This window comes from Salvelinus sp. IW2-2015, linkage group LG2, assembly GCF_002910315.2.
Source record: "Salvelinus sp. IW2-2015 linkage group LG2, ASM291031v2, whole genome shotgun sequence".
Taxonomy (NCBI): Eukaryota; Metazoa; Chordata; class Actinopteri; order Salmoniformes; family Salmonidae; genus Salvelinus; species Salvelinus sp. IW2-2015.
The window spans coordinates 40833572-40905279 of NC_036839.1; the positions used below are offsets into that span (position 1 = coordinate 40833572).

General features: G+C 43.7%; 4 protein-coding genes and 2 pseudogenes across 5 annotated transcripts in view; 4 read left to right on the plus strand and 2 right to left on the minus strand.

Annotated features, from left to right (window-relative positions):
- The window catches only part of LOC111980182 (ubiquitin carboxyl-terminal hydrolase 9X), an 80869-nt gene extending 72582 nt beyond the window's left edge, over positions 1–8287 (plus strand). Inside the window, exons 48-50 of the mRNA XM_070449163.1 lie at positions 1798–1911; positions 6298–6402; positions 6586–8287. Of these exons, the coding sequence (XP_070305264.1) occupies positions 1798–1911; positions 6298–6402; positions 6586–6774 (408 nt within the window). The 3' untranslated portion in view covers positions 6775–8287. The remainder of the gene's footprint in view (positions 1–1797; positions 1912–6297; positions 6403–6585) is intronic.
- A 437-nt stretch (positions 8288–8724) lies between these two features.
- Positions 8725–12809, minus strand: LOC111980175 (large ribosomal subunit protein uL2). The gene is made up of 6 exons (XM_024010846.2): positions 12725–12809; positions 11547–11689; positions 11261–11402; positions 10201–10419; positions 9521–9636; positions 8725–8914 (listed from the first exon to the last, which is right to left on the minus strand). Exons 1-6 carry the CDS (start codon positions 12792–12794, stop codon positions 8756–8758), a joined length of 849 nt encoding a protein of 282 aa, XP_023866614.2. The 5' UTR covers positions 12795–12809; the 3' UTR covers positions 8725–8755.
- Positions 12810–25415: 12606 nt separating this feature from the next.
- LOC111980191 (ATP-dependent RNA helicase DDX3X) lies at positions 25416–48801 on the plus strand. 2 transcript variants are annotated; one of them, XM_024010866.2, is made up of 19 exons: positions 25416–25745; positions 26859–26907; positions 30083–30130; positions 37684–37785; positions 38329–38458; positions 38567–38677; positions 38933–39032; positions 39179–39314; positions 39895–39989; positions 40164–40262; positions 40728–40888; positions 42697–42841; positions 42926–43070; positions 43431–43478; positions 45030–45211; positions 45404–45521; positions 47717–47873; positions 47991–48130; positions 48314–48801. In XM_024010866.2, the coding sequence occupies exons 1-19, from the start codon at positions 25701–25703 to the stop codon at positions 48409–48411; spliced, it is 2109 nt and encodes a 702-aa protein (XP_023866634.1). In that variant the 5' UTR covers positions 25416–25700; the 3' UTR covers positions 48412–48801. The 2 variants fall into 2 exon arrangements, with proteins under 2 accessions (XP_023866634.1, XP_023866644.1); XM_024010876.2 differs by lacking the exon at positions 43431–43478.
- LOC111980448 (small nucleolar RNA SNORA57) lies at positions 40423–40548 on the plus strand (annotated as a pseudogene).
- Positions 48802–56723: 7922 nt separating the features above from the next.
- nyx (nyctalopin) lies at positions 56724–64625 on the plus strand. The gene is made up of 4 exons (XM_070446438.1): positions 56724–56757; positions 58187–58473; positions 60858–61162; positions 61795–64625. Exons 1-4 carry the CDS (start codon positions 56724–56726, stop codon positions 62624–62626), a joined length of 1458 nt encoding a protein of 485 aa, XP_070302539.1. The 3' UTR covers positions 62627–64625.
- Positions 64626–64729: 104 nt separating this feature from the next.
- Positions 64730–71708, minus strand: part of LOC111971934 (peripheral plasma membrane protein CASK-like) — a 274635-nt pseudogene continuing 267656 nt past the window's right edge.

Genomic DNA, 71708 nt, shown 5'->3' on the forward strand with positions numbered 1-71708 from the left:
TCAATGGGATTGAGATCCGGGATTTTCGCTGGCCATGGCAGAACACTAACATTCCTGTCTTGCAGGAAATCACGCACAGAATGAGCAGTATGACTGGTGGCAATGTCATGCTGGAGGGTCATGTCAGGAAGGGTACCACATGAGGGAGGAGGATGTCTTCCCTGTAACACACAGCGTTGAGATCGCCTGCAATGACAACAAGCTCAGTCCGATGATGCTGTGACACACCGCCCCAGACCATGACGGACCCTCCACCTCCAAATCGATCCCGCTCCAGAGTACAGGCCTCAGTGTAACGCTCATTCCTTCGACAATAAACCCGAATCCGACCATCACCCTTGGTGAGACAAAACCGCGACTCTTCAGTGAAGAGCACTTTTTGCCAGTCCTGTCTGGTCCAGCGACGGTGGGTTTGTGCCCGTAGGCGACGTTGCCGGTGAGGACCTGCCTTACAACAGGCCTTCAAGCACTCCGTCCAGCCCTTCTCAGCCTATTGCGGACAGTCTGATCACTGATGGAGGGATTGTGCATTCCAGGTGTAACTCGGGCAGTTGTTGTTGGCATCCTGTACATGTCCCGCAGTTGTGATGTTCGGATGTACCGATCCTGTTACACGTGGTCTGCCACTGCAAGGACGATCAGCTGTCCGTCCTGTCTCCCTGTAGCGCAGTCTTAGGTGTCTCACAGTACGGACATTGCAATTTATTGCCCTGACCACATCTGCAGTCCTCATGCCTCCTTGCAGCATGCCTAAGGCACGTTCACACAGCAGGGACCCTGGGCATCTTTCTTTTTGTGTTTTTCAGAGTCAGTAGAAAGGCCTCTTTAGTGTCCTACGTTTTCTTAACTATGACCTTAATTGCCTACCGTCTGTAAGCTGTTTGTGTCTTCACGACTGTTCCACAAGTACATGTTTATGGTTCATTGAACAAGCATGGGAAACAGTGTTTAACCCCTTTACAATGAAGATCTGTGAAGTTATTTGGATTTTTATGAATTCTCTTTGAAAGACAGGGTCCTGATAAAGGAACATTTCTTTTTTTGCTGAGTTTTAATGAATTTGTTAAACAGTAGTGTTGGTTATATGGAATCTCATGCAGCAATACAAACTATACTATTTTCTTCCTTGTGATGTATGGTTAACACGTTGCTGCTAACCATCTGTTTTTTCAGTCTTCTGGCGTGTCAAGTTCTTTGCGTTAAGTGTTGTAGTCATACTATCAAATATCCTGGAACTGAATCCTTTCAAAGCTCAAGTCCAGATTTTCAAGCTAACTCTAAAGTTATTTTAGAACGCTGTTATCTGCTGGAATATGATTTCTTAGTTATTTTTGCAATCTTCAGAATTTGTGTTTATTTCTATAGGTAGAGCTTTCTGAGTTTTTGAAAACATTATTTCCAGCTTACACGCCTTGTAGTGTATACAAACTTTAAGCTAACATGTTGATATGTATTATTATTTAACGTTTTCCTCGATTCCTTTATTTCTGTTAGTTTCCTTTGCTGAAGCTCAGTGTACATTACAATGTTTAGCCTTATTAATCCTTACCATGAATGGCGATATGCCAACGTTACTTAAAAACAAAAAACCCAGAAGAAATCCACCTGAAAGCATAGTTTATTCCCATAGAGCGGCGCACAATTGGCCCAGCTTCGTCCTAGTTAGGGTTTGGCCAGTGTAGGCCGTCATTGTAAATAAGAATTTGTTCTTAACTGACTTGCCTAGTTAAATAAAAGGTTAACTATTGACACTTGTATATGTTATGCAATGATATCTTTTATGCCATTTCAAACTAGTGTCACTTAACGAAGCCCGGTGAGGCCATGTCTGAAGAAGACGCTGCCATGCGGAAATCGTCCTCGCCACAGCAGCTTTTGCCAGGGGACGGGACAGGACCACAGCAACACACTGTAAGCCCCTGGCACCCTTCTCCACTCTGTCCCCTCTCTAGGTGTTCCATACAGGGCTATGTTAGAGGTGTCTGTCCCCTCTCTAGGTGTTCCATACAGGGCTATGTTAGAGGTGTCTGTCCCCTCTCTAGGTGTTTCCATACAGGGCTATGTTAGAGGTGTCTGTCCCCTCTCTAGGTGTTCCATACAGGGTATGTTAGTGGTGTCTGTCCCCTCTCTAGGTGTTCCATACAGGGCTATGTTAGTGGTGTCTGTCCCTCTCTAGGTGTTCATACAGGGCTATGTTAGAGGTGTCTGTCCCCTCTCTAGGTGTTCCATACAGGGCTATGTTAGGTGGTGTCTGTCCCCTCTCTAGGCGTGTTCCATACAGGGCTATGTTGAGGTGTCTGTCCCTCTCTAGGTGTTCCATACAGGGCTATGTAGGTGGTGTCTGTCCCCTCTCTAGGTGTTCCATACAGGGCTATGTTAGAGGTGTCTGTCCCCTCTCTAGGTGTTTCATACGGGCTATGTTAGAGGTGTCTGTCCCTCTCTAGGTGTTCCATACAGGGCTATGTAGGTGGTGTTCTGTCCCTCTCTAGGTGTTCCATACAGGGCTATGTTAGAGGTGTCTGTCCCCCTCTAGGTGTTCCATACAGGGCTATGTAGGGTGTGTCTGTCCCCTCTCTAGGTGTTCATACAGGCTATGTTAGAGGTGTCCTGTCCCCTCTCTAGGTGTTCCATACAGGGCTATGTAGGTGGTGTCTGTCCCCTCTCTAGGTGTTCCATACAGGGCTATGTTAGTGGTGTCTGTCCCTCTCTAGGTGTTCCATACAGGGCTATGTTAGAGGTGTCTGTCCCCTCTCTAGGTGTTCCATACAGGGCTATGTTAGAGGTGTCTGTCCCCTCTCTAGGTGTTCCATACAGGGCTATGTTAGAGGTGTCTGTCCCCTCTCTAGGTGTTCCATACAGGGCTATGTTAGAGGTGTCTGTCCCCTCTCTAGGTATTCCATACAGGGCTATGTAGGTGTGTCTGTCCCCTCTCTAGGTGTTCCATACAGGGCTATGTTAGAGGTGTTCTGTCCCCTCTCTAGGTGTTCCATACAGGGCTATGTTAGGGTGCTGTCCCCTCTCTAGGTGTTCCATACAGGCTATGTTAGGTGGTGTCTGTCCCCTCTCTAGGTGTTCCATACAGGGCTATGTTAGGGTGTCTGTCCCCTCTCTAGTGTTCCATACAGGGCTATGTTAGTGGTCTGTCCCCTCTCTAGGTGTTCCATACAGGGCTATGTTAGTGGTGTCTGTCCCTCTCTCTAGGTGTTCCATACAGGGCTTGTTAGTGGTGTCTGTCCCTCTCTAGGTGTTCCATACAGGGCTATGTTAGTGGTGTCTGTCCCCTCTTAGGTGTTTCCATACAGGGCTATGTTAGTGGTGTCTGTCCCCTCTCTAGGTGTTCCATACAGGGCTATGTTAGTGGTCTTGTCCCCTCTCTAGGTGTTCCATACAGGGCTATGTTAGTGGTGTCTGTCCCCTCTCTAGGTGTTCCATACAGGGCTATGTTAGTGGTGTCTGTTCACTAGCACAGTGACACAGGGAGAATAGCCTGGGCAGTAGTACCAACACACAGACTGACAGTCTGGAGCATAGGAGCTGGACAATAACAGATAGCAGTGACAGGATGGTCAGATGTCCGCTCGGCTGTTTGCGTTCTGCTCCCAATAGGAATTTGGTGACGGCGCAAATTCTTTACTCGTCATGGTCTTTGGGAATATAGCCCGCTGAAGACTCATCCTATGTCTGTATCCAGTGACTGACAAAGCAGTCAACTCCAGGTTCCTACTTGGCAGCAGATATAGAGCTGAGGGCATTCTAGTATAGACAATTAAAGATCCCTATGATGTTCCATAATATAGAGTCAACCCCACCGAAATCCAACATGTCAATATTAACGTTGAACCATCGCCAAAAATGTACAAAAATCCAACTGAACCGCAAACCACGAGCAAACATTTCCTCTTTCCAGTAGCCGTGTCCCATTGGTTACCTGGTTACTTCCCTTTAGTTCAGTTGGTCCTTAACCTAACCCTGTTTATCCAATCAAAACTGTTTGTTCCACCTCCCCAAAGCAAACTCAAACTATGGTAACAGAACTGATCTAAAACTCTTAGCCATGGCAATAGTGGATGATGAAGTGCTAGCCTAGTGTTTTATGTGTAGTGTACTTATTGGTGTGTTCATGTGATGTTGTTGTGTTGACACTAGGTTGGTACATAGGGGAAACCTGTGGTTTGTGTGTCAGCCATTTTAAATTGCATGTGTTCATAATATATTTCTAGTCAACAGGACTAGGTCACGACGTGTTATTGATCGTTTCAATCGGAGACATCACCTTGAATAGTTATAATTGTAACTACCCGTAAAACCAATTATTTAACAATATCTGGAGAGAAAGAACAGCTAGATGTCTTAGGACCACTACGTTAATTGACAATAGGCAGCACCTACTTTACCCACAGGTTATTGTAGGTTTACGATAGGCTTGTGTTATCATGAATCTAACACACAAGCTGTCTTGTAGTTGGTCTGGTCACATGTTGTAATGTGTTCTAGATGTTGTCAGTCTCTGTCTTTATGAGCAGACCGACTCATACAGACACACGGCCAGTTGTCCCAGCACAAAGATGCCAGTCTAAAAAGGTAACGCTGCATAACCGCCATGGAACTATCATGGATTGAACACAAAGTAGAAATCCCTCTGTTTTTCTCTGAACTGGAGAAAAACTGCATTTCCATCTAGTATTAGCCCTAGCAAATTAGCCCATATCAACCTTTTAAGAAAGTATTTGGCCCCGTCCCTTAGATGTTACACTATATATACAAAAGTATGTGGACACCCCTTTAAAATAGTGGAATTGGCTATTTCAGCCACACTCGTTGCTGACAGGTGTATAAAATTGAGCAAACGGCCATGCAACCTCTATAGACAATTATTGGCAGAAGAATTGCCTTACTGAAGAGCTCAGTGACCTTCAACGACATAGGATGCCACCTTTCCAACAAGTCAGTTCGTCAAATTTCTGCCCTGCTAGAGCTGCCCATGTTAATTTGTAAAGGCTGTTATTGTGAAGTGGAAACGTCTAGCAGCAACAAAGGCTCAGCCGCAAAGTGGTAGGCCACACAAGCTCACTGAACGGGACCGCCGAGTGCTAAAGTGCGTAAAAATCGTCTGTCCTCGGTTGCAACACTCACTACCAAGTTCCAAACTGCTTCTGGAAGCAACGTCGGCACTAGAACTGTTCATCGGGAGCTTCATGAAATGGGTTTCCATGGCCGAGCAGCCGCACACAAGCCTAAGATCACCATGCGCAATGCCAAGCGTCGGCTGGAGTGGTGTAAAACTCGCCGCCATTGGCTTAAGCGTTGGCTGGAGTAGTGGAAACGCGTTCTCTGGAGTGATTAATCACTTTTTGGTTTTGACGGATGCCACGCGAACGCTACCTGCCCAAATGGCTGGTGCCAACTGTAAAGTTGGGTGGAGGAGGAATAATGGTCTGGGGATGTTTTTCATGGTTTGGGATCGGCTCCTTAGTTCCAGTGAAGGGAACTCAACACTACAGCATACAATGACATCCTAGACGATTCTGCGCTTCCAACTTTGTGGCAACAGTTTGGGGAAGGCCTTTTTCTGTTTCAGCATGACAATGCCCCCGTGCACAAAGCGAGGTCCATACAGAATTTGTTTTTCAATGTGGAAGAAATTGACTGGCCTTCACAGAGCCCTAACCTCAACCTCATCGAACACCTTTGGGATGAATTGGAACGCTGACTGCGCCCAACATCAGTGCCCGACCTCACTAATGCTCTTCCCTGAAGAGTGGAGGCTGTTCTAGCAGCAAAGGGGGGACCAACTCCATATTAATGACTTCCCTGAAGAGTGGAGGCTGTTCTAGCAGCAAAGGGGGGACCAACTCCATATTAATTACTTCCCAGAAGAGTGGAGGCTGTTCTAGCAGCAAAGGGGCGACCAACTCCATATTAATGCCCGTGATTTTGGAATGAGACGTTTGACGAGCAGGTGTCCATTGTCCATACTTTTGGTCATGTAGTGTATACGGAAACATGATCTCAGTAGAGCATGTCTTCCACCACGCTGTGGAGAATAATACCCACTCGCATAATAAAGTTGAATTTATATTTAAACCTCCCTCAGTTGATATTACAACATCCAAGGCCGTCACATTCCTACACAGCGTGTCACTCGCTTCCATCTCATTCAGTTAAAATAGGCTAATGTTCATATTAAGAGACTTTGGTATGCTATTAGGTCAGTAGGTTTGAGTTGGTTATAAATGTTAGGTTGAAAAAAATGCATTGGGAATGAAAATGGTGCTAATCTTGGACTTCATTTCCCAGGAGCCCGATGGCCAGGAAGCCTCTGAAGATCAGGACACCTCCCCTCCAGAGGACACCTCCCTCTACCCACACTCATCTCCTGGGACGACCACACAGTTTCAGCAGGTACATAGAAACTATACTGTAGAGGCAGCATTATCCTGTGACTGTTTACTAWCCCTGTAAACGGAGGCTTCTAAACGAATGAAGGACCGACATGCTGGTCATGACAGACATTTTGTCAGAAGTTCCATCGCACATCAGTAGTTTCACTAAAAACCTGGTTTTGTTTTCTCATTCCCCCCGCAGAACAACCCCCCCCACGGACAGCTATACACAGGCCCCGCTGCCCAGCTCATGAACAACCCCCAGCGCCCTGGCCCTGCCCCTTCTACCCCAGGCCCTGACCCCGGCCCCGGCCCAAGAGCACAAGAAAACTGGGAGAGCACTGAGGAGGTCCCCTCCACCTCCACGGCCCCTACCTCACCTAAGGAATAACACCAGCACTCCCCCCTGCTGTACCTCCAGCCTCCTGCTCTCTTTCCTCTCCCCTCCAGGTGACCGACCAAGCTCCTGATCGGGACTCTCTCTCTCTCTTTGGGGTCTCCAGGGCAGGGCCAGGCTTCACAGCTCCTCTCCAGGCCCCCTCGAGTCTCATGCTACTGTGCTGCCTGCCTGGGGGGGTGCTCTCCCCTGGGTTCTGCATACTGGAGCCTGGGGGCTGTGGACTGCAGAGGGGATAGTGTTGTAATGAACATAGAATATCCAGGCCTGACGATGCTTGTCAACATGACAAAAAGGTGTACATAGTGTGTTTATGTTTTGACTGTTAAATTGAACCCCCCCCCCCAACAGCATAACTTTGTCAGATTTGCTGTTGGGAGAGATCTTGCGAGAAACAAAAATGGATGACATAAGAAAAAAAAGAACAAAAAAAAAGCTCATTTTTGTTTCGTCACCCTCACCGCTCAGCAGTGATATTTGGTCTGCCATCGGACGGTTACCGGTCATTCACCTTTAGGAGGACACATTATTAGTAAGCTCCTTGGCAACCTCGTGACCCATGCCAAATCAACTGACGAGCTGGGGTGGGTTTTAGTGAGACGTGGAATGGTTGGGTGAACTTTTACGGTGTTTTGGTTGATGTGAAAAAATGGTGATGCAACATTGTTCTGGAACTCGTTGCCTTTTTTGTTGTTGGGGTAATTCAAATCCTTTTGGAAGCTCTAGTTAATATGCTGTAACGTTTAGCATGGCTTCTCACCAGAATAGTGTAGCTCAAGGGAAGATATGTGATAACATCTGTCCTTAATCCACAGCTACAGAGGACAATTCCTTTTGGCTTTTTTCTCTAATCTTCCCCTTGTACATTGAGGGTGGTATTTTGACCCAATGCAAAAAGTGGTTTTTCAATTGCACATTATTATAATCCAACTAAACATTTGCCAGTCCATTTTTGAGAAAGAGAAACACCATGTATGAAACCTGATTTGTCTCTGTCTCTCTTCGGTAGAGAATAGTCTTAGACAAACACCTGACCTCTTCCATGGAGCTCACCAGGCTGGTCCACTATGGACCAGCCTGGGAAGGTCACTGATCCTGGGCCGCAGCGGCTGGTTAGTCGTGTTGCAACATGGGCTAAGTAATTCTTTAGGATTTAAAACTATTTAATTGCTAACTTGAATGTGTGTATTTTGGGGATTTGTCTAAAATACCAAATATTCTGCCCACCATAATACTTTGCTCTTATTTTATAGAATTTATTTTGTATTTCACACAAAGAATAGAATTTGATTTATGAACATTTGTCCTTGTCTTATTTTTAAAGGTATTGACTGTACAGAGTTCGGCACCCTGTTTTTTGCCGACTTTTGTTTTGGCCATGGTGTGATGTTGAATTCTGGAGCTACAGTCGCAATGTGAACTGAACTTTCACTGAGGTTTTTTGTGCACAGAAATATAAAAGCATTGTGCCCTAAGCAAATAAACATGGAATATTGTATTCATGTAACCGACTTGGTAAAAATGTCTATGTACATTAACTTTTTGGATTATCTCATGTAGGCTACTGCTTGCAATAGACTTGGTCTGTAAATGTGCCCATACTTGTGGATAGCTCTAAGTCAAATGATCATCCTGATTCCATGCTTTGCAGTAGATCACTAGTATATTTCAGTTCTGTGATTCCCATATTCTGGCCATACAATACTGAATAACCATGTATTTATTTAACCTTTTAACTAGGCACATCAGTATTTGTAAATGAGTCAGGAACCAGCCAAAGTGTTCAGGTGATGAGGCCCCATTTAGATTTGACATTGTGGTGCAACACTGAAATATGCAGTGTTTGATTAGTCTGCTCCAACCCAATTTCACCAGTTAGCGAGTCCTCTAGGTTCAAACTCCACTGGACCACTAACCTAACAAATGGAGTCAACACAGGTTAGCTTCCTTGGAACATATTTTATTATCAAGACAGCTAGTTCTCCTTCTCTGAGACAGTCTTTGTTCCACGCAGTCTGCCTGTACGACGGGCAGCAATGAGACCGACCTTGCGACCAGCAGGTGCGTCCCTCCTGATAGTTGAGGGTTTTCCAATATGCTGGTGGTTACCACCACCGAAGGGATGCTCAACAGGCTAGAGGGGGGAAAAGGGGAAAAAAGTCAGCCAAGCTGTTCTAAGAATGAATTCTATGCCCCAACATGAAAAATGTAACCAACAGCATTTATAGTAGTTGGGGCTTAGCCATGGTAAATCACAAGCCTCAGCTTTTTACCAAACAAGSTGTGGCAATTGCCGCTTTAAGTTAACGTCTGTGCATTGGGTTTGCTTATTTAGTATCTAGCTATGTGGTGAGAATCCCCTCCTGGATCAAGAGCATGGCTGTTTGTTTTGTACATGCAGTTAACTGTAGCATTTGGATGTCTGTCCTGCAAATAGTTTGTCACGACTATAAAATGTTGGCAATCCGCTCCTTAGCATTGGATTTTACATGTACTTGTTAGCATTGCTAACCTTCAGATTACAGAGGCGGTGTTCAGTGCCGGTATTACCAAATATCGGTTTGACAACCTGGATACCTCCCAAGCCTAGTAGGGCCATCTACAAACCTGAGGTACATCAGGTGCAGAGAAAGACACCATCTCTGGAAAACTGCTTGAAGTAGAACTTCCAAATCTAACCTTAAAGTTTTACATGAACCTACCCAAAATAAACTAATATGCAGAAGAGATGTCCACTTACGTTCATGGCCACACCACGGACACGTGGCCATGAGTTCCTCTTGGCCTTGTACTTGTGGTAGGCACGACCGGCCTTCAGGATGGGCTTGTCAATACGTCCACCTCCAGCAACCACACCTGTTGACGAGAGAACCATTACTCCGGTGGACAGTAGCACAGGATTACCTAACCAGCCAATATGTTCTGAAAGCAACCATGTCACATGGCATGACTGGTAGGACCCATATTCTGAATGGCAGTAAACGCTTTTTAGTTTTCCTGTTCTCTGGCAAAACTGTCCAAATACATGTGCAGCAGATTCCCTCTAATCAAGACAAGGGGGTTAAATTTTACAAACATTTGTAAATTGGACCCTTATGAGAAAGTGGCAGTGTCCCAATATCTGTACTTGCATTTCTAAAAAGGCATTTTGGGTAGCGAAAACAGTTTTACATTATGAAAATTAAGTATGCTTTAAATGCCAGGATGTCCTACTCATTCCAGCTTTTCTTCTAGTAGAATTCACTGCACACTGACGCATAGAATCATCTTCTGAGWCCGACACGTTTGACAACAGCTGACAGGACTTGATAACGAAATTAAGTAGAATGAGCCTAGTATGCTGAAATACATCCACCTCACCATTAATTAGGAAAAACTCAAACCTTCAGATACACAAAGCAAAACATCTCATGTTCTTACCAACAACGGCTCTGTTTGCGGAGGCGATGACCTTCTTGGAGCCAGAGGGCAGCTTGACCCTGGACTTCTTGGTCTCTGGGTTGTGGGAGATGACCGTGGCGTAGTTCCCAGACGCCCTGGCCAGCTTGCCCCTGTCACCAGGCTTCTCCTCCAGACAGCAGATGATGGTTCCCTCAGGCATGGTGCCCACGGGCAAGACATTACCAATGTTCAGCTGAGCTGAGAGATAATTGTTATTAATCCTTGAGTGTAAKCTAGCATATGGAATTGTTTTCAGATATTCATACAAACATTTAGCAATTCAATTTTAGGACAAAGTTTGTTTAGAATATATATATTTGTTTAAACATTCAATTTGGCCTTACTGCAATTAACCTATAGAAGCACATTGAATTAATAGATCCATACATTAAAGAAGAAAGAAAGTTTGTTTTATCTTTCCTATAGAGATAAGATCAGGAAATTATTTTAGGCACTAAGCTACTTTTCTAAACGGGTACCAGGCTACCTTCAGACACGATGTGACAGTCCTAGAGCATAACAACATATATTTGTGAGATTAACTTTAGAGGGGTCACAATGTGTAGCTTAAACCATTTGGACCCTACAGACAATAGTTGGCAAATCGGTAGTACYGACTTCAGACAGGTCCAGTGACSCTTGTGGGAGTCGTAGAGGCCAAACCATTAAGACGCTACAGATGTTTTCAAGATCTCATGGTCTGACAAACACTGCTGTAGCACTGCCATCTTCCACTGCAGATGCAAAATGCCGCATGCGGTTGATTGAGATGCAGCCCACCCCAAAAAAAGATGGATTTTGATCTGATTTTTTAAAATGCCAATTAGATTTCTGCGGGGGCTAGGACGTTGACGTTAGGGGGTTAAAGTGTCCAAGGGCAGGACATGACTTATGTTCAGCTGACCAGGGTATTGTTATTAAGGTAACAAGGTATTTTAGATAGTTCAAAACATATCCTAGATGAGGTGACAACTGCTGTGTTTGACACACACTAAGCAGACTACAGGTAATCAACCCCATGTCCAGTTCCATTCCTCACCTTTCTTGCCACAGTAGATKAACTGTCCGGTGTGGATGCCCTCTGCAGCAATAAACAGCTCCGTCCTCTTCTTGAATCGGTAGGGGTCACGGAAAGCTACCTTGGCCAGGGGAGCACCACGGCCTGGGTCGTGGATGATATCCTGAGGGAGACAACGGTCAAGTCAGGTCCAAAGCAGATAGTTTTAAACAAAACTTCTTAAAACAATGCATGGCAAACTCAACTTGGGACGTTGTAGAAAACTATATTTCAGCAACATGAAAAATGTATATTTTGAGAGCATTACCTTCACAATTCCCTTGATGTAACCATGACGTTCAGCAAAGTCAATGTGTCTGAGTTTAGCGGCACCTTTTCTGTGCTTCACGTGGGCTTTGAACACAGAGCCAGCACCTTTCCTCTGTCCCCTGATAACACGGCCCATTGTGACTGGAAACAAAATGAGAATTCAGTTACAGCCAGGATCAAAGTATACCTAGTTCAACAGTTCAAGAGACACTTGACAACATTACATCAACTCTTAGTCACATGCACCAAATACAACAGGTGTAGACCTTTGTGAAACGCTTACTTACAAGCCCCTAACCAACGATGCAGTTTTAAAAAAAATACAAATAATTAATAAAATATCAAAGTAATTAAAGAACAGTAGTAAATTAACAATAGCGAGACTATATACTGGGGGTACCGGTATAGTCGATGTGCGGGGGGCGGTTAGTTGAGGTAATRTGTACATGGAGTTAGTGACTATGCATAGATAATAACAGTATCAGCGGTGTAAAAGGTGGAGGGATACGTTCATGAATGCATGTGTAACGTTGAGTACACACAATTTCGCTACATATACCTGCCATTGGCAGYTGACGTTTAGTTATATACCCGTTACTTARYTAGCTGCCTAACCAACCATGATATCAAGTAAGAATCCTTCTCTGCAAGAAGGGGGAATTGTTAACTTATAAATGACTTAATGGACAATACTTGCATGTGGTTGTAAAGTTGTCAGTCAACTAACGTTAGCTAGCCGACGCTAGCTAGCTAACGTTACCCCTTAATGTTCAGTGTCGACTCACTACACAACTAGAAACTAACCGTGAAAATAAATACTGGGTAAAAAATACAAAAATATATACAGCAATGGCTGTAGATGGCTCTACGCTCGTGGATAATAAATACGGAACGTCTGAAMAAATAACAGAACCAGAAAACCGGGCAACCGGCAGCGAGTGATTACTGCTTCATCAAGAGGAAGGAGCCCATGTCACTGCGCACCCATATACACACCACAATCATCTTAAGATGTAAAACGCATTAAAAATCTAATTTTGTCGCTTCAATGATACAACGACTATAGTTAACAGTGTCTATTATACGTTTTCAAAGKTTTTTTTCGAGTGGATGATAGTATATTATACAAGATTTAACTCGGATTCAGTGAAGAGAATAAAATCAACATTCTCCTACCTAAACTCCGATGACGGAAAGAGGAAGTGTAAGGTTGAGCTAGACGATTTCTTCCGGTGAGATAGACCATGGGTCTGATGGGAACTGTAGGCACGTGATTTTTTTCTGCTGTAAATCTGATTGTTCAGCAGATGACAGCAAATCGTTAGCAGACATCCAATTTGTAAGTCGCTCTGGATAAGAGCGTCTGCTAAATGACTTAAATGTAAATGTATTTGTGTTTTATAAAGCTTCCCTACACACACTGTCTTGTACAACTAACCCTGTGAGTTGACAAAATTCAGTCCCATTCAAAATCCTATTTTCCCTATAACCCTAACTTTAACCCCAAAACCCCTCCACACACACAGTGGTCACACAGAGCAGGGTGCATCCAGGGATGTCAAGTTCAGGGATGTCTCACTCACTATGAGGCCTTATAGTGTGTCTAGCATTGTGTTCCCTTGCTCAGACGTTGCTGACCCMTGCCAGATCTTACAACACCTGGATAGGTACTTGACRWATCAGCTAACCACATCATGTGTCATAGCAATCTGGTGCCTGACTGCAGAGTCGATGGCGTGGCACGCAACCATTGGTTGATGCATACAACAACTGAGCAAAGGTACACGGTCAATAATTCTTTCTTCCCAACTCCCGCTACTTCCCTTCCTCCCTGTGGCTTGCTATTACATAAMTCTTCCACAGCCAAGCTCTGCCATATAGCCAATTACCTCTGATTCACCTGATCTCTCCCATATATGCTCCACCTTGGCCAAACGACTGGGATTGTGGCCTACTGGGCAGGGTCACTGGCAGAGCTGTGTCTCAGTACTGTAAATGGCTTCCTTGATCCTTTCCTTATCTCCTTTCCTTCATCACTGAGCTAGATAGARGGGAGGTAGGAACTGGAAGGAACAGGGGAGAAGCAAAGAGAGATAGCAATGAAGAGGCAGAGAGAGAGAGGTCTGCAGAGCGCATTTGACCATGTAAGCTACATAGCCTCTTGCCTTTTTTCCTYCTCTCCTTATCTGTACTGATCTGACAGGGTACTATGGGGGAACCTACTAAAGGTACGATTAAACCTGTCAAACACTTACAGATCAGTGTTGAATTGCAGATGAAGGATACAAGGAAAGGAGCCCTTTCAGATTATTGATTGAGTTCACTGAGGTATCGTATATGATTGAGATACAGCCAAAGTGGCAAAMGGTCTTGCTTCCTTTCCTTATTTCCTATCTTAATAAATGTTTACTACCTTAYATTTTTTGCAATTATATTATTTACTTAACTACGATACGSACTTCACCTGAGCAAAAAGCAGATAAGGTAGACTTATATTTCCACGCAAAAGGTTGCGGGTTGGCGGGACTGGCTGACGTCACTTCCAGAAACCRGAATGCTTATGAATGCTACTCTCAGATGCTGAATAGCCCACGTTTTGCAAGCATGGAGAGGCGAGAGATAGCCAGACTAGTAAATTGAGCTAAGGAACAGAAGTTGGGTATTGGAGAAAGGCCATCAGTGTGTATTGTGCAAACAATACAGCGGATGGCTCAGAAACCTGACGAAAGTGAGGGTGCAGATGTGGTAAAGACCTCAGAGTCCGAGCCTCGCCCCAATGGTCATGCAAAGGACAATTCTGGCCCAGCGGGAGTGGAGAAAGTGGAGGCCTGCCTTTTGGCTGACCCATATGTAGTCTCATTGTTAAATTGGTGAATGTAGATCGAAGTGGACTTGTGATTATTTTCTGAGATTCCCAGATGTGGGAAGTGTTCAGAAGGGCATGGGACAAAGGTGGAAAAACCTGTGTGTGTCAATTGTGGGGGTATCCATGTTGCCCGGTGCGAGAGAGACAGGTTGAGGTTGTCAGAGTAAAATAGAAGGTGTTGTATGCTAAGGTAGTGAAGAGAGTAGAGGATGATGAGTAGAGGGTGAGTAGTAGGCCTAGGCCAATACAGAGTGATACGAATTTGTGTTYCAGCAGGGTTGGCTTCTTAGCATTYATTGCCATGGTTATCAACTGTTMCACAGAAATGGAAAGTAAATAGAAAATAGATGTTGTGGTGGCAGCTGCAGAGATGTACTTGGGTGTCCAAAGTTTTTCCAGAAGAGTTACAAGGTGTGTTGAATGAAAGCGTCCCGGGCCGTCAGCCTGGTGTAGGGTTAGTTAGGTTAATATAGTGGTATGGTGTAGGGTTACTTTGTCACACCCTGGTCTGTTTCACCTGTCCTTGTAATTGTCTCCACCCCCTCCAGGTGTAGATTGTTTCCCCCAGTGTATTTATCCCTGTGTTTCCTGTCTCTCTGTGCCAGTTCGTCTTGTATGTTTCCAAGTCAACCAGTGGTTTTTCCCGTTCTCCTGCCTTTGCTATTCTCCTTTTTCGAGTCCTCCCGGTTTTGACCTGTTTYTGGACTCTGTACCTGCCTGCCTAACAAATCTGCCAGCCTTGACCTCGAGCCTGTCTGTCACTCTGTACCTCCTGGACTCTGAACTGGTTTTGACCTTTTGCCTGTCCACGACCATTCTCTTGCCTATTCCTTTTTGGATTATTTAACATCTTAAACTCCAACCATCTGCCTCTTGTGTCTGCATCTGGGTCTCGCCTTGTGTCATGATATAGTTAAGTTAATATAGTGGTATTGTGTAGGGTTAGTTAGGTTAATATAGTTGTATCATGTAGGGTTAGTTGGTGGTATGTAATAGTGGTGTGGTGTTTGGTCAGTTTGTGSTATGTAATAGTGGTATGGTGTAGGATTAGTTAGGTTAATATTGTCACGAACCAGCTCAAAGTTCGTAACAAAAGTGAGACGATGTGGAGACAAGGAATAACAAAATGTATTTATTAAATAAAGTAAACTAAATATAATTAACAATGGTGTCTGTAATCAGTAGTGTAAGTGAATGTTTGCATGCATAAATGTGATAATGCGGGGTGTTGAAAGGTGCCAAAGCAAACAAACAATAGGCCACAAAAATGCCACAACAAAAATCTATCAGTGTCTGCCTGGAGAGAGTCTACTCAATGAATGGGGAAGAGGTGCATTTATCCTGGGACACACCCGAGCCCAGGTGTGTCCCATTTCGTTCACGACCCTCCTGGCTCTGCCCACCGACATCCTATTAAGGAAAACAAGAGCAAAGAGAAAGAATCCGGCAGACAGAGTGGCAGGGTCGTCACAATATAGTGGTATGGTGTAGGGTTATTTGGTGGTATTATTTGGGTGGTATGCTTAATAGTGTGAGGTGTGGTGTTAGTTGGTGGTGTGTAATAGTGGGTGTAGGGTTGTTGGTGGTATGTATAGTGGTATGGTGTAGGTTGATTTGGTGGTATGTAATAGTGTGGGGTGTAGTGGTTAGTTGGTGGTGTGTAATAGTGGTGTAGGGTTATTTGGTGGTATGTAATAGTGGTGGGGTGTAGGTTAGTTGGTTATTAAAAGTTGTGTAGAGTATGTATGTTGATGTGGTATGGGTAGATAGTTGTGGTAGTATAGTGTATGTAGGTCAGTGGTGGTATGTATGATGTAGGTGTAGGTTAGTTGGTGGTATTGTAATAGTGGTATGGGGTAGGGTTAGTTGTGGTATGTAATAGTGATGTGGTGTAGGGTTAGTTGGTGGTGTGTAATAGTGGTGTAAGGTTACTGTGTGCAAACTCTTGTGTAAGGGTTAGTTGGTGGTATGTATGTGGTTGTGTGGTTAGTTGTTGGTATTATAGTGTTGTAATAGTGTGTGGTATAGTGATGTGGTGTAAGTTAGTTATGTGTGTAATGTGGTGTAAGGTTAGTTGGTGGTGTATATATGGTATGGTGTAAGGTAGTGGTGGATGTATAGTGGTATGGGTAGGTTAGTTGGTGGTATGTAACAGTGGTATGGTGTAGGGTTAGTTGGTGGTATGTATAGTGTATGGGGTAGGGTTAGTTTGGTGGTATGTAATAGTAGTATGGTTCAGTTGGTGGTATGTAATAGTAGTATGGTGTAGGGTTAGTTGGTGGTAGTAATAGTGGTATGGGTAGGGTTAGTTGGTGGTATGTAATAGTAGTATGGTCAGTTGGTGGTATGTAATAGTGGTATGGTGTAGGGTTAGTTGATGGTAATGTAATAGTGGTATGGTGTAGGGTTGTTGGTGGTACATAGTAGTGGTGTGGTGTAAGGTTAGTTGGTGGTATGTAATAGTGGTATGGTGTAGGGTTTGTTGGTGGTACATAGTAGTGGTATGGTGTAGGGTTAGCTGGTGTATGTAATAGTGGTATGGTGGTAGGTTTGTTGGTCGTACATAGTAGTGGTATGGGGTAGGGTTAGCTGGTGGTATGTAATAGTGGTATGGTGTAGGGTTAGCTGGTGGTATGTAATTAGTGGTTATGGTGTAGTACTGGTGGTAATGATGTAATAGTGGTATGGTGTAGGGTTTGTTGGTGGTACATAGTAGTGGTGTGTGTAAGGTTAGTTGGTGGTATGTAATAGTGGTATGGTGTAGGGTTTGTTGGTGGTACATAGTATGGTATGGTGTTAGGGTTAGCTGGTGGTATGTAATAGTGGTATGGTGTAGGTTTTGTTGGTCGTACATAGTAGTGGTAGGGGTAGGGTTAGCTGGTGGTATGTAATAGTGGTATGGTGTAGGGTTAGCTGGTGGTATGTAATAGTGTATGGTGTAGGGTTAGCTGGTGGTAATGTAATAGTGGTATGGTGTAGGGCTTAGCTGTGGTATGTAATAGTGGTATGGTGTAGGGTTTGTTGTCGGTTACTAGTTGGTGTAGCTGGTGGTGCAAACTGTTTTCCCTTTCCCTCTTGCTTTTTATTTTTGCATCACAAAATGTAACATGATCGACCACACACTCCCGCACAGTAGCTGGCGGCATGCACAAACAAAATGTGCGAACGCCATGATACCACGGAAGAAGAAGGCTACAGGTTAGGGTGGCCGGGACCGAAAAAGGTTGTTGGGACGTGGGTTGATTGGAGCTCTGGTGTCAATCATTGATAAACAAACAATAACATTTTACTCACTGTGGCGACGGTTCGGTGCGGCTGTGCTGTRACTTGGTCAGAGGTGGTAGGAGATATTGATGAACAAGAAAGTGATGCAAGTATGGAGCATAGTGGTACAAATAAAGGGGGGAGTAAGAAAGCGGGAGAGAAAGGGAGTAGGGGTTTGAAGGGGAGCGAGAGGTCTATGGAGGCAGAGAGGACGCAGAAAAGGAAGTTTGAGAAGAGCAACATAGTTTCCAACACCAGTGGCAGTTTGGAGGTAGATAGTACAGAGGAAGGGCAAGATAAGTGGCAAGGGGAGGAGGAGGAAAAAGTGATTCTGAAGTTAAGGGAGGAAGGGGGAGTTGGGGCGATGTGTCCGATAAGTTTGTCACACTGTGATAAAAGAGTTGACTGGGGGCCTTCCGGGTGCCGCAGCGGTCAAAGGCACTGCGTCGCAGTACTAGAGGCGTCACTACAGACCTGGATTCAATCCCAGGCTGTATCACAACCGGCCGTGATCGGGGTCCCTTAGGGCGGCGCACAATTGGCCCAGCATCGTCCGGCTTAGGGGAGGGTTTGGCCGGGGGGGCTTTACTTGGCTGACCTCGGTAGTCAGTTAAACAGGGTTTCCTCCGACACATTGTTGCGGCTGGCTTCCAGGTTAAGCGGATCATGTTTGGTCGGGTCATGTTTCGGAGGACTCATTACTCAAACTTCGCCTCCCGAGCCCGATGGGGAATTGTAGTGATGAGACAAGATTGAAATTGGGGAGAAAAAGGGGGGAAATGGCGCAGAGGGAATAAGATCTCAGAGTGGAGCAAATCGGGTGGTGTAAGGTGATGTGGAGCAGCTGGACTGATCAAACAGGGAAGCAGTGGATTAAAGGGGTGATAACAGGGGTGGTGTCAAGCAGCTGGACTGATCAAACAGAGAAGCAGTGGATTAAAGGGGTGATAACAGGGGTGGTGTCGAGCAGCTGGACTGATCAAACAGAGAAGCAGTGGATTAAAGGGGTGATAACAGGGGTGGTGTCGAGCAGCTGGACTGATCAAAAAGGGAAGCAGTGGATTAAAGGGGTGATAACAGGGGTGGTGTCGAGCAGCTGGACTGATCAAACAGGGTAGCAGAGGATTAAAGGGGTGATAACAGGAGTGCCTGTGAGTGTTAGTATTAAAGAGTTAAGTAACAATTTGAGAGGAGGCGTTCTGGTGAATGTTCAAAGATTGCTAGCAACAAGGGGTGGAGTTAGGGGTGGAGTTAGGGTAGATAGCTGTCTATTCTGTTACACTTCAAGGACAGGGTACTGCCAAATAAAGTAACCATAGGATATACAGTGCATTCAGAAACTATTCAGACCCCTTAACTTTTTCCATATTTTGTTATGTTACAACCTTATTCTAAAATGGATTAAATAAATACAAATCCTCATCAATCTACACACAATACCCCATAATGACATCACAATACCCCATAATGGCAAAGTGAAAAAATATTTTTGGAAATTTTTGCAAACAAAAAAAGATAGGGGTCAAAATCATGTTTTCATTAACTTTCAAACCCCTCCTTTTGAGGATAACAGCACAGAGCCTTTTTGTAAAATATTTTATTTTACATAAGTATTCAGACCCTTTGCTATGACACTAGAAATTGAGGTCAGGTGCATCCTGTTTCCATTGATCATCCTTGAGATGTTTCTACAACTTGATTGGAGTCCACCTGTGGTAAATTCAATTGATTGGACATGATTTGGAAAGGCACACCTGTCTATATAAGGTCTCACAGTTGACAGTGCATGTCAGAGCAAAAACTAAGCCATGAGGTCGAAGGAATTGTCCATAGAACTCTGAGACAGGATGGTGTTGAAGCACAGATCTGGGGAAGGGTACCAAAAAAGTCTGCACCATTGAATGTCCCCATGAACACAGTGGCCTCCATCATTCTTAAATGGAAGAAGTTTGGAACCACCAAGACTTTTCCTAGAGCTGGCCGCCCGGCCAAACTGAATAATCAGGGGAGAAGGTCAGGGAGGTGACCAAGAACCCGRTGGTCACTCTGACAATGCTCCAGAGTTCCTCTGTGGAGATGGGAGAACCTTCCAGAAGTACAACCATCTCTGTAGCACTACACCAATCAGGCCTTTATGGCAGTGGCCGGACGGAAGCCACTCCTCAGTAAAAGGCACATGACAGTCCATTTTGAGTTTTCCAAAAGGCACCTAAAGGACTCACAGACCATGAAAAATAAGATTTTCGGGTCTGATGACACCAAGATTAAACTATTTGGCCTGAATGCCAAGTGTCACGTCTGGAGGAAACCTGGCACGTATTGTGTTTAGATTGATGAGGGAAAAAAACAATTGAATCAATTTCAGAATAAGGCTGTAATGTAAGAAAATGTGGAAAAAGTCAAGAGGTCTGAATACTTTCCGAAAGCACTGTAAATGGAGCACGCTACCATTTGACCATAAACAACAGTTTATATACAAGATATGACGTCATAGGTTACAGAATAAATCTCCTCCTCCTGACCAATATAAAACAGATTCAAAAGTTCATTCCAACTTCCCAGCGCACACACATGACACATAATATAATCTATTCTCCTGAAGGCTCACTATAATTTATTACCACTTTAGCAGACAACTCAAGATAATGGAAGACCTAAAAAGTTACTCACTGCCTTATCTAAACATCTCAGGGCTAAGTTGGGTCAGTTCAACCATAGTTTAACGACCCTTTTTGCTTACTTTATAACCCACAGCACAAATCTCTTTTCACTAGGCGTGCAGAGTTCAATTAGTTATAGTTTTATCTAAATCTAGAAATTGTTTTAGTTATTATTAACAAAATTCCTAACAGATGGTTTCCAATCTAGCTCCCTGCAGCTAATCTGGGCGTGTGGTCAAGTACATGGGTTTTACTAGCGTTAGTTTAGGAGTAGAACAATCCATCATTGTTCCTAATCATTCTTGCATCTGAGAAACTAAGCCAGGTTGGGGGTTAAAACAACACCAGGTGCAGATAACCACAAGATGAATCCGAGGTGGCTTATGATGCCCCCCGATCTGCATGGGAGGGGTGGAACCAGCCATGACTAAGCATCTTTAGTGTCTGCTATGTAAGAACCAGGATTCCTCTGTAAGGTGAGGCTCTCGGTCCAACACTCAGGAGTGTTGGGTCGACCAGCACTCACTCCATTCACTTGTGTGTGTGTGGTGTGACCTGCTCTTCATTAATACGTTTTGAATAAGGTAATATCCTGATTGGTGATTGACCTTGTCTCTCATTATTGATTAGAATTGCCATGACAGATGTTATACCTGCCATGTGGCAACAGCCTGTAAGGAGAAAAAGAGGTGTGCCAGGTATGGAGGGCAGCATGAGTATGGGAGGTGTGAGTATGGTGGACAACCAACGTGCTGCAGCTGTGGGGGTGCTCATAGTGTGGCATATGGTGGGTGTGAGGCAATGAAGCAGGCAGTGGGAGTGGAGAGAATGGTGTCATATGAGGCAGTGAGGGTGGTCCAGGTCCAGGGATATACAGGTTCAAGAGATACAGGGGAGTACGGATGGATGGAAATTACCAGGTGATTGAAAATCTGAAAGAAATTAAAGATCTGGTGTGCCTGAATGATGACCGAGGGACCAGGATTGATGTTGCCACAGAGAAAGAGGACCTCACTCTGGACCTCACTCTGGTATCTAGTGCGATGGCAGGAATCTGTGAGTGGGAGGTATGGGGGGAGTCGACAGTAGGGAGTGTTCATTACCCCATAGTATGGACAGTAGGCCAGAAGGAGAAGGAGGTGTTAGTGGATGGAGTAATCAGGTGGGTGTTTGGAAGGGCAAAGTTGGATCAGTTTCAGGAGCTGAGTGAGCAGGTGATGGCTCAGGTGGATATGAGAGGGGATGTGGATAGTATGAATAACTGAGTTAGAACAGCTTAAGTGGGGGCAGCTACTGAGGCAATACCTAAGAGTTCAGGGCTGAGGAGGAAAGCAGTCCCATGGTGGATGGAGGAGTGTGGGGCAATGGTGAGGAGTAGGAACAAGGCATTTAAAGTACTGAAAAGGATGCTTAACTTTCAACATCTCATTCAGTATAAGCAGACTCAGGCCCTGGTGAGGAGAACTATCCGTTAGGCAAAGAGGTCATGTTGCCGTCGGTTCTGTGATACCATTGGAAGGGCGACACCTGTCGGAGAAGTGTGGGGGATGACTAAGAGGATGAGTGGTGTCAGAAGGGAGTGGGATTATCCAGTGTTGACAAGTGGGGAGGATGTGGCAGTAACAGATGAGGAGAAGGAAGAGATGATGGCCAAAGCGTTTCTCCAAGTACATAGCTCAGCAAATTTGGCAGAGGAGGGGCAGATGGGGAGAGAGAGCATGAAAGAGGAGCATCCTGGAGTATTGGATAGGAGGGAGGACGTAAAGTATGTGTTGAATGCACCATTTACCATGGCAGAGATGAAAAGGGCAATAAGTAAGGCTGGGATAACTTCACGTGGGAAATATGAGGTGTGCTATGTTATGTTGGCCCATCTTAGTGATGAGGCACTGGATAAGGTATTGGTGTTGTACAGCAGAGTGTGGGAGGAGGGTAAACTACCAGGCAGCTGGAAGGAGGCAGTAGCGATACCAATCAGGAAGCCAGGGAAGTACCCAAMGAGGCCAACAAGCTATCGGCCAATGGCTTTAACATCACATGTATGTAAGATTATGGAATGTATGATTACGGGGAGGCTAAGTTAGTTCCTGTAGAGCAGAGGTCTAGTATCACCACATCAGAGTGGGTTCAGGAAGGGAAGGGGAACTATAGACCCAGTGCTTTGCTCAGAAGCAGAGGTCAGGAAGGCTCAGGTGAACAAGGAGTCTGTTGTAGCTGTCTTTTTTTATGTGGAGAAGCCATATGATATGATGTGGAAGGAGGAGTTGTTAATCAAGCTTGATATTATGGGGGTAGGAAGAAGAACATACAACTGGATAAAGGATATCCTGTTAGGAAGGTCTATCCAGGTGAGGGTGGGGAAGTCTCTATCAGGCAGCTACCTGGTGGATAACGGTACACCGCATGGGAGCGTATTTAGTCCTCTGTTGTTCTCAATCGTGATCAATGATGATTACTTTCAGGTACGGACGGATATTGGGAGGTCGTAATTTGCAGATTATGGGGCCTTATGGAAGAGCGGAAGACACATGCCATACATAGTCATGAAGGTACAGGAAGCAATTGATGAGCTAGAGCAGTGGGCATTAATGTGAGGATTCAGGTTCTTTATAGAGAAAACTCAGACAGTGTTCTTTACCAAAAAGAAGGTGGGAGATGAGGTATGCTTGAGGTTATATGGGAGAAACTTGGAGAGGGTGGGGGCCTTCAGGTTCCTTGGGGTAGAGTTTGACCCCAGACTGACCTGGGCAGAACACATTGAGAGAGTGGTGGGAAAGTGTAAAAAAGTTGAACAAATGTATGCGCGTGTCGTAACGGGTGAAGATGGGGCTGGCGTTTCTCAATGGGACCTTGTATGTTGCATGATCCGGTCTGAGACAGGAAGGAGTATGGGGCTGGGCGTTGCCTCATGAGACCATGTATGTTGCATTATCCTGTCTGGCAGAGAGTGGGTGTTGGTGTTCCTCATTGAGGACCATGTAATGTTGCATTGATCCTGTCTGACGGGGAAGAGAGCGAGGCTGGGCGTTCCTCATTGGAGGACCATTGTTAGTGCATTTATCTGTCTGACGAGGAAGGAGTGGGGCTGGCGTTCCTCAATGAGGACCATGTAATGTTGCATTGATCCTGTCTGACGGGAAGGAGTTGGGAGGCGGCGTTCATTCGTGAGACCATGTATGTTACATTATCCTGTCTGACGGTAAGGAGGGGGGCGGCGTTCCTCAATGAGGACCATGTATGTTTGCATTGATCCTGTCTGCGGGAAGGATGGGGGGCTGGGCGTTCCACCCCATTTGAGGACCATGTATGTTGCATTGATCCTGTCTTGACGGGAAGGAGTGGGGCTGGGCGTCCTCATGAGGACCCAGTATTGTTCATTGATCCGGTCTGACAGGGAAGGAATGGGGGCTGGTGTTCCTCATTGAGGACCATGTATGTTGCATTCATCCGTCTGAGGAAGGAGTGGGCGGGCGTTCCGCATTGAGACCATGTATTGCATTGATCCTGGTTCTACGGGGAAGGAGTGAGGCGCTGGGCGTTCCTCATGAGGACCATTGTATGTTGCATTGATCCTGTCTGGCAGAAGGAGTGGGGCTGGCGTTCCTCAATGAGGACCATGTATGTTGCATTATCCGGGTCTGACGGGAAGGAAGTGGAGGGCTTGCGTCCTCATTGAGGACCATGTATGTGCATTGATCCTGTCTGACGGGAAGAGTGGGGGCTGGCTTCCTCATTGAGGACCAGTGATTTGCATTATCCGTCTGACGGGGAAAGGAGTGGGGGGCTGGGCGTTCCTCATTGAGGACCATGTATGTTGCATTGATCCTGTCTGACGGGGAAGGAGTGGGAGGCTGGGCGTTCCTCATTGAGGACCATGTATGTTGCATTGATCCGATCTGTAATAGACTATGGCAGTATAGCGTATGGTTCGACAGCCCGGACCTGATTGGAAAGGCTAGATGTCATAAAGGGGCAAGGACTCAGAATATGTAGTGGGGAGTTTCGGACGTCCCCAGTGGCTGCACTACAGGTGGAGATGGGGKATATGCCATTGCAGATTAGGAGACAGCAGCTGGCAATTAATTATTGGGTCAACCTACAGAGACATGTGGTGTCTCATCCTGCAAAAGGGATTTTACAGGCATGCTGGGAACATGAGCAAGGACAGAACACAAGCTTTGGGTGGGAGGGTAATACCCAGGCGAAGGAGATGGGACTATATGGTAGGGAGTTTAGTCCAATGGTAGCTATTCCTATAAATCCACCATGGCTACTCCCACCTCCAGTAGGTGATCTAGAAGTGTTGGAGAAACTATAAAAAGATAGGGAGGGTGTTGATCCATCTGATTTGTTTAATAGACGTCTGGATAMTGTGTATCAGGATTTTGTGGCCATTAACACAGATGGTTCAAAACATCCAAGAACAGGACGTACTGGRWCAGCATTTGTAGTGTAGGAATGTTTGGTAGCAGTCAGGAAACGTATTACAGAYCRTCTGGCTGTATACACGGGAGGCTAATGGCCATACTGTTGGCCTTGCAGTGGGGTGAGGAAGTCAAGCCTGACAGAGTACTTATTTGCTCGGATTCATGTGCAGTGTTGATGACTGCAGTTATTTAGCTCACGTAGCACACAATACCTGCTTTATGAGGTACTACAAACTCATGGCAGGATTAGACAGATGGGTATACAGATACGATTTACTTGGGTCCCAGCCCATGTGGGGGTGGAGGGGAGCGAGGCAGTTGATGTACTGGCTAAACAAGCACTTAGTAGTGGGGATGTTGATGTTGTAGTTTCAATGAGCAAGGCAGAGACAAAAAGTATGATATGGACAGTGATGGTGCAGAAATGGCATGAGCAGTTTAATATAGATACTAAGGGGCAGACATGTATATTTTGTTATCTTTTTTTAAGAGCAACGGGCTGGCAGGATTTAGTTTCTCCCTGTCTCTGGCCCACACTCCAGTACAGTAGGTGGCGGTAATGCATCGTAACGTTAGATGCCTACCGCCGTTAAACCCAAACGAAGAAGAAGAGGAGGTTGCGGKTTCTAGTGATATCTCGCGGTACCTGTGCGAGTAGTTTAGCTTCATTCCACCACGGAGAAGCCAGTGGAAGGTGTCGGTTACAGCTGAAGTTGGTACTTTAATTTGAAACCACGTAGAAACTGCCAGAAAGGAATATTTATTAACAAAATAAATGTGTTTAATTGCCTGAAAGGACATCAAGTCAGCTACATATAACGGACTGGAATCAAGGACGAATTCTGTGATCTACAAAGAAACTATCTAGCTAATTTAGCCTGCTAACAAAGAAAAGCATTTCTCTTGAGAAATAATCCTCACTATTCTCTTTAGTTATGAGTCATGTGGTCGTCGATAATCMACACGGTCTAGATCAGCAGGTGAGTGACTACTTCATTTTTTATCGATTTAGTAAAATAAAAAAATGAACAAATATCAAGTTAAGACACCTAAAATAACACTGTCAGCTTGCTACGTGTATGCTAAGCTAGCAAGCTGAAGTGGCCCGTAGAGCCAAGCTACGTTAGCTAGCGCGTAGCTAACTGCGTGGATGTGTCTGGTAAAATGGTGGTTGGTGTGTGTCGCCGGTGAAATTAGATGGTCATGGCGGAGCTAGCGAATGCTGCCTAGTAATATTCGGTTCCGATCAAACTAAACGGTAGCAAATTATTTGTCTCAAAAAGATTGYCGTGAACACTTGCTATCTATTACGGCATAGTAGCTAGTTGGCAGCTTTAAACAATGTTAATTTTAACCAAACACTAGCCATTCTAAGGTTACCTACACGTGAGGCCGGTACCGATTGCGCAGTTGATGATTTTACGGCAATTTATCCAGGCTCTGTTAGGCCTTAGCTAACGTTGGCTAAGTAATGTAGCTATCTACGGAGCTTAGATTTGTCAGCATGTGAAGTAGTTAGTTACTTCCCAATTGATATTCAACTAACTTTAGTTTACTTGCTAGCTGGTTACCTTGATGAAATTCTACCGGCCGGTAAAAGTAACGTTAACTGCTGAGTCTTGAAACGTGGCGCAGGAAATAACAATTTGTCTACTGTACAGTAGGGGACGAAGAGTAAAAAACCTACTYCAGACTGCGATTACGAAGCCAATATGCCATTGGCTAGTTAATGTTGGGTTTGTTATGTAAAACATAGTTAACTAGTTATTTAACCTCCTTTTGATTGTATGTTGTCTGTAGCTAGCTAGATGTTAACGTTAGTCTATTCACTAATAACCTTAGGACTCAAGCCAAGAACGTTGGCTGTGAATCGATCCTTTAGCACACTCAGAATCAATTTATCTTTGATGTCAACATTTTATTTATTTACTTGACCCACAGGCTCTCTCATACTGAAAACTTTGCCTTTCCAGCCAGTGCTAGGATCTGACTCTTTTTGGCACTTTGCTCTATCTGATTTGTAAGCATTCATTTATACTTTGGTTATACAGTGCTTGTGGTAAGTGTGCCTTAACAGTATTTTGTGTTTTCAGCTTGCTGGCCTAGACTTGAACTCAGACGGACAGGGAGGAGGCACTGGCCGTAAGTATTCACATAAATATATTTGTCTCAAGTGGTGTTCCTCTTTGAGCACAGATGTTCATAGGGCATTCAATGACAGGAAATTGTTCTGTGTACGGCTATTAGTGTATAATTACATTATCTATTAGATCATACTGCTAAGGCAGGGGTTCACAATTTTATTTGGCCTGCAACCCCATTTTGATACAATTCTCACCCCACCATGTAAAAAAAAAAAAAAAAAGATCATCGGCCAATCTGAACTTCTTTTAAATTGGAACTAGGTATTACAAATCAGTTAAAGTATTTACAGTTGAAGTCGGAAGTTTACATGAACTTTGTTTGGAGTCATTAACTCGTTTTTCAACYACTCCACAAATTTCTTGTTAACATACTATAATTTTGGCAAGTCAGTTAGGACATCTACTTTGTGCACGACACAAGTAATTTTYCCAACAATTGTTTACAGACAGATTATTTCACTAATAATTCACTACCACAATTCCAGTGGGTCAGAAGTTTACATACATTGAGTTGACTGTGCCTTTAAAAAGCTTAGGCTATGACAATTATCTGGATTTTCCCATCAGAAGCATCGAAATCCAATTAACATAATTTGAGTCAATTGGAGGTGTACCTGTGGATGTATTTCAAGACCTACCTTCAAACTCAGTGCCTCTTTGCTTTACATCATGGGAACATCAGAATAAATCAGCCAAGACCTCAGAAAAAAAATTGTAGACCTCCACAAGTCTGGTTCATCCTTGGGAGCAATTTCCAAACGCCTGAAGGTACCACGTTCATCTGTACTAACAATAGTAAAGTATAGTATAAACACCATGGGACCACACAGCCATCGTACCGCTCAGGAAGGAGACGCGTTCTGTCTGCTAGAGATGAATATACTTTGGTGCGAAAAGTGCAAATCAATCCCAGAACAACAGCAAAATATATTATTAATTGACCATGCTGGTCATTTATGAACATTTGAACATCTTGACCATGTTCTGTTATAATCTCCACCCGGCACAGCCAGAAGAGGACTGGCCACCCCTCATAGCCTGGTTCCTCTCTAGGTTTCTTCCTAGGTTTTGGCCTTTCTAGGGAGTTTTTCCTAGCCACCGTGCTTGTACACCTGCATTGCTTGCTGTTTGGAGTTTTAGACTGGGTTTCTGTACAGCACTTTGAGATATCAGCTGATGTAAGAAGGGCTATATAAATACATTTGATTTGGTATTCTGAAGATGCTGAAGGAAACGGGTACAAAATATCTATATCCACAGTAAAACGRGTCCTATATGGACATAACCTGACAGGCCGCTCAGCAAGGAAGAAGCCACTGTTCCAAAACCGCCATTAAAAAAGCCAGACTACGGTTTGCCACTGCACATGGGGACAAAGATTGTACTTTTTGGAGAAATGTCCTCTGGTCTGATGAAACAAAAATATTACTGTTTGGCCTTAATGACCATTGTTATGTTTGGAGGAAAAAGGGGGAGGCTTGCAAGCCGAAGAACACCATCCCAACCGTGAAGCACGGGGATMGCAGCATCATGTTGTATGGGTGCTTTGCTGCAGGAGGGACTGGTGCACTTCACAAAATAGATGGCATCATGAGGACGGGAAATKATGTGGATATATTGAAGCAACAAAGCCTGAAAATYATTCTCTACTATTATTTTGACATGTCACATTCTTAAAATAAAGTGGTGATCCTAACTGACCTAAGACAGGCAAGTTTTACTAGGATTAAATGTCAGGAATTGTGAAACTGAGTTTAAATGTATTTGGCTAAGGTGTGTAAACTTCTGACTTCAACTGTATATCTAATTTTAAATAAGCTTGGTTGTACAATTTAATGGTCAAATAAACAGCATTTCTAACAGTCAGCAATAATCTACTGAATTCAGGGCTTGTGAGTTACACCTAGGCTAAATATAAGCCTTCCACAACCATAAGACCACCAATAATTGAGTTATTTTATCAAAATAGTTTAACCTCCTTTAACAGGCAAGTTTTACAAGGATTACAAGGACAGGCAAGTTTTACAAGGATTACAAGGACAGGCAAGTTTTACAAGGATTAAATGTCAAGAATTGTGAAACTGAGTTTAAACTTTCAACTGTAAATCTGAAGGAAGTATGGTTTGAAGTGACTGTAATGCATCGATAAGGTATTGTGATGTTCAGAAGATCATCATGCAATCCTTTTGTATGTACTTTATGTAGAAAAGAACATTGTCGTCACTGATGTTTTCCCCCTTGTCTGATTTAGTACCTGTTCTTGTTCACTCTGTTGTAATGAATCCTGCGTGCTTGTGAGCATTGTGGAGGGTAACGGAAGACTTGTGTTCCTGAGTCTTTATTTTTTACCACTTTCTCCCCAATTTTGTGGTATCCAATTGGTAGTTAGCCTCTCCCCTCTCGATGAGACAAGACTAAGGTTGAGAGCCATGCGTCCTCTGAAACACAACCCAACCAAGCCGCACTGCTTCTTGATACAATGTCTATTTAACTCGTAAGCCAGCCGCACCGATGTGTGGGAGGAAACATTTTACACCTGGCGACTGTCAGCGAGCTCTGCRCCTGACCCGCCACAGGAGGCGCTAGTGCCCGATGGGACAAGGACATCCCTGCCCTAACCCTAACGACGCTGCTCCAATTGTGCGACACCCCATGGCTCTCGGGGTTGGCTGCGRCAGCCTGGACTCGAACCCAGAAGCTCTAGTGGCACAGCTAACACTGCAGTGCAGTGCCTTAGACTACTGCGCCGCTTGGGTGGCTCCTTTCCTGAGTCTTATCTTTCAGCGATGGGGTCATTATATTTTGTAGCTTAAATCGTTCAAAAGATAGAGCTACATTTGTAGGAAGAGAACCGCTTACTGAAGTAACTCAGATTCTATGATCTAGGCGTGATCTCAGGTTCTCTCGCGACCCCATTTTCAAACCAGACGACACCACAGTTTTAGAAACACTGCCCTAAGGGGTTAGCGTGTACAGATAACATGTAAGCTAAAGGTKGCAAAATGACACTTGTTGTTTGACAATTTGGATATTTTTTCAATTTTCCAGAACAAGGATTWGCATGCAGCGTATCCCATTGTGGCGATTCCGTTGGTCTTTATATTCATAGCTTTACCATACAGTGTGTTTCTCGATACGAAGACTGACAGTCCTACATTTTTTTCTTTTTCTAGGGCGTTACATTCCACCTCACTTGAGGAACAAAGAGGTTTCCAAAAACGGTAAGTGATCTCTGACACAAAGTAAATCACACACAATACATAACTCACTAGTATTGCCACAGTCTTTGCTTACAGTACAGACCCACACTTAGTGAAATCCATCGCAAATTCATTTTACAATGTCCCAATTCTATAGGCCTACGCTTCTACCCTAAGTGTACACTTGGTCACTTCCCTTCATGGATTTAAAAGGAAAGGTGGAATCTCCCTCTGGCTTACGCTTACCCCATTTTTCCGCTTACCCCATTTCAGTCCTTTTTAAATACATGAGGCACAGTGTACAAGTACAGATTTGGGTGAGAATTTGACATTCAGTGCAGTTATTAGTAAAAGGACTTGTTATTAATGAAGGTGTGCAATGTGTTTTGGTCTGTTATAATAGGGTCAGGGTGGGTTGATATTACAAATTTGACCAGAAATGCATGCATTTGTCAGTTACGCAGAATGCTTTTCGTTAAATATATCTCGGTAACCTGATTTGTACGCATTTCTGCTCCTTGAGGCCAAAGGCAACCAAGAAAGACTGAAATTCTCAGAGTACAGAAGTTTAGGGGAAAAAAACAAAAATAGATCTTCTGTCTGTGCTTTTATTGGCAAAGACAAAGTAGAGCCTGCTACCCTCAAAGTAAAACCAGATGCTTTACCCCATCCTGAACAGCATGAAAAGATGGCTTTCCCAGTAGGCCGGCGGTGTATGGCGACACTTCACATGCAGCTCTCTTGCTACTCTTTGTCATTGTGTAAACTAAGTTGTTTATCCAAAATGTAGCACCAACACTTAATTACATCACAAGTGTGTTCTTCTTGATGAACAATTCTTGGCGAACAAACATGGAAATAATCTCTGAGTTCTGACTGAACCTGTATTACTTAACGATCAGCTGTCACCTCTTCCACCCGCATAAGGGGTTTACCTATTATGATTGCTGTTACTGTACAGCCCCAAGCCAATTCTTCTACAGCTCTTGACGAACTTAATAGCGTTATTTGAAGAAGAAAAAGGTGAAACGTGTAGCCAGAGGCCTTATCTATCGCCGCGGAAGACTATAATTTGCCACCTGGGGAAAGTACTGCCAAAATACTTTCAACATGTCCCCTGATCAGGTGTGACAAAACACTAGACCGTTGCTGCTTCTCCACCCAGGGAACATATCGCTCCTTCACACAACCCCACTTCAGCAATCAGATCACTCATTAGTGTTCACTTCCTGTTTACAAAGAGTAAGTGATGAGCACACAAGCTACACTTAGTGTACAGTTAGTGCGTATCCAATGACTTGACATTGCAAAGGTGCCTTGTGCATTCAGATAGGAAGCAAGGAGTATTAGTAATTTGTGACCTAGAGCAGCGGTTCCCAAAGTTCTTGAACAACCATTCCGCACAGTCTCGCGCACACATTTTCTTTGCGCAAAATAACTTAGTGGACCTCCCATTTGGAACTGCTGACCTAGAGAAGGTTATTGAGGTTGCTAAAGACAGGAGAAACTGGACAACTGGTTGAGGGCATACGACTTGTTCGTGGCAGGTACTTCAGACTATCACGGAGAAAGCTAGCGGAATTGCCCATATTGACTCCTCACTCCCACACGAGGTGAACAACTCTGATCTACAGCTTCCAGCAACTCAGAGGAATATATTTACTCAAGTTTCARTCAAGACAATGTTCTGTTGTCCAACCTTGTAGTCTCGTGATTCCTACTGTTTATTGGCCTGCTATCGGCACAAGCATATGTTGAGTTGCATGAGTTAGTGCCTGGTGTAACAGCCCTATCACTGACGTGAAGAGGCTACGCGACAGACCAGGCAACTCGTTTTAAAGCTGAACTTCACGCAACATATCACATGCCTGCAAGACCAACAATTGGAGGACGGATGGTCTTGCTACTTAGCATTTGGTGTTGCGCTGGATATAGGCAACCCACATGGTCTTCTGAATGCCCATGAGAAAAACCARGATTTATTATTTTTATTAAGTCGTTTTTTTACAATCAACTCTGTGACGTAAAGTCCAGGCACCTGCCTTAACATATTGTGTTGGGAGAGGGTAGCATGGACATTCCTTCCTCTGTATTCTTGAAGTTAATGCAAATGATCTACAATAGACATTCTCTGGCATTTAAAAAAAATCATCTGCACATCAGGGTTGTTGGATTTAGACATGTAACCGTATTGTTTGCTACTTGCTCCTCACTGGGCCCAACACAACAATATTATATTAGGGAAAGAAAAGTCTTGAGTTCTAAGAAAATGGTGTCACGCTGGCTAAGCTAAGACTGACTCATTAAGACTGACTCATTAAGACTGACTCATTAAGACTGACTCATTAAGACTGACTTGCCTCTTAGAAGTTGTGCCATGATTTAATGAGATATTCAAAATGGGATTTACTTTGACATTTTAAGATATTGCACAAGGTTCGTCTTGGGTTAGTTTCATTTCACTTTTGTGACGTTATTTGTCTTTTTATTCCACAACAGAAAATGCGTATTCCTCTGGTAGACAGTGTGGTTTTTTCAGTGCCACCGCCAGTAAACTTCTGTAAGTCCCTTCTGTCTGCTTTGTGCTGAGATGCATGAAATGGCCTTACACACAGCAACACCAGTGTGGGTTGTTCCAGATGCAGGTTCTGTTCAATGGAGCTTTATTATTTTGGGGTGCTTCCTAAAAAACWACTTCATATTTAAGATCTGATAATGTGCGTTGGTACAAACTCCATTTGTATTTGGAACCAAATGTGAAGAGTTCTATCCTTTTTGGAAAGACCAATACTTTTACCACTTTGTCAGTGGGGGCTGGTTAGACAGATGTGATATAGCTGGTTGTACCTGCTCAACACATTCCCCCGACTGGGAATAGGGTATCGCTTTAGGATATGCAGCCATAGATGGGTGTCGATGCTACTTCTAGTGTAGCTTGTTTCTGGTGAATGAGTGTTGTAAAGATTCTGCCCTGCACAGCTAGCTAGTATGGCTGTATTACTAATTCCAAGGTGAGCTGCTTAATGTTAACGTACTTATGTTTAGTATTTGCAGTAGTATTTGCACTGTCAATGAGCCTACATTGTGTGTTCTGAGCATACAAAAGGAATACAATTAAAGCAGGGACTCCTAAATGAAAGGGAGCCTTTTGGATGAGTGTAAAATGTCTCGTAGCCTAGCCTATACTTGGAATCCTTCCTATAGGCACTGTAATGCTGCCTTCATAGCCAGGTGACAGAAGGATGTTTTTTTTTTTAACTAGGCAAGTCAGTGAAGAACACATTCTTATTTACAATGATGGCCTACCCTGGCCAAACCATAACCCGGGCGACGCTGGGCCAATTCTGCCCTATGGGACTCCAATCACGGCTGGGTTGTGATASAGCTCAGGGTTGAACCAGGGTCTGTAGTTCCGCCTCTAGYACTGAGTGCCTTAGACCGCTGCGCMACTCGGGAGCCCACATAGAACTGTGAAGAATCCACTTGAACGCACGCCCCTCCAACTGGTAATTACTAGTGGTTAACTCATCTATCATCCCTGAGCTCCGACTTCTCCCACATGCTGATGTCACCTACTAAGGAARTGACCTCGAACAGCATTTTGGGAAAATAAATTCAACAAACACTATTCATAAAAATAAATATTTTTCTGTTTGTTTACAAACATGATAGCTGTACTTTTAGTTTATGGTTGACGCAATAGCCAATCTGTTCAAGTCACGTGAATGCATCTTAACTGGTATTTTTGACTTCAACTGCCAAGTACAACCTTCCCACTTGGTTATGAATGCACCATAAATGCCCAAGGGAAACATGCGGAACTTGGAGGCTTTCATTTTGGTGAAGCTTCGCTTGACTTTGGCGTTGTGCCTTGCATAGTGATGTCAGAGCTTGCAGTGTGCTGCTGTCTATGGTGACTGATCTGAATCCTGATTAATTATAAAGTGATTTCCTTAATTTGGTCTGCTGTGAGGAGCGGTTCACCATTTCTGGGTACTTTTATATAAAAAAAAAAATATATATATATTTTTAAATGCCATGTAGAAGGGTGTGCAAACTTATTTATTTTTTCTATTTCACTTGTTTTTAGACTTATGCATTGTGAGGACATWAAAAAAATATAATAACATGCTCAAAGCTCCAAATACGTTCTTTTGGAAACTTACGATTTGAATATAGTGATCCAACGTTCTATTAGATTTGTATTGCTACTCAAGCGTTACCTCTGTCCATTCTAGCAGCAGGCTGCACAGAGAATGACAGCTGGGTAGGTGAAACGGCTCAAGTCGCAAAAAACACCGCTACGAATATAGCGGTGCCAATAAAGTTAAGAACGGCACGATTTGGTGTGTACATCCAAAGACCTGCATCACTATACTGAGGCGTCGCTTTCTTAAAGGACGTATTTGGGTGTTTCTGGAGTTGTGGTTTATAAATATATAAAAAAAGGGGGGGGGGGGGATTCCCCTGCACTGCAGAACAAGCAATTAGGAAGTATTTCACGGCTGGGTTAAGTTTCTCTAAGTAGTGAAATTGCAAAAATTGTCTGAATCCTATAACAATAAAATATATATATACTTTTAAAGATGGTGAACCACTCCTTTAACTTTTCTGTCCAGAAATAGTCCCTTCTATAAAGAATGAGCAGGCTTGCTAATTGTACTGTCTGAAATTAAACACATTTTATTTAACTAGGCAAGTCAGTTAAGAATAAAATCTTATTTACAATGACTGCCTACCCAAGCCACTGTATAAACATGGCACGAGCCACTGTCTAATTTCTTGTAAATGTCTTACGTTTGGAGACTTAAACTCAAGTAATTTCTATAGAATTGTTTTATTAATCAGTGTCAGGCTGCATTAATTTGAGTTACATGTCATTGCATCCTTGACGTTAATGCACAGTTTGCATCAATAGAGGTCTAGGCTACATGAAGTGTTTCTGGACTCCTCAGTGCTTTTCCAAGATGAAACTATCTGACTCTGTTAATGCTGGCTCTGAATGGTAGCCTGTGATCCTGCAGAATGTGTTTGCATAGTGCACAGGGATATGAACAGTGTCTTTGTACACCGCTCTAGGCCTGGTCTGAAGCCTCTGCTAGCATGTACACCACATTAGGTTTGCCCTGTGTTTTCAAGTGTGAAATCTAGCACTTGAAGGAACCTCCTGAAGACCCACAGTTGGCTGTGTAAGCTGCCTTTTTAAATTAATATCTAGGATCGGTTCTCCCTTTATCTAAAGCTTTACCACTATGAAGTGAAAGAGTAAACCTGACCCTAGATCTGTGGGTTTGGGCTGTTTGTCACCTATGGAAGTGGTGTAGACCGAACTGTGCATCCCTGCTATGCCTCCTCCCCAACCCACAATGATGGCAGGGAATGATTGCTGTGGTAAATGTCTCTTGGACAGCAGTCTAACCTTGTAGTCCTAACTCAGGGTTGCCTTGCCCTAGACATGTGTTTTGGAATAGGGGTTATTGTAGGAGTCTTTTGAAGTGTCTGCACTTCATTCTGTCGACTTGTACACTGTTGTAGTGAACTCATACTGCCAAGTTCAGTCAGTTGGCCTCCCTTTTTAAAAACTTGAATCTCTGAAATTGAGTTTTAGAAGTCCTTTGCTCTATTATCACTAGTTTTGTCAATGCCAATATTTATTGCACGGATGGTGGGTAATATACGTGCATGTACAAGTCAAATGTYAGGACACCTACTCATTCCAGGGTTTTTGTTTATTTTTACTATTTTCTCAAGTTCGGTCTAAATTGTAGAATAATAGTGAAGACATCCAAACTATGAAATAACACATGGAATCATGTAGTAAAGAAATCCAAATATATATTTGAGATTCTTCAAAGTAGCCTTTGCCTTGACAGCTTTGCACACTCTTGGCATTCTCTCAACCAGCTTTGAGGTAGTCACCTGGGATCCATTTAAATGAACAGGTATGCCTTGTTAAAAGTTGTGGAATTTCTTTCCTTACTGCTTTTGAGCTAATCAGTTGTGACACTGTAGGGTTGGTATACAGAAGATGGCCCTATTTGGTAAAAGACCAAGGCCATATTTAGGCAAGAACAGCTCAAATAAGCAAAGAGAAACGACATTCCGTTACTTTAAGACATGAAGGTCAGTCAATATGGAAAATTAAGAACTTTGAGCGTTTCTTCAAGTGCAATCACAAAAACCAAGCGCTATGATGAAACTAGTAAAAAAATAAAAATAAACTTGAATGAGTAGGTGTCAACTTTTGACGTGTGTATGCAATATATATACTGTACCAGCTAAAATTTGGGACACCTACTCATTCAAGGTTTATTTTTATTTTTACTACTTTCTACATTGTAGAATATTAGGGAAGACCATCAAATATGAAATAACACATTCATGTAGTAAAAAAATCRAAATGTTTTAAATTCTTCAAAGTAGCCACCCGTTGCCTTTTATGACAGCTTTCTCTCAACCAGCTTCACCTGGAACCAGCTTCAGCTTCCTCTAACAGTCTTGAAGGAGCTCCCACATATGCTGAGCACTTGTTGGCTGCTTTTCCTTAACTCTGCAGTCCAACTCATCCCAAACTCTCTCAATTGGGTGGAGGCCAGGTCTTCTGATGCAGCACTCTATTACTCTTCTAAGTCAAATAGCCCTTACACAGCCTGGAGGTGTGGTGAGCTGCAGAATGCTGTGGTAGCCATGCTGGTTGTGTGCCTTCAATTCTAAATAAATCACGGAGTGTCACCCGCAAAGCCCCATCGCACCTCTTCCTCCGTGCCTCACGGTGAGAACCACACATGCGGAGATCATCCGTTCACCTACTCTGTGTCTCACAGACACGGCGGTTATAACCAAAAATCGCAAATTTGGACTCATCAGACCAAAGGACAGATTTTCACCGGTCTAATGTCCATTGCTCGTGTTTCTTGGCCCAAGTCTCTACTTGGTGTCCTTTTAGTAGTGGTTTCTTTGCAGCAATTTGACCACGACGGCCTGCTTCACACAGTCTCCTCTGAACAGTTGCTGAGATGTCTGTTAGAAGAACTCTGAAGCATTTATTTGAGCTTTTCTTGCCATAATAGAGTTGGTCTTTTACCGAATAGGGAATCTTCTGTACACCACCCCTATTTTGTCACAACACAACCGATTAGTTCAAATGCATAAATTCCACACATTAATTTTTAGAAGGCACACTTGTTAATTGAAATGCATTCCAGGTGACTACCTCATGAAGCTGGTTGAGAGAATGCCAAGTATGCAGAGCTGTCATCAAGGCAAAGGGTGGCTACTTTGAAGAAAGTAATCTAAAATATATTTGGTTCACTTTTTTTTTCTTTTTCCCCCCATGTGTTAATTCATAGTTTTGATGTCTTCACTATTATTCTACGATGTAGAAAATGGTCAAATAAAGACACTTTTGACTGGTACTGTGTTTTTCTTCTGGGAATTTTTACCATTGTCTGTGGGCCTGGGAATCCAATCTATCCCTTTCGTAGTCTCTGAATACATGACAACCCCATAGTACACTCTCTCTACCTGTTGTCATTCCTCTTCCTTTCATTCCTCTCCTCGCCCTGTCCATGAAGACTCTCCAGGAGGATGGGATGGCGGACGCAGCAACGGCTTCACCAACGGTTACCATGACAACCGCAACGGGGGACGCGGCGGGCCTCCCCGAAATGACAGAGGTGGGTGTGACAGCTGCCGTAGTAACACAATGGGTGACACCTTGTTTAATCAGCCAGTGCACACCGCAGGTGAGGAAACCTACTGTGCCAAATTGTATTTATCTATTCATCAGTAATAGTAATTACAACCGATACAAGTAGTAGGTAATGTATTATACTGTAGATCTCGGCTTCTAGATCCTGCTGTGCATATACTCTATTTACTTGGTAATACTAGTAATAACTAATATATATACTAGATGGTATCTGCAGAGGCACGATTTCATTGAATCACCAACAATGGGAATAATGTGTTAATAGAAATCAGATATTAAAATTGTTATTGATCAAATACACTATGCTGTAAGGGTACAGATTAAACAATATACAATAAACAAACACCCCTGCACATTCAGTCTAACCCTATACTCATCAAATCTATTTACCAAAATGRCTGCTTCTTTCACAAACAATATTTTGTTGGTGGTAGACAATTCTTGTATGTTAGTGGGATGTTGAATGTATCCACGGTTACTCACTGAGCTATCCACTCTCCCTGCCCAGGGTTTGGTGGTGGACAAGATGGTGGAAGCTGGGGCACTGCTCCCAGACAAGATGCAGCCTATAACAGCTTTGGAGGCAGGGGAAAATCTTCCTTCTACAGCGACCGGGGATCATCAGGGGGCAGAGGCGGGTAAGTACCACTCAGTGCACTGTCTGTTGGAACTCTGTATTTAGCCATACAATTAGGTGTGTGGTGTTTCAGACAGCTGATTTGTAAAATTGTGGGGATCTTTTGCAGTTATCAGCGTGGAGGGTATGGTGGTGGGGGTGGTAACAACCGCTGGCAGGAAGACTCCAGAGACGACGAGGACTGGTCCAAACCCAGCCCCGCTAACGAACGCCTGGAAGCGTGAGTCTCACTCTTTTAAATGGACCAAAACCAGTGTGTCTAGGACTTCTGCAACTTGAAGTGTGCCATATATACGCATACTCAACCATATTGACCTTACGTCAGTCTTAGTCTCACTCTTAAAGCCGGTAGTGTGCAATATTCAGTTTGGTGTTCCCGGTCAACTTTTGAAGAGTCCTGTTATAACGTTGGTTTGGAAATCAAGTCTGTGACGTCCTCTAACCCAAGCTGTCTTTTTACTCTCCGCTCATCCAGGGAGCTGTTCTCAAGCGGCAACACTGGTATTAACTTTGAGAAATACGATGACATTCCCGTGGAGGCCACTGGCTCCAACTGCCCGCCACACATCGATAGTGTAAGTCGTATCACTGGCTTTACCAGTTGGTCATGTAAATCAAGGGAAATGCTGTGTATGGAAAATGTTGAAGCTATTTTTATTGACAATAGTCAACGGCGTAGAAGTGATCCAAAACTAACGCTGCATGTGTTTTGCTATTTCAGTTCCATGATGTGGACATGGGGGAGATCATCATGAGTAACATTGCCCTGACCCACTACACGCGGCCCACCCCCGTCCAGAAATACGCTATCCCCGTCATTAAGTCTAAGAGAGACCTCATGGCCTGCGCTCAGACTGGTATGGGACTGAATGATTGAAGATCCACAATGAGTGATGCTGAGACTCAGATTTTTCACTTTAAAATGTATTTTAAATTAAAACCAATGATTGCAAAGTTATACAAAGTTCAATAAATCATTAAACTCTGTGCACAAAGGACTACTTTAAAAAATGTTACTAAAACACTTACTTGAAGAACAGTGCAGATGCAATGTTTGATAACTGAATGGCAACACAAATGGCACAAACCATCATTCTGTTAMYAAACTCTGCATCTGCACTGTTCTTCAAGTAAATTTGCAAGTTCAGTRCAATTTGTTAAAGAAGTCCATCTACATGCAGTTGTGGTTTGTATAACTTTGCAAACATTGTTTTTTGWTGTTGACATTTTTAAAGTGAAAAAAATGTGTCTCAGCATCACTGGGTTATTGTGGCATTGCCTATGAAGGAATGTTCTTTACTTCGAAGGGAGATGTGCTAGCTGGTTATACTGTGAATTTAAAACAGGTTTTCTGATCGTCTTTCTATCGCTTGCTACCTTTTAGAACAGCAAAGATGAATGATTATTGTATTGACTAAAAGACTGAATGTTCCTCAGGCTCGGGTAAGACGGCAGCCTTCCTGGTGCCAGTGCTGAGCCAGATCTACACACAGGGGCCTGGAGACGCCACAGCGGCTTCCAAGAACGGACAGGTACACACACACACACACACACACACGACCAGCCTGCAACATTGAGTTTTCCCATCGATCTGAAACATTGCTTTTTTGTGACAGCAATTCAATTGCCCCCCTTGACTTGCTCATGTGCTGTTTAATTATGCTGTGTGCTGAGGTTGACCCTACTCTTGTCGTTTCCCTCCACAGGACAGTGGTAAATATGGGCGCCGTAAGCAGTATCCCCTCTCCCTGGTCCTGGCTCCCACCAGAGAACTGGCCCTGCAGATATACGAAGAGTCCAGAAAGGTATGTGCTAAATACACCATGGACAGAACATGAATGATCTTGTAGTGACAGTGTAATAGTAGAGTAGCCTAGTGGTGGCTAAGGAACATGGACCCGTTGACTTGAAGGTTGCTGATTACCAACATGTTGAGTGATTGCAGCTAGATTAAGAAAATATTGACCTATATTCTTGGCATGCACACTGTTTCCTTGTGTGTGTTATGGAGGAACAAAATGCCCGGTGCTATGTCTACAGTACCAGAATGTTTCTCGTTTTCTGGTTCTATCCTCAATCACTGGTACGCTATCATGTTGAAATGGACAGGCATCAGGGTCTATGTAATCTGAGTGTTCTGCARGCAGATGTGAATCTATGTAACATCTGCTATAGAACAATACTCCAAAGATGACAAAAGGATAATGGTTAATACTGAATTATCGGTGGTACTAGGGTTCTGAATGGTCCTGTATGTCTTCCCCTTGTAGTTTGCGTACCGCTCCCGCGTGCGTCCCTGCGTTGTGTACGGAGGGGCTGACATCGGCCAGCAGATCAGAGACTTGGAGCGAGGTTGTCATCTTCTGGTGGCCACACCTGGACGCCTGGTGGACATGATGGAGAGGGGCAAGATTGGCCTCGACTACTGCAAGTAAGTGGGACGTACGCTAGTGCTTACGAGTTGGCTAGTGCTTACGAGTTGGCTAGTGCTTCACGAGTTGGCTAAGTGCTTTACGCATGGTGACGCTAGTGCTTACCGAGTTTGGCTAGTGCTTACGCAGTTGGCTAAGATGTGCTTACGCCAGTTGTCGCTAAAGTTGCCTAACCGAGCTTGCCTGGCTGAGTGCTTACGCAGTTTGAGGCCTAGTGACCTACGAGTTAGGCTAAGTGGCTTACTAGTTGCGCTAGTGCTTATACCGACAGATATGCGACTAGTGGCTTACGATTGAGCCCTAGTGGCTTACGAGATTGTGCTAGTAGCCTAACGAGTTGGCCTCAAGTGCCCTACGAGTTTCGGCCTAGTAGCTACGAACCGTTGCGACACTAGTGCCTACGAGTTCTTGGCTAACCACAACAACAACAACAGTGCCTACCGAGTATGGCTCAGTGCTTACGAATGTTGGGCTAAAGTGCTTAACGCAAGCTACGGCTAGTGCCTTAACGCAGATTGCCGCATAGTGCTTACGCCAAGAATTTGGCTAGATGCTTACGCCATGGTTGAAGCCTAGTCTAACGAGCTTGGCTAGTCCTTACGAAGTGCGCTAGTGCTTACGAGTTGGCTAGTGCTTACGAGTTGGCTAGTGTTACGAGTTGGGCTAAGTGTTACGAGTTGGCTAGGCTGCTTACGAGTTTAGGCCTATTGCTTACGCAGTTAGGCCTAGTGCTTACGAGTTGGCTTAGTGCTTACGAAGGTTGGCTAGTCTGCTTACGCAGTTGCCGGCTAGTGCTTAACGAAAGTATGGGCTAGTGCTTAACCGACTGTTGGCCTAGTGCTTACGAGGTTGCGCTAGTGCTTACGCAAGGTTTGGCCTTAGCTTCTTACGAGTTGGGCCTAGGTGCCTACCGGGCAAGGTTTAGGCCTATGCTAGGCCCTACGAGTTGGCGCTAGTGCCTACGCGAGTTGGCTAGTGCCTACGAGTTAGCGCCTAGTGCCTACAGCATGTTAGCGCTAGTGCTTCACGAGTTGGACGCTTAGCTGCTTACGACGAGTGGCTAAGTTGCTTACGCAGTTGGCATAGTAGCCTACAAAACGAGACTTGGCTAGTATTGCCTACGAGTTGGCGAAGTGCTTACGATGTGGCTAGTGCTTACGAGTTGGCTAGTGGCTTACGAGTGGCTTTGCTTTACCGAAGTAGTCTATCCGCCATTACACGATTTGGTGCTAGCCTGGCTTACGCAGTTGGGCTTAGTGCCTACGGAGCTTGGCTAGCCTATGCTTACGCCCAGTTGGCGGGTAAGTACCTACCGGAGTTGGCTAGTATGCCTACGAGTTAGGCTATCAGTAGCCTACCCCGAAATAGTTGCGCTAGTGCTTAACGAGCATTGCCCCGCGTGGACGATGCTTACGCAGGCTTGGCTTCAGGCTGCCTATACGAAGTTGCGCCTAGTGCGGTTTCACGCGAGTTGGCTAGTGCTTACGGCATGTATGGCTACTGCTTACGAGTATGGGCGCTAGTGCTTAACGCATTGGCATTATGCTTACCACGAGTTGAGCTAGTAATCAACGCTTTAACGAGTTGACGGCCCTAGTGCTTACGAGTTGGCTAGTGCCTACGAGCCTATGGGGCTAGTGCTTACGAGTTGGCTTACAGTGCTTACGAGTATGGGCTAGTGGCTTAAACGAAGTTGGCCTTAGTGCTTAACGAGGTTGCTTAGGCTGCTTACGAGTTGCCGCTAGTTTGCTTACGCAGAGTGCTAAAAAGTGGCTTACGAGTTGGCTGTTTCTGTCGTCCCCATTAGCTATTTGGTGCTGGATGAGGCTGACAGGATGCTGGACATGGGCTTTGAGCCCCAGATCAGACGCATCGTGGAGCAGGACACCATGCCCCCTAAAGGCATCCGTCAGACCATGATGTTCAGCGCTACCTTCCCCAAGGAGATTCAGGTACACACACCCTAGTAGTGGCAAAAGCTTGAGGAACTCAGTCAAACCCTTAGTGTGTTTCTGACTGTGTTTCTGACTGTGTAGATGCTGGCGCGTGACTTCCTGGAGGACTATATCTTCCTGGCTGTGGGCCGCGTGGGCTCCACCTCTGAGAACATCACTCAGAAGGTGGTGTGGGTGGAGGACGGTGACAAGAGGTCCTTCCTCCTGGACCTGCTGAACGCTACAGGTAAGAAACACGAAGACACCAACTCTACCCTGTAACACTCAAACTATTCACACTCACATACAAACAAACCAAACTCCATCCTAAACATGTGTATAACGTTCAGTCACAGATTGAAACTAATTCATAACACTTGCTAAGGTTTTTATCTAAGAGGGTACATTGTTAGTCTTTTCCCTTGAACGTCCACGTGGACACAATTGTGTCTCCTAAACTAGTTGTCATGATGAACCTTCACCGTTCTCCTCTGGGTGAAACAGAGGGTGGTTGATGGGAAAGTGCTAGTTATCACATATCTGTTAAGTATTAAGTTGCTTCACACTGCCTTTGGTTTACTTTGCTGGGCGGTTTGGTTTTATCTAGTCATTCCCAGTGACGCTCCTGATGTTCAGGAGGCTGCAGTGACACCTGGTAAGTATTATGCTACTTATAACCTCTAGTCTGACCCTACCAACTGGCAAACATCCCACTCCTCATCCTCCCCACATCCCTTTCTTTCTCCTTTCATAATTTCTCATAGGAGCTTTACTGCCAGAGATAAAGCTTGCAGTCTCAGGGCCATGGGAATCCTGCCCTTATGTCAGCGGTGGCAACTCCAGGTCATGGAGAGCTGTGGTGTGCAGGCTTTTATTCCAGCCCAATGCGAAGACACATTTGAGTGTAACTGACACCATGGTATCTCCAGGACCAGGGTTGGCCAGCCTTGTCATTTAAAACGGCAGTAACACTTGTAACCCTCGAGGTTTCTAATTGGAGCACAACCTGTTGCTTTTAAACTCATTTTCCTCTCCTCTCTTTTTGGATAAGGGAGTTTCTGGCTTGGTGTTACTGTCTGGAACGATTTTCAACACACTCGTGCACACACACACACACTCTACATGTGTAGAGAGATTAAGGACACCGTGGGCTGTTTGCATTTGGAAACTGAGCTACACCTTCTGTTAGTCACGCAGTTACATCTTGTATAGGTTGTCGGTCTATGGTAAATAAAGTACACACAAACCCCTCTGTATTAGCATTTCAGACCTTCCAAACCAATTATCTTGTCCATCAGCCTTAAGTTTCGAYGAGCCAACGTTTCCTTGGCAACTAGCAAAACAGCCTATCGTGGAGATTAACAAATAGCCTAGATGTCACAGGACGCTAGGACCAAAGCAAGCAGACATCTTCGCCACCATGGTAACCAGGCCCTAAGAGGTGGACATGTGTGTAGATATCCTAGTCCTGTTTTGAATAAGTAGAAAGACAACCTCACGGAAGGAGTGAAGTCTTTGATATAACATGACTGGATAGATGAATGTTTGACTTCCATGCCATACGATGTTATCCTTTTCACCTATCAAACATGTCAGATCAGTAATTAATCAAAGGAAAACAGGATGCATTTTACAAACCTGGTCCTGGACTCCMATCGTTCAGTGTTGCCATGCCAACCATACCAAACACGACCTATCTGCCACTGAATGCTGGCGCGTTGGAAACAGGCATAGGATCATCAGAGAATATCAATGCTCCCCCATCACTATATCCCCATAACACCACCATCCAGTTTCACTGTCCAGTGTTTGCTCTGATAGCCATTAATGCCGTGTTAGTCCACTGTAGATAAAACAATGACGCTACTCTATAGTACCATTCCAAATGGCTGTGAAGACATTTTGAGTTATGGGACAATTGGCTGATTCTGATATGAGGACTTTTGGCATATAAACTCCGTAAAACAGAAACAATAATTGAATGGTTGTCGGTGAAAGCAAAGCCAGCTGCTTCTGCACCCCCTGGTCTCCATTTTTCAGTTGCCATTTTGTTTATTTGCACCATGGTGATGGGGTCGGGCACATCACCTGCTATGTTTTGAGTTCCTGCTCCCTACTCCCCAGTGTCTGAAGTCTTAATCCCACTCATCGCATGTGAGCTCAGTACGGTTTCTTCCTCTTTCGGTCTCTCTCTCCCGCTCTCTAGGTAAAGAGTCTCTGACGTTGGTGTTTGTGGAAACCAAGAAGGGAGCGGATGCCCTGGAGGACTTCCTGTACCGCGAGGGCTACGCCTGCACCAGTATCCACGGAGATCGCTCCCAGAGAGACAGAGAGGAGGCGCTGAACCAGTTCCGCTCCGGACGCTGCCCCATTCTGGTGGCCACCGCGGTACGACAACACACGCACACTCTTGCACTCTGTCAACACATAAGCAGTTGTCATTCTCCCCTTTAATCTGGCATGCATCCAAACGTATCAGGATTGAAGCTACATCCCAAACGTTGATCACCAGTTTTTTCCCCTCTTGCCGGTTGAGTAGTGTTTCCCTCTGTGACTGACTGCCTGTTCTGTCTCATCCAGGTGGCTGCTCGTGGTCTGGACATCTCCAACGTCAAGCACGTCATCAACTTTGACCTGCCCAGCGACATCGAAGAGTACGTCCACCGTATTGGTCGTACCGGTCGTGTGGGGAACCTGGGTGAGTGGGACTAGTGTTTGACATGTATTTACTGTGTATGTCATGTAGGGGTGGGTTGAGGGTTGGATTTTGACCCGGCCTATCTCTAACACGCCTTGGTCCTGTTCTAAAGGGCATGCGAAGAAAGTTGTAGAACGTTTTGTTGCAAAAAACTGGAATGAGCTTTCTTTTGTTTGCTGCATAATTAACATGACCCTGACTAAAATACTAAATTATCCTTGGATTTGCATCATATTGTTAGTGATAGCTAGGTCACGTGTGTTCCTTTGTCAATCACCGTATGTATCCAGTTGTCAGTCTGAAATCTGGTTGGTTGTATAATGAGAATGGTGTGATCACCTCTGCAATTGCTATCCAATTGGTAGTTAGTCTTCTCTCATCGCTGCAACTCCCGTACGGACTCGGGAGAGGCGAAGTTCGAGAGCCGCGCGTCCCCTAAAACACAACCAAGCTGAACTGCTTCTTGATACAATGCCCACTTAACCCGTAAGCCAGCCGCACCAATGTGTGGGAGGAAACATCATACACCTGGTGACTGTCAGCGGCCACTGTACCCGGCCCACCACAGGAGTCGCTAGTGCGCGATGGGACAAGGATATCCCTGTCGGCCAAACCCTCCCCTAACTCTGACGATGTTGGGCCAATTGTGTGCCGCCCCATGGGTCTCCCGGTCGCAGYAGAGCCTGGACTCGAACCCAGAATCTCTAGTGGAACAGTTAGCACTGCGATGCAGTGCCTTAGACCACTGCGCCACTCAGGAGGCCCACTGGTGCACGTTTAACGGAAGGTCGGGGTGCCGGTGAACAACAGTGTCGTGTGTTGGTGATGCGCATCTATGTATCATTTCTCATATGACTGGGATGCTAAGAAACGAGATTAACTCCAGATGAGTAACACTAAAACCACAATATGTCTTAAGATCACACATCGCATGAATAGTTTAACCTTTTCTCGGACACACGTTCTGCTAGCGGATCCCCTCGACAACATTCCGCTGAAAAGGCAGTGCGGGAAATTCAATTTTTTTTTTTTTTTGAAATATGTAACTTTCACACATGAACAAGTCCAATACAGCAAATGAAAGAAACATCTTGTTAATCTACCTATCGTGTCTGATTTAAAAAAATAAAATAGTTTTACAGCGTAAACACAACATATATTTATGTTAGATCACCACCAAATAACAAAATAACAGAAATAGTCATCAAACTTTGAAAGATACATGGTTTACTATTAAAGATACACTTGTTCTTAATGCAACCACTGTGTCAGATTTCAAAAAAACTTTACGGAAAAAGCACACCATGCAATAATCTGAGACGGCGCTCAGATGTAAACAAAATTTCTCCGTCATGTTGGGGTCAACAGAAATACGAAATTACATGATAAATATTCCCTTTGATCTTCATCAGAATGCACTCCCAGGAATCCTAGTTCCACAATAAATTGTTTTGTTCGATAATGTCCATTATTTATGTCCAAGTAGCTACTTTTGTTAGCGCTTTTAGTATACACACCCAAACGCTCGTGCAGGTCCAAGCGAACGTCGGACGAAAACTTCAAAAAGTTATTACAGGTCGAATAAACTTGTCAAACTAACTATAGAATCAATCTTCAGAATGTTGTTATCCTAAATATTCATTAACGTTCCAACCGGAGAATTCCTTTGTCTGTAGAAATAATGGAACGCAAGTCGTTATCATTTGGAATGCGCGTGACCAGGACCTGGCTCTCTGCCAGACCACTGACTCAAACAGCCCCCATCCGGCCTAACATCACAGTAGAAGCTTCATTCAACGTTCTACAGACTGACATCTAGTGGAAGGCGTAGGAAGTGCAAACAGATCCACATCCCACTGGCATTTCAATAGGCGATGAGTTGAAAATCGACCAGCCTCAGAATTCCCAATTCCTGTTTGGGTTTTTGCCTGCCATATGAGTTCTGTTATACTCAGACATGATTCAAACAGTTTTAGAGACTTCAAAGTGTTTTCTATCCAATAGTAATAATATGCATATATTAGCATCTGGAACAGAGTAGGAGGCAGTTCACTTCGGGCACGCTATTCATCCAAAGTGAAAATGCTGCCCCCTATCCCTAAAAAGTTAAGAAGCCTTCAAGTATTACTCAAACTCTGCGTGTAGCGTATTGGGCCCTGTCTGCGTGTAGCGTATTGAGCCCTGTCTGTGTGTAGGTCTGGCCACGTCGTTCTTCAACGACAAGAACAGCAACATCACCAAAGACCTACTGGACATCCTGGTGGAGGCCAAGCAGGAAGTCCCCTCCTGGCTGGAGAGCCTGGGTTACGAGAACCAGCACAAGGGCAACACGGGACGCGGACGCTCTAAGAGGTACACTCTCGCACACCTTTTCAGGGAAGTTAAATGGACCGCTTAGGTTGAATTTATTGTCAAGAATGGAGAATGCTAACTACATGTTCTGTGTATTTTCGTCTCTCCCTCCGCTAGGTTTTCCTCTAGTGGATTTGGTGCCAGGGACTACCGCCAGACGCCCGGCGGCGGTGGCTTTGGTGGTGGTGGTGGACGCGGCGGCCCTCGCACCGGGGGTCACGGAGGAGGAGGAGGAAGTCGTGGCGGCTTCGGTGGAGGTAAGCGCTAGGCCCTCTTAGAATGGTTCTTCAAATGGTTCTGAAATGTCACGAGTTTATCATGATCTTTTTGAATGAATGTTTCAATCATGTGTGAGGGGAGATCTCTGCAGTTTTTATAACTGAATTAATGAATTTTTTGGACTTTCTATCGATTTGAGATTTGACACCTGTCCTTCCCAGGTGGCTTTGGAGGCGGGAACTCTTATGGTGGTAACGACGCTGGCTACGGTGGCAACTACAGCCACTCCGGTAGTGGAACCGACTGGTGGGGCAACTAGTCGCCATTGCAAACGGGTTGCCACGCCAACCAAACTCATCCTCTCACGGAAACCACATGTTGACTACGCCAGAATAAAACACCCCCTACCCCCTCACTCAACCCTGTGTAGTTTCACTGACACACAGTACATTGCACACACTGTGATTCTCTGCCCTTTCGCTTCTCTCACAAGGAGCAAGACGCAACGCCAAGACAACCAGCGCAGCGCCAATCTATTGGAGAAGAGCAGAGATTTGCACACTTTTCAGATAAAAGGAGTGCTGACATGTATGATCTGATATAGCAACTCAGACCAAAACGGCAAATCCTTTTTTTGTATAAACGGAAAAGAAACCCAAGAATATCCTGAGGATCATTTGTATGTTAATGTACTGTGCCTTTTGAATTTAGACAGGACTAATTCTGTGTCATTTCACCAAACGAATGTTGGCCAAGAGCTCTGAATTATTGTTATTTATTTGGTGAAAAAGAAGCATAGAAGAATGAAAAAACTGCTTGTACTTAATCAAACCTTGGCAAACACTGGGGCATTGTGGCTCGTTCGAGTCATGAATCCATTTCAACCTTTCAAAATTGTCGCAGTGACATCATGTAGCCTTTTCTCGGGTTCAACCCAGAGTTCCAACAGCTAACATCACTGTAGCATCTGACAGCACTGGGCCGTTCTCCTAGTGTGGCTAATAGAACTGTATTCTAATCTTTAAGGGACGAAGAGTTCGATTACTTTTTCTTTTTTTTGCTCACTCTATCCTGGATAGGCTCCTCTATAAAGGATACGGTAGTCTTTCGAAAAGCCATTCCAGATCTCTTAACACGTAAAGTCATTAAGCTCAGTGCTAACAAACGCACACTGGGGATTAATTCAAACAACGCAAACACTTACTGTTGTAACTTGTTACTCCACATCTATTGACTTGACAGTGTTATGGCAGCTAGTAAAGTTAACTAAATGCTAGCTACATTAACTGGGCGGTGTTTTTTAATTTAAACTCCAAACATTTGAAGTGGGCGCATGCGCAGTATTTGAAAAACTGTTTTTTATTTTTGAGTGAAACGTTTCTCCACACCTGTAACAAAAAATGGCGCCATCTTGAAAGTGAAGTTCAAAATGGCTCCATACGGACCACAGCGTCGGGGGGGGAGGGGGGGGGTGCACAGCACAGCGTGGGGAGGGCACAGTGTGGCGCGACGTTAACGTTAAACCGTCTTACCGTTGACCGAGCGGTGGAGCCGGTATTCTACGCATGCTAGTGTTTTGTTTTTTGGTCAAGGAGATATAAGACAAATGAACTGAGTCGCAGGCTTAACTTAATTACAACCCTTTTCTCTTTTCAAGCTGCGTTGGAGGCATGGTTCATCTGTCAGACAGGAGCAGTCCATCACTAAGGGTTAACCAGTCAGAAAGCAAATGGACTGTTCAGAGTAGGACAGTTGTGCCCTGGGCTGGTGTTATGGGGGGGGTCAGGGGTTAGGGCTCAAGTTCAGTGCGCCAACATTGCTTTGGTTTCCATTGCTCCTTATCGTAGCTGTGGAGGTGGCCAAAGCTGGGCAACTTTTGTCCCCTTATGGTATATATGTACTGTCAACTCCTCTGGGGGTTTGTCTGCTTTAGATGTGTATAAAGCTCTGGTACCGAATGGCCAGACGAGGCTTTTCCGCTCAGAGGAGCAGCTGAGGAGAGAAGGGGCATTTGGCAATCTCTAAGTGCGCTACGTTTCTTCTCAAGTGTGTTGTGCCTTTGAAAACTTTTTAAATTGATGAACTTAAAAAGTGGATGCACTGACAGTGTTTGAGTACTTTGATTGAATGGTGCTACTTGAGTTTCAGTGTGTAGGCCCTCGTTTGTTGTCGTGCCCATCAAGTTTTACAAAAGTTATTTTATTGCACATCTAGAGTTTTATATAAATGTCTTGAATACGTGTCCTTAAGCTTCCAAATATTGTTTGAAGAGATTGTTGGAAAAAACGCAGCTTGTTTACAAAGGGGAAGGGTTCTCAACATTTAACCAGGATTTTTTTGGGACCAGGGGATTAAGCAGTTGGAATTTAGCCATTTGCACACAGATTTCTAGATTCTACTTTTGCTGCTAGTTTTGTGTAATTTATTAAGCATTTTTGAGAAAATATTTATTTTTCTAAGCCTCAGTGGTTCTTTGAAAGTTTCAAGAAACTTGACCAAAAGACGGTAACAAACACTGGCACTTGAATGTTGAATGTCACCTGTATGCGTGAAATTTATACTTCGGGGTAGTGTGAGCTTTTTAATGTTTAAGACATATTGGACTCTGTCAATAATAATAATATCCGCAGTTGTTTTGAGGCCTTGGGCCCTGACATATCTAAATAATAGCTAGATAGTCTGATTGGCCTTTAAAAGAAAAAATGGAATTAAACAGACATGCCAAGGTTTGGAATTAAAGTTCTCAAAAGAGCAAAAGCTAATTTTCCTCAATGTACCAGTGCAGAAGTGCATGGGATTGTGTGCATTTAACTATTCTAATTAGACCGATTTAATTATTTTTGTTCCAGTGAATGTCTGGCACATGGCAATCTTAAACAAACATGTGGTTTATTCTCTGTTGCATTTGCATATATGGCACCTGGAGTAATTGTTTTCCCCTCAGAGTATTGAGCAGGTCTCCGCTGCAGTAGTGTTCCCCACCGTAGCAGGACATTAACTAGCCTGAGCACAGGATGACTATGCTATGACCACCATTTACTTGCTCAGTGCCCTGAGACATACACAGGTGTTTAGATGTGGACTTTGCTTTCTGTACTAGCTTAGAGGCTAATGCACTGCATGGGGAAAGACTTGGCTGTGTGACTATTGTAATGATTTTACCAAAATAAAAAGTTTGAATGCAAAAGTACCTTATTATAAAATGTAAGCATGTTTTATAAGATTTGTTATAAATGTAGGACAGGCTATTGCCTGGAGTGTTTGCGGCAGAGAGGAGCTGCGACGTTGGCGTTGGTTGGGATTTGATAGGCTTCAGTTCTTTTGAAGATAAAAAAATAAAAATTAAAAATATTGATTTCATTAAAAACAAACCCTGTCACTTGTCTTTTTTTAATTTCCTGTATGGCTTTGTCAAATCAAGGTCAYATTCTGTATTGCACAAATTAGCCAAATGTTTTGGTATAATTTAAGATAAGCCTTATTGGGAAAGTTCATGGAGAATCCCTTGGCCCTGTTTCTCAACATTCGTCCTGTTTTGTGCCTAAACCGGGATGGGATCAAATCCGTGGGCACAAACTAGTTGATTCAATGTTTTTTTTGGCCTAATTTGTCAATGTATTCTAACATGTATGTGGGACAATATACTGAATTTGAAGAAAGTAATCAATTTGTTTTGACATTTCAACTACAGGATTGTTATGGAAACCAACTTACATCATAGACTAAACTTGTATAAAATGCTGAATTTGTTCCTGTGGTTTAAAAAAAAAACATCTATGGAAACCTTTTGGTCTCCCATCCAGAGTTTTAACCAAGCTCAGCCCTGCTTAGTAATGATAATTAGTATGAGAATTATTGTTGAGAGATATCCACTTAACTAAATACACTGAATAAAAATATAAACGCAACCTACAACAATTTCAAAGATTTTCCTGAATGACTGTTCCCTCTGTCTCTCTCTTCCAGGGGATTTGCCATTAATCTGTTGGGGCTTGGATCAGACAACCGGTCTGTATCTGGTGTGACCATTTTCCCCATGCAGCGCGACACATCTCCTTCACATAGAGTTGGTCAGGTTGTTGATTGTGGCCTGTGGAATGTTGTCCTACTGCTCAATGGCTGTGTGAAGTTGATGGATWTTGGCGGGAMCTGGAAAAAGCTGTTGTACACGTTGATCCAGAGCATCCCAAACATGCTCAATGATACAATGCCCACTTAACCCGTAAGCCAGCCGCACCAATGTGTGGGAGGAAACATCGTGCAACTGTCAATGGGAACTGCGCCCGGCCCACCACAGGAGTCGCTAGTGCTCGATGGGACAAGGATATCCCTGCCGGCCAAACCCTCCCCTAACCCTGACGATGCTGGGCCTATTGTGTGCCGCCCCATGGGTTTCCCGGTCGCGGCAGACCCTGGACTCTAACCCAGAATCTCTAGTGGCACAGTTAGTGTGCAGGCCATGGGAAAACTGGGACATTGTAAGCTTCCATTAATTGTGTACAGATCCTTGCGACATTGGGCCGTACATTATCATGCTGAAACATGAGGTGATGGTGGGGGATGAATGGCATGACAATGGGCCTCAGAATCTCGTCACGGTATCTCTGCATTTAAATTGCCATTGATAAAATGCAATTGTGTTCATTGTCTGTAGCTTATGCCTGCCCATACCATAACTCCACCACCACCATGGRGCACTCTGTTCACCACATTGACATAAGCAAACCACTCGCCCACACGTGGTCTGCGGTTGTGAGGCCGGTTGGACTTACTTCCAAATTCTCTAAAAYGACATTGGAGGCAGTTTATGGTAGAGAAATTAACATTCAATTCTCTGGCAACAGCTCTGGTGGACAGTCCTCCAGCCAGCATGCCAATTGCACGCTCCCTCAAAACTTGTGGCGTTGTGTGACAAAACTGCACATTTTAGTGTGACCTTTTATTGTCTACCAACACAAGGTGCACCTGTGTAATGACCATGCTGTTTAATCAGCTTCTTCATATGCCACAACTGTCAGGTGGATGGATTATCAAGAGACCAGAGGTGGTGGAACAGAGTGCTCGGGTTGGGATGTAGGGCTCGMGCAAATCCTGAAGGTAAGGAGGGACAGTTCCCCTTGCTGCTCTGTAGGCTAGCACCAGGGTGGTGCAGACACAGATCCTCTCCACACCACCTGGTAGGAGCAACCTGCCAGGTAGGATGCAATCCAGGAGTGTGTAGAGCCTGAGATGCCCAGCCCTGAGAGGGTGGAGAGGAGGATCTGATGGTTCACGTTGAAAWGACGTGGTGTGCCCAGTGAGGGGATCTACTGGTTATACATSCACATGCCAGAAGCATGAGATTTGAGTTAGGGTAATCTGACCCCAAATTGGTGGTTAAGAGCCTGTTTAGGAGCATCCGCACTGATTGATGACCTCTGACCTCTTAGGTTAAAAGAGGTGGAAAGCCTGCTGGCYGATTTTCCTGGATGTTCTGGACGAATAGGAAGCCTAGATTTGACAACTTGTTCTCCTTGATGAACTGAAGTGGTTGTGGATATAAATTTGTAGATTTGAGCTAGTAGTCTAATCTGAGTTGTGCTGTATGCTGCTGGGTTACAGGCCTGGCTGTGCTGTTAGCGTAGAGTACTGCTTTACCCCTCTGTTAATCCCTGTCTCTCCATCCATCCCTCCGTTTCCCCATCCATCCCTCCATCTCTCTCTCCTTCCAGGGGATTTGCCAGTAAGAGATGGGCTTTTGGGAATGTGTGTGTGGTGTGTAGTTAGTGATGAAGCAGTCATACATAAGCACACGCTGACTGGATAAGTACACACATGAATATTATGCACGCACACAGGTTTTAATGACGGTGGGGGTTGCTGTGGTTTAAGTGCAGGAACACACACACACACACACACACTGGTGTACTCACACTTATCAAACACACACATTCATACAAATGTATTTGCATATACTTGCACTCCCAGACACACACACACACACACACACACACAGACAGGACCTGTTCGCCTGTTCAGTATGTGGGAGGGATCTCTGCTGACTGACCGGCAGGATGGACAGACAGATGTATGGATAGCAGCACACCTGGATCACACATGGACAGACATGATTGTCAGACATGATTGACAGGTAAGAACACGTTGTGTGTTTTATGGTATTTTACTACTTTTTACAATCCTGCCATAATTATGACAGAATTATATAAGTGTGTTGTCACACTATTTATTCGCAGAATTTCCAAATGGCATTTTGGTTTGCCTCCATGTCGATGTTATAATGCAAAATGTCCTTAAAAATTGTTTCATTGCTTGTGTTTTGTAACTTTTGAAGGGTCTTGTGTTTCTGTTGATTTGAATTGTTACCTATTTTAATGCTGTTTCTTTTGCCCTTTACTAAAATGCCAACCGKTTTTTTGTTGGAGCACTGCTTGTAAACTGCCAATATGAAATGAATAGATATTTTGTTAACTATTAGTAAACTGTTTGTGAATAATTGTATTACTTCATGTATTTATTCACATTTGTAAATACAYATTTTATATTTAAACATTATAATAAGATGGTAATTCTATGTAAATAATGAACAACACAACTTTTAGATTGCTCCATGTATGTAACAATATTAACATATTAATACGTAGCAACATCTCTAAGCATCATAAGCAGATCTAACCTGATACAGTGTTGATGTGTTTTAACAGAATTGTGTGTGTGGTTTCAGATCTTCTTTAATCCTGTCATGTCCCAGATGAGAGACTGCAGGGATGATTCTCATTGCTTTAACAGGTCAGTCTCTCACTCATATCTACACTGTTATTCACTGTTTCTAACGACCTGTTTGAATACTTAGAAAGTGTGGATGGATGAAAAACAAACATAGCGACATACAGTCATGTCAGATCAGTGATTGCCTCTATCAAAAGACTAAGATAACTCAATAAGGAGTTTTGGGTATGTTTAAAGTGGCAATCTGGGATTCAAACAACAACAAAGCGCACACCCCTCCACTTTCTTGGTAAACAGCTGATGGATGGGGCTGGAGAAATATAACCACTCCCAAATTCATACGGGGCTGKAGATTTTATTGTTATTATTTATTTATTTCAGGTAGGCCAGTTGAGAACAAGTTCTCATTTACAACTGCGACCTGGCCAAGATAAAGCAAAGCAGTGCGACACAAACAACACAGAGTTACACATGGAATAAACACTGTGGCACGGTGATAGACTGCATCCAATTTGCTGAGTAGAGTGTTGGAGGCTATTTTGTAAATGACATCACCGAAGTCAAGGATCGATAGGATAGTCAGTTTTACGAGGGTATGTTTGGCAGCATGAGTGAAGGATGCTTTGTTGCGAAATAGGAAGCCGGTTCTAGATTGAATTTTGGATTGGAGACGCTTAATGTGAGTCTGGAAGGAGAGTTTACAGTCTAACCAGACACCTAGGTATTTGTAGTTGTCCACATATTCTAAGTCAGAACCGTCCAGAGTAGTGATGCTAGGCGGGCGGGCAGCGATCGGTTGAAGAGCATGCATTTAGTTTTACTTGCATTTAAGAGCAGTTGGAGGCCACGGAAGGAGTGTTGTATGGCATTGAAGCTTGTCTGGAGGTTTGTTAACACAGTGTCCAAAGAAGGGCCAGAAGTATACAGAATGGTGTCGTCTGCGTAGAGGTGGATCAGAGAATCACCAGCAGCAAGAGCGACATCATTGATGTATACAGAGAAAAGAGTCGGACCGAGAATTKAACCCTGTGGCACCCCCATAGAGACTGCCATAGGCCGGACAAACAGGCCTCCGATTTGACACACTGAACTCTATCTGAGAAGTAGTTGGTGAACCAGGCGAGGCAGTCATTTGAGAAACCAAGGCTGTTGCAATGGAGTGAAAACCAACTTATATTTTAGGTTGTGATGGAGTAAGAATGTTGAACTAAGCTCATGAGGCATTTATAAGTTATGTTCTTCAAGATATAATTCATTTTAAAGGCCAAAAATGTATGTATCAATCCCAGATCGCCCCCTCCTTAGATATCAATATACTGCATCCATCTATATCACCCTTCCGCATCTGTGGTGGATTGAGATGCAGCCCATACAAAAAAAACATCTGCTGTAGAAAGTGGCAGAGCTACAGAGYYGTTTGTCAGACCAGGAGACATCCCGAAAATCGGTCTTCTCACGAAAACCTCTGTAACATCCGAACGGTTTGGCCTACAAAACTAATATGACCACTCCATGGAAAGTTTTACTCTATGACCCCCACAAGACTTTTCTGAAGGTAACCCGGTACCGTTTTAAAAGATGTATGGAATTAGTTTTGTGCCATTAAAAAAAGGGATTAAATATGTGTCCCAAAAAATAAAGATATTTCCAGATTTAAAAGATATATATCTCCTAGAGATAGGAAAGACACTTCAAAACTTTATTCCTTATGATTTATTTTTTGACTCTCTGCATTGCCATTTATGAATGTCTAATTTGAATCGTTTCAGTGAACTATATTAGTTAAGGCMAAATTCTATATTTTATCAAATTATTTTTGTATATATTTTTTATGATACCTACAGGGGTCTTMAAATWAAAAATCAAATAGCTAAAGGATCCATGGATTTTTTGGGGTTAATGGGCATGGAAAAGAGGCTAGAAAAGCCTATGTTGACATGTTAGTAACACAGCCAGGCACAGCTTTAGGAATGAGTCATAAAATGGTAGGCTATACATGCTCTGGAGTTTCTTTTTATTTGACATTGTAAACATTGTGTGGTTGAGCATATGAATCCAAAAACAAATGTTCTCACACAAAGTTTCACATTTCTTCTTGAAATGTCTACTGATGATCCTCATGCTCTGAAYGTCTTCTCTTGAATCACGTTACATTATTCTAATAGATATACAACAGACTACCATTAGATGCCCATTCTATTTCCAGTCCACTAATTCCAGTCCATCTATTTTCAGACTATTATTAGATGCCTATTCTATTTCCAGTCCATTAATCCAAACAAGCCTTCGTTAATCCTAACATGCCCCCCAACCCCCCACAAAAACCCTGGATACTGGGTTTGATTGAACAGTGGCCCTTAATCTGGAGAGATTTTATTGATTGATCAAATTAAAATCTACCGTTAAACTCCCAGCAGCCTTACTGTAGCTGGATGAGAGGGTCAAATCCCAGTCCTATTGTTGTATTAACTCATCCCTAATCTGAGTTGTTCTGTCTTAATCACATCATTWTTTGACTTGACTGCGGTCTGGTTTGGCATGATGCTATAACCCTGAGAATAGGCCTAGCTGTCATGCCACTGTGCTGTGTGACTCCCTTATCAAATCATCACTGTCTCCACCCTGTGCCCTGGTACACATTTACTCACAACACCACTTTAATCTGGGCARAGGGAACATTGCAGATCATATCCCCTCTACACTGTAGTGGGGATTTTCACTTGTCGATAATTATAATRATTATAATAATTATGATCGCTGGGCCTTAGTAAACAGATGCCAACTTTTTTCTGAGCTTTAGGAGCAACCTAGTCCTAGTCTTCCTTCAGTAAAAGCGCACCAGTATCTCTAATAAAAAGCTGATGTTTATAACCACTGTATATTCCTATGCACTACCGTGTTTATTTGAATCCACCCTCAAAATACTCATACTTGGTGAGATGAATGTAAGCAAAAGGTTAAGTTTGACATACAGTATGTATCTGCTAATCAGTGATATGGTTTGTTTTGCAACATCTGCGTTGTGTAACATAAGGTTAGGGTTACTGAATGAAAGTCGTAATCCTAAAACTTTCAAATCAGGTCTGTGAAATCCCCTCTCATCTCCACTGCAGTATTAACCAATCCTTCTCTGYCGTCCATCTGTCTGTCTCTCTGAGAAACTCATCTGGGATTTAGCTAAATTCATTTTGAGACATTTTGGGCAATTTATCATTTTGAGAAAAAKATCTTTGTAAATATAAACAAACCTCTGCTTTCTCTTGTTTTCTCATTCTCTTACCTTCCCCTCTATCTCCATCACTCCTCCATATGTATCTCTCCTCTATTCTCTTATTTCTTTCTCTCTTATCCTCTTCTCCTCCCTCTAGTCTCTGTCCTGTGCCTGTTTCCCCAGGCTGCGCTGGCTCTGTGGGCGTGTGCACGCTCCTGCCCAGCCTCTTGCACGTGCACGCTGGAGAAGAGCTGCAGTGTGTTGTGTGACCGCTCGGGCCTACCCGACCTGCCCCGGGAGTTCCCCTGTGAAGCGTCCTCCATCAACCTGGACAAGAACAGCCTTAAGTTCCTGTCTGAGAGGGCCTTTGGTACCCTGCCGTCCCTCAGGTCCCTGTCCCTGGACCACAACAACATCTCCTTCATCACCCCTGGGGCCTTCAAGGTCAGCAGCAGGGGTGTAAAGTTYTTAAGTAAAAATACTTAAGTCGTTTTTTGGGGTATCTGTACTTTACTTTAATAATTATATTTTGACAACTTTTACTTTTACTTCACAACATTCCTAAAGAAAATAATGTACTTTTTACTCCATATATTTTCCCTGACAACCAAAAGTGCGCGTTCCATTTTGAATGCTTAGCAGGAYARGAAAATGGTCTAATTCATACAATTATCAAGAGAACATCCCTGGTCAYCCCTACTGCCTCTGATCTRGCGGACTCACTAACCACACATGCTTCGTTTGTAAATGATGTCTGAGTGTTGGAGTGTGCCCCTGGCTATCTGTAAAAACAAAAACGAATGATGCTGTCTGGTTTGCTTAACATAAGGAATTAGAAATTATTTATACGTTAAGTTTAACTTTTGATACTGAAGTATATTTTAGCAATTACATTTACTTTTGATACTTAAGTATATTTAAAACCAAAAACTTTCAGACTTTTACTCAAGTAGTATTTTACTGGGTGACGTTCACTTTTACTTGAGTCATTTTCTATTAAGGTATCTTTACTTTTACTCAAGTATGAGATTTGGGTACTTTTTCCACCAGCAACATCTTGACTGTTGTATTCTCAAAAATGTAATAAAAACTGCACTTGTCCTTTTCTACCAGCACTTTGCTAATAACTACAGTGGGCTCYAAAATTACTGGCACCCCTGACTGGCAATGCACAAACAATACTTAAAACAATATAAACAATATAATTATAGAGAGAAACTCAAAATACCAACATGTGAAAAATACTGTACTTTATTAATGTTTCAATGGAACCAACCAAAATAATTTATTGATTTAATTAACTATAAAACAATTCAAAAGATATGGAACAGTTGAAAACCTTACGGGTAGAGGACGCAACTGCATTTTATTCCCCGGGATAGGGAGGAGGATGGTGAGAGAAGCAACAAAATCCCCAAGAATCACTGTGAAAGAATTGCAGGCCTTGGTGTCGTCTTGAGATCACCAGGTTTCARAAAGCACCATCAGACGCCACCTCCACAACCACAGGCTCTTTGGAAGGGTTGSCAGAAGAAAGACCTTAATGACCCCAAGACACAGACGCAAGCGCTTGGAGTTTGCCAAACGTGATTTAAATTATGATTGGAAGAAGGTGCTCTGGTCAGATGAGACCAAAATTGAACGTTTTGGTCAGATACAGCATCGGCATGTTTGGCGTCGAAACAGAGATGCATACAAGGAGAGGCACCTCATACTCACGGTGAAATATGGTGGTGGGTCAGTGATGTTTTGGGGCTGTTTTAATTCCAGAGGTCCAGAGGCACTGGTTAAGATTGATGGCATAATGAATTCCACCAAGTACCAGGCAATTTTGGCTGACAATCTGGTTGCCTCTGCCAGAAGGCTGGGACTTGGCCGTATGTGGACTTTACAACAAGACAATGACTCAAAACATACCTCAAGATCCACACAGAAATGGTTCTGTGACAACAAAATCAATGTTCTGCCATGGCCATMTCAGTYGCCRGACCTCCATCCAATCGAAAACCTGTGGGCTGAGTTGAAGAGGGCAGTTGATAAGCGCAAACCCAAGAATGTGAAGGTTCTTCAAAGGATCTGCATAGAGGAATGGTCCAAAATCCCTCCAAATGTGTTCCTTAACCTTGTCAAACATGACAGGAAAAGACCATGCTGTTATCCTTGACAGAGGTGGTGGCACTAAGTGCTAAATGAGGAGTGACAATAATTATGAAACCTTGATTTTGGTGAAATGTATTTTGTATTAAATAATTGTCTGATTTTGGTGGGTTCCATTGAAACATTAATAAAGTACAGTATTTCTCACATGTTGGTATTTTGAGTTTCTCTCTATAATTATATTGTTTATATTGTTTTAAGTATTGTTTGTGCATTGCCAGTCAGGGGTGCCAGTAATTTTAGAGCCCACTGTAGTTTATTGAGGGAAAATGTACTTACTACGACTGTGATATGTAGTTGGCTCACATAGCTTTCTTAAGACAGTTTGCTAAAGAATTAGAGAGTCTGCTAAATTAGTCAAATGTCAATGGTAAGTGGAAATGTTTGTTTACAGGTCAGATACAAAGAAACAACATCGGTGACATACTGTACACACACCTAACAAACACACAATCAAAAAGAGATCCATTAATCAAGATTACAAATTGTCTTTTTGCTTGAGATTATGTCCTTTTCCTCTCCTGATATACTGAGCATTTGGTTGATTGAATTTGTTCAGTATTATTGATCATGTTTTGACTTCTCTTATTGCTGTACGTGAACAGTTTGGAGTGTATAGAATATATGATTCTTATACTACTAACACATGTATTATTATGATAATTCTCTAGGGTCTGCCCAACCTAGTGGAACTGAAGATGGCCCACAATGAGTACATCCGTTACCTCCACACCCGCACCTTCACCGGGCTCAAACGCCTGGTCCGACTGGACGTGGCCGACTGTAACCTCTTCAACATGCCCGACCGGATCTTTCTAGAAAATTATGCTCTGAAGGAACTCTTCTGCTTCCAGAACAACTTCCGAAGGATTCCTGGAGCGTTCCGTGGGATGGAGAACCTGACCCACGTCTACCTGGAGCGGAACAAGATCGAGGCGGTGGCATATAACTCTCTCCTGGGCCTGGGGAACCTCAGGTAGGTAGCTAGCTATAACTCATAGAGAAAGAGAGAGAGAAAGGAAAGACAGACTCTGTTCACTGTTGGCTGCTTTTGGCAAGAAGTTCTTTAAACATTTCAACCATGTTGATCTTTGTTAAATTTGTACAGTTATAAAAACCTTTGAAGCCAAATTGGTGCAAAGACCAATAATGTCAAAACATTATAACTAGCATTATCTTATTGGCGCCGGAGAAGAAGGCTGACGTTTTACGTGTCCCCAACCGATAGTTTTTTTTGTTTGTTTATTTGCGTTGTTTGTAACTTATTTTAAAAACGTATTTTGTACATAATGTTGCCGCTACCGTATTGTTATTTTACTGCTGCTCTTTAATTACTTGTTACTTTTATTTCCTATTCTTATCCGTATTTTTTTAAACTGCATTGTTGGTTAGGGGCTTGTAAGTAAGCATTTCACTGTAAGGTCTACTACACCTGTTGTATTCGGCGCATGTGACTAATACGATTTGATTTGATTTGATTTTTGACAAACTTCTTGGTGAGCAGCAAACATTGAGCCGACATTTCTTTCTCTCTTCGTCTGGATAATTCATTATCCTGTTCTTTTTAGATGTGCATAATCACACTTCTCATTTCCCAAAACCCGTCAGGTACTTGAACCTCCAGGAGAACCGCATCAACGTGATCCACGACCAGTCCTTTCAGGACCTCCTGCGCCTGGAGAACTTCTACCTCAACGACAACCTGCTGTCTGAGCTGCCTCGGGTGGCCTTCAAGGGCCTTAGCCGCCTCAAGATGCTCAACCTGGGGGGCAACCAGCTCACCAACATCTCCAAGACCTGGTTCAGCGACCTGGTGGAGCTGGAGGTCCTCTACCTGGACCGCAACCGCCTGGTCTATATCGAGGAGGGCTCCTTTGAGAACCTGACCAGTCTGATCACCCTCCACCTCAACAGCAACAACCTCAGCTCCCTGCCCTTCCCCGTCTTCCAGCCTGTCTACTTCATCGGACGCCTCTACCTCTTCAGGAACCCCTGGGAATGTGACTGCTCTCTGGAGTATCTTAAGGAGTGGATGGAGAGTTATAAGTTGGTCCGGGACATCCCCTGCGCCTCCCCGTCCTCCGTGGTCGGCCTAGATCTGAGCGAGGTAGTCTTCGCCAGGGTGAATGGGTCGTGCCTGGATCCGGGGGAGCTGAATCTGACCACGATGTCTTCGGAGATCCTCTCGACCACGGAGAACCGTTTCAACAGCCTGATCTCCAAGCTGCTACAGCAGGAGCTCAGGGAAGAGGTGGGGAATGGGACGGAGAGCCTGAGGAACGGGACCCTGCTGGACCCCGCAGAGGGACTCAGCGCTGGGATCAAAGGGGCAGACGTCAGCCAATCACTGGTCTCATTGTTGGTGATATGGTGTGTCTTCTGGATGACGATTGGCCAATTGGATGTGGATTTCCTGTTTGGGCATGTGACTGGAACCTGAGAGATGGAATAATGTGGTTGTGTTTCGTAAAATTGGGTGATTTCTTCCCCCATTGGGACGAAAGCTGTTTAGAATGAAGGACACTACAGACAAGTCAATCTTTGTTGGATGTTTGAGTATCTGACTGTCCAATGAAGTCTTGTGGAGTATGTGAGTTTCCTGCTGATGAAAACTCACATTTGTTTGTTGTTCATCCTTCGAAATGAAAGGAATAAGTAATACAACAGGTTCAGATCACATGGATACAGGCTGAACTGAGAGGGTGGCTCATGTAAAACACTGAACTGCTTGATATTTCACAGCACAGATTTGTCTTGTACTATGCAGAATGTGTGTTGTATTGAAACCATGGATTATTGCAATGGTTTAGATTTCAATACCTTCCTTGTGTTACATAACATTCTCTAATGAATGATAGCATTCATTCATATTATATAATATTTAAAACATGAATGTGTTCCCTGTAACATTAATAAACATTATTCTAATTAATGTAAATGTGTAAAAGCTGACAGGTCAAGTCATCAGCGCCTTTATATACTCGACAGATATTTTCCTCCCTCATTCTTCTTGTTTTAATCATTCAACTCAGTAAATGTAGACTGTGCAGCTTTTCATACATGCATTAATCTTCTTACAGTGTGCTCCTCTTTGCCTTGTAAGCCTCTGTCTAGTCTAGCACAATGTAATGGAGGGAGTTTATCATTGCGTTTGCCTCTTATGGACCTGATTTCCCTTATGTAAACAGTATGTTGTTCAGTCAATAAGGAAAATTATCAAAAAGACAGAACGAACTGCATTCTTTGGGATGATCTACAGTATTGACTGTCACATGACAATGTATCAATGGACTATCAAAGCACTCCCTTTTTGCATTAGATTTGTACTATTGATGAYGCAGCATACATTTCATACACAGTCTCTGTGCACAGTAAATATGCAATTTTGTATATGGGTGTGCATATTAACACCTATCTTTCTGTTTAAATAGGTACAACTATCCATGATTTGATATGTATAGATACATATGTTTCCTATGACCACAATGTTTGCTAAATGTCGCTTGCCAAACCAGTGATTTAGTTAAATGGTGTTCATTGGCATAATATAATTATTAATATTGACCTTACTCCTTCACAGAGCGATGTATACTAAACTCTTAATAACACACAACTCTGCTCCTACACATTATTTAGGGCTAGATGCAATCTGTTTCGAGGAAGATCCTTGTTTATAGCACAATGAAAGTGTAAAGGTAATTTCCGATTGAGCCGACATATGCAGCGCGTACCGTGAATGCGGTCTCTGCGAACGCTGGAACATTGCCTTTAAATTTCAATCACCCTATTGCGCCGATCTTTCACGCTACGGATTTAATCTAGGTCTTAGATTTCCTTCCAACAGTTTGAACTCTGACCCTGATCTGCTAAGGATGTTCTTTTAGCCTAGTGGAAACGTCAACCCACCCGGTGAAGTAATGGTAAATCTGCTGTTAATGTGAGATGAGGTCTAGGGCTATGGGATGACTCCTGGGATGGGCTGGACGCTGCAAGGCCATGGTGTCATATTAGATCACTGTGGTTTACTTTATGTATTATTACCATGTCTTATATAATGCATTAATGTATTTATTTCATGTATTAATGTTGGTGTTATTTTTTTAATTATAAACTGCTGAGAGTTAGGGATTATATTTCTCCATTTTTTGTATTTGGACTGAACCACCAGGGAACTGGATGAGGAGGGCGATGGTGTGGTCTGACCGTGATCATGATAATGAGCTAGGTGGAGTTTTCTCCATTTTACTTGCAACCGTCCAGCTCTTTCTGATCTAACCCTAACCCTAACCCTAACCCTAAGGGGTCTTCAAAAAGTGTCTAAGGTTTAGGGGTTAGAGGTTAAGTGGGAGTGTGATAGAGATGAACTGTACTGTGGGGCTTAAAGTAAAATGAATGACTGATTATTGAGAGACGCTGCTGGTGAACCTGAATAAACATCATGTTCTGTGTGTGTGTGTGCGTGCGTGCGTGCGTGCGTGCGTGCGTGCGTGCGTGCGTGCGAGAGACACAGGTTACATTTTCAACACATAAAAGGAAATATATATATTTTTAAATTCATATTGAAGAACTTTATCATTGTAGATTATTTTACACTGGGGCAGTCATACATATATCATCATCAGTCATATTTCATATACACAGTTATTCAGATACACAAACTGCCTACTGCTCCTTTGCAAAGCCTTCACCTTGCAAAACGTAGTGTGTACACATCCTTTTTGATCCAGAATACAAATCAGCGTTAATCTATCGTTGATTAAACTTAATTAAAACATTAGTACTCTCAGACAACACATTTCTGAAATGGCAAAACAGGAATCAGTTGTAATTTGATCCCCTCTTAATTTTCTTATACAACAAATCAGGACAATTTTTTTTTTAACAAACACATCGATCTCGCTACCATGGTCGATTTGGAAAATTCTGTTGTATTTTAGAAATGTCGTCTGAAATGCCAAGGGATGTGCATAGGTTTCAAGGTTATTTTTGTTGGTTGTTATTTCCTGTTCCCCTTGCTTCCATTGGTCGAGTGGAGTCTTCCAGACACGTGGAATGTTGGTGGAATGTTGGTTTTCAGTAGAGAGGAGGTTACAGCAGGACACTGGGAACACTGATGGACTGACCGACTGACGGACAGATGGCATGTAAGCTTGCGAATGTCCAACATGCACGAGACCTCATTMAAATCTCTAAAACATTTCTGGATTTGTTTAGAAGAGACAGTATCTTGTGGAGGTGTGAGTGTGTGTCTGCAGGGGAGAGGGGTGGCTAGGGTGATAACATGTACAGTCAAAATGAAGCAAGATGAAACTGAACTACAATGCATGAATAATAAGTGAGTGAGCTTAGAGAAAGACAGAAAATGATTATGTGAACAAAGTTTACAATAAAGGCTAATACATAGTGCTGAGGGATTAGTGCTTTTCTAGGTCGGGTCGGTTTTGGTTTGATTCTTTAAAAAATAATCACAGTTTTCGATTTTGGTTTGAATTATTATTGTTTGATCATGAAATGCATTCTGGAATAGTGACCTATTTTTCTTTTTTTTTGCATTTGAATGGAAATTCCAAAGCCAAAAATTGTGAACATTCTTATCGCGAAAACATTGAAAATATTCCATTGTCTCGGTCAGGTCCACATTGAGTAGACATCAATAGAAAAATAGGAAATTACTCTGAAGTAATAAAATATTTCAGTTGTGTTTTATTACTTGGTTTTTATTTGATGACGTTATTATTTTTAATTCCTCAAAGTCATCTTATCGCTGTTCAGGCAGTAGCAGTCAGCCAGCCAGATAACGTTATCTCTGTACTCCCCATATTGTTCTGTCTTTAGTCGTCCTATTTAGCTAGGCTAGCTGTACAGCTGTCTGACAAAATCCTTTTACTAGATCTTCAAATAATATTAGCTTAATGAAAGCTACAACTCCCTTCAGCCAAGTGGCCCACATAGTTCTTGAGTTGATTTCTTTTGTGAATTATTTGATTTCTCTTTAGAGAAACAGTGCATTTGGCTCACACAAAAAAATKAACTAAATGGATTTCAAGTTATTGAACCGACATCTTGTTGAAAAACCGAAAATCACCCGAAATGAATCTCTCAGCACTACTAATAAAGGAGGAGTAAAGGATGAATAAAGAGGTGTTGAGAGCCAGATAAAGGGAGGCTGGAGTGTGTGTGTGGTTCTTGTGTGGTTCTTCTTCAGTCTGTCCAGAGAGAGAGAAAGAGAATATGCAGGAAAAGAGCTGCAACACAGAGACAGCTGACACATCGATCACATCTACAGCATCATTGTGCAAAATGGTCCGCAGCATCATCTGGATATGTGTGCAACAAAAGTTCAACATTCACCTTCTGCTACCATTTCTGTCAAGCCGTCGAGCATGCACACGTTCAATATATCCAATGTATTTACCACACAGAACGCATTACAACTGCCTCTGCAAAACAACGCTGCAAGGCAAGCGCAGAGTACCATTGGAAATGAATGTACTTCTGGTGTACGGCAATGCAATGACGCTGTCGGGGGGATCGAGGAGAAAGAACTTCAACATCCATGAAGGATGGGGTAATGGGGTCACAGCCAGTAACATGATGCAGAAGGCTGCAGTGCACTACGAGGGGAGGAGATATAGTACTGTCTCTTTAAAACAAACTTCTACAAAAATGTTGCCTCCTAGCTAATACAGACATGACTATATCTATTTGTTTATTTTGTTTATACAACACTATGGCTAGGTAGTCTGTAAGGGCAGAATCTCATCGGCTGCTGCAGGTCGTATGCAGTAGATGGAGGATTTCAATTGGCTGCTGAAGGTCATGTGCAGTACACAGAGGTTTCTGATTGGTTGAGGTGCTTTTCTTTTCCTGAAGGAATGATGTGAGTTTTTCATAGAGAATAATAGAGGCCTCAAGTGGCCAAAAGGTCCTATTAGCATGGGCAGCTAAGGGCTTCCACCATGCTTCGGCCATTTTAAAGTAGTCAGCTGGGTGGAGATTCCTATGGGTTGTAGCTTCAAYGGTGCTGCCCATGCTGTCACAGATGCKAYAATGGCACAGCTATAAAGAGGAGTCCTCTATCTATCTCTATGGAGTTTTCACAGAGATGCATCGCTGAGGAGGGGGAGAAGGGGAGGGGGAGCTAAAGAGGAGTCATTGGGGAGGGGAGGGGAGAGGTGTTGTCCATAAAGGTCCAGTAGGACAGAGAGGGGAGGGGAGGAGAAGAGAGGAGGAGAAAGCAGAGGAGAGGAGAGGAGGAGAAAGCAGAGGAGAGGAGAGGAGAGGAGAGGAGAGGAGAGGAGGAGAAAGCAGAGGAGAGGAGGGCTTTGTGTTTTTTCCTCAGTAGACCCAGGACACAGGGATCCACTGTGCGTTGGTACAGACCAGGTCTATAGCCTCCTCTAGGTGTCTGATGGTCTCATCTATCTCGTTGTTGATTATGGTCTGGTCAAAGTAATGGGCATAGGTCTTCTGGAGAATTTCTGACTCCTTCTGAAGATGCTGCAATGATTCGTCCTACAGAGAGAGAGAAAGAGGGGGGAGGAGCGAGAGAACGAGAGAGAGAGAGGGGGTGGGGAGCGAGAGAACGAGAGAGAGAGAGAGACATAATAAGACACAGACAGAGATCTGATACCAATATAGCAGTTTTAAATGAAACTGACAGAGAAAGAGTGAGTGTATAGAGTGGATGAGTAGGGATTCAGGACAGTGCTTTGGTAGGTCTGGCCCTGGTGTCCTCAGTGAGAGGAGACTGGAGGAGAGAATTGAGCTGGTTTACTGAGGTAATACTACCACACAATAGACCACTACTGACTATGGCCAGCGTTTTCTCTACTCATACTTACYGGCAGCTTCCTGCACCACCTGGGGAGCTGAGAGCCATGCAACGGAACGCAAGAGAAACGGAAAAATAGAAGCTCACAAAGACAGCATGCAAAATAAACCAGAGAAGAAAGCGATGAGAGAAGAAAAAGAAAATGTCGGAGTGCAGAAAAAAAGAAGAGTACCACAGTATGAGTCATGATACCCAGAAAACCTAGTGGTCAAACAGGGAAATGGTTCCAGTTGTTTTTCCACCTTTCATTTTTCCCATAGGGGATTTTAGAAACACTTAAAATAAAGGGTCGTGTTTCGTGTAGGCTTACCCTGTTGTGACATTTTGATAACCGTGTAAATCTCTTCAGGACAAGGTGACTTTTATTACTATATTTGCCTGTATTTATCCCCCAAAAACATGGCTATCGTAAAGAACTACAAATGCCATAATGATCTGGACGAAACTGCCGAATCCAGGCAAAGGTAAGAATATCTGGATTAACTATCTAATGTTAGCTAAATGTAGTAATGAATAARTAGGCTACATTTATTTAAATGGACAGTTCTGTGAACTGTCTTGTGCAAGTTTTAAACTGACATAAAACCTGTTAGCAAAGGTGTCAGCTAGAGATGACGTGCAGGAGCTTGCAGGGATTTACAGTTTTGCATGATGTCTACTTTGATGCAAATTAGCATTTTCGAATCTGAGAGTAAATAGAGCTGAATATATTGATAAAAGTCACCTTGTCTGAGAGAGATTGACAAGGTTATCAAAACATCACACTAGTGTAAACCTACACAAAACACAGCCTTTATTTTAAGTGTTTTTATAATTCCCTATGTGAAAAATGAGAGAGATAGAGTGAGAGAGAGAGAGAGAGTATGTTACCTCATTGATGCCAGGGGTAATGGTTGGTGCAGCTATGAAAACAACGTAAGGAGCGAACTCCGCTGTCCGCAGGACCTTCAGGGCCTATTTGGAGAAGAGGTTACAGGTCAGCTGGGCTGGTAGTATGTGAGAAGATCTGCCTGAGAAGACCCTCGGCTTTCACAAGCACACATGACAAAACACCTAGATTGTTTAGAATGTTTTGTTCACACTGTAGAGATAGAGGACTCTAGTGCCCAGAAGCCCGTTTAGCATGGGCAGTGCAATTGAGGACTTTCACCATTTTGAAGTAGTCAACTGGCACGCGGCACGCGGCTAGAGACCCTCCGCCAGATCCACGATCTGTGGGACTTCCTATGGGTTAAGGAAGGATCACATAATCCATCCAGGTCATCAGGAAGCATCAGCCAATTAATTACACTGGTGAGACAACATTCCATAACTGAAGGTGGCAGTGAATTGCCAACCTTAGATTTACACCTGTTCAAACACACTCTAGGTGGCAGTATGCACTCTTTCGGTGTGTTAACCAACTCATAGAAGTAGTAGAAGAAGAAAATGGACTACTTCAAAATGGAGATGACCTCAATTGCGCTGCCCATTCTCTCACAGACGCCATAATGAAACAGATACAAGGTTGTGTCCTCTAACTATCTCTATGGTTCACACACACACACACACACACACACACACACACACACACACACATCCACGACATCACACCACACACACACACACACACACACACACACACACAACACAACACACACACACAACACACACACACACACACACACACACACACAAACACACACACAACCACCTGTGGTTCTACGTCCAGTATGAGATGAGTCCCTGCTTCGTGGATCTGCGGAGGGTCTCTAGCCGCGTGCCGTACATGGCGTCCTCGTGACTACCGTACTCCAGGTAGTCATTGTTACTGATGTCCTGCATCATCTGGTCATGTGACACAAAGTAGTAGTTCTTCCCGTTCTCCTCGTCCTTCTTAGGAAGTCTGGTTGTATCTGGGGGAGGGAGGGTGTAAGGTAGAGATGAAAGAGAGGAGGAGGGGGTCGGGGAAGGGGTTAAGTAAGAACAATAATCACAACGGATGGTCAAAGTGAGTGAGTGAATGAATGAGTCCGTGTGTAGTATGTTTATGTTAAGATGGCGCCAAAGAGGATGGCTGACGTTTTACATGCTCCTAACCAACTGTGCTATTTTGTTCTTTTTTTTTTTTGCGTTGTTTGTATCTTATTTCTTTACTTATTTTGTACATAATGTTGCTGAAACCGTCTCTTATGAGCAAAAATAACTTCTGGACATCAGAACAGCGATTACTCACCTCGAACTGGAAGAAGCTTTTTCCTTTTAATGAGTCTGACGCGAAGTGCATACTGCTTTCTCAGGAACAGGCCCAAATCCCCGTCATTTGCATGAAGAAAAGACGAAGGAAACGGGGCGCAGGTCGGGCTGCCTTCTGAGAATCCTTAGGCGAGCGAGTACACTCCCACTGCCATCCGTTCTACTGGCTAACATTCAATCATTGGAAAATAAAATTGATAACCTACGATCCTACCAACGGGATATTAAAAATTGTAAAATGATATGTTTCACCGAGTCGTGGCTAAACAACGCGGATATGGATAATATAGAGATGGCGGGACTTTCCATACACCGGCAGAACAGAGAAGAAGCTACGTCTGGTAAGACGAGGGGTGGGTGTGTGTGTCTTTTTGTCAATAACAGCTGGTGCTAATATTAATATTAAAGAAATCTTGAGGTATTGTTCGCCTGAGGTAGAGAACCTTATGATAAGCTGTAGACCACACTACCTACCAAGAGAGTTCTTATCTATATTATTCGTAGCCGTCTATTTACCACCACAGATCGATGCTGGCACTAAGACTGCACTCAAACAACTCTATAAGGCCATAAGCAAACAAGAAAATGCTCATCCAGAAGCGGCGCTCCTAGTGGCTGGGGACTTTAATGCAGGCAAACTTAGACCACCTTTACTCCACACACAGTGATGCATACAAAGCTCTCCCCCACCCTCCATTTGGCAAATCTGACCACAATTCTATCCTCCTGATTTCTGCTTACAAGCAAAAACTAAAACAGGAAGTATCAGTGACACGCTCAATACGGAAGTGGTCAGATGACGTGGATGCTACGCTACAGGACTGTTTTGCTAGCACAGACTGGACTATGTTCCCGGTATTCATCCAATGGCATTGAGGAGTATACCACCTCAGTCACCGGCTTCATCAATAAGTGCATCGATGACGTTGTCCCAACAGTGACCGAACGTACGTACAGTACATACCCCAACCAGAAGCCATGGATTACAGGCAACATCCGCATTGAGCTAAAGGCTAGAGCTGCCGCTTTCAAGGAGCGGAACACTAATCCGGACGCTTAGAAGAAATCCCGCTATGCCTTTAGACGAACCATCAAACAAGCAAAGCACCAATACAGGATTAAGATTGAATCCTACTACACCGGCTCTGATGCTCGTCGGATGTGTCAGGGCTTGAAAACTATTACGGACTACAAAGGGAAGACGCGAACTGCCCAGTGACGCGAGCCTACCAGACGAGCTAAATGCTCGCTTTGAGGCAAGCAACACTGAAGCATGCACGAGAGCACCAGCCGCTCTGGATGACTGTGTGATAACGGTCTCGGTAGCCGATGTGAGAAAGACCTTTAACCTCTCTTGGGTACGTGAGACGTTAGCGTCCCACCCCTTCAACAGCCAGTGAAACTGCTGGGCGCCAAATTCAAATACAGAAATACTCATAAAAATTCAGAAAAC

Bases quoted from the DNA above. Each gene is read 5' to 3' on its own strand.
- nyx (XM_070446438.1), top strand. From the start codon at position 56,724: ATGGAAAAGAGGCTAGAAAAGCCTATGTTGACAT. The intron at 56,758-58,186 runs GTTAGTAACACA...TCCTCCCTCTAG, and splicing joins AGAAAAGCCTATGTTGACAT to TCTCTGTCCTGTGCCTGTTT. The intron at 61,163-61,794 runs GTAGGTAGCTAG...AAAACCCGTCAG, and splicing joins CTGGGCCTGGGGAACCTCAG to GTACTTGAACCTCCAGGAGA.